Source organism: Triticum urartu, chromosome 7A (assembly GCF_056163025.1).
Source record: "Triticum urartu cultivar PI428250 chromosome 7A, HENAU_Tu73, whole genome shotgun sequence".
Lineage (NCBI taxonomy): Eukaryota > Viridiplantae > Streptophyta > Magnoliopsida > Poales > Poaceae > Triticum > Triticum urartu.
In genome coordinates, this window is record NC_141879.1 from 501,872,880 (window position 1) to 501,944,968 (window position 72,089).

General features: G+C 44.4%; 2 protein-coding genes and 1 long non-coding RNA gene across 3 annotated transcripts; all 3 read left to right on the forward strand.

Moving 5' to 3' along the window:
- The first annotated feature begins 10,369 nt into the window (after positions 1-10,369).
- LOC147960145 (uncharacterized) lies at positions 10,370-13,720 on the forward strand. Its single transcript, XR_015611442.1, has 3 exons — positions 10,370-11,337; positions 12,121-12,211; positions 13,434-13,720. It is a non-coding gene; the product is annotated as an uncharacterized LOC147960145 (long non-coding RNA).
- A 20,103-nt stretch (positions 13,721-33,823) lies between these two features.
- On the forward strand, positions 33,824-37,622 carry LOC147960146 (uncharacterized). Its single transcript, XM_087533179.1, has 5 exons — positions 33,824-33,845; positions 34,521-34,715; positions 34,847-35,583; positions 36,155-37,051; positions 37,181-37,622. Exons 1-5 carry the CDS (start codon positions 33,824-33,826, stop codon positions 37,319-37,321), a joined length of 1,992 nt encoding a protein of 663 aa, XP_087389305.1. The 3' UTR covers positions 37,322-37,622.
- A 2,382-nt stretch (positions 37,623-40,004) lies between these two features.
- On the forward strand, positions 40,005-43,179 carry LOC147960147 (uncharacterized). Its single transcript, XM_087535772.1, has 4 exons — positions 40,005-40,016; positions 42,327-42,482; positions 42,735-42,941; positions 43,069-43,179. Exons 1-4 carry the CDS (start codon positions 40,005-40,007, stop codon positions 43,177-43,179), a joined length of 486 nt encoding a protein of 161 aa, XP_087391898.1.
- The last annotated feature ends 28,910 nt before the right edge of the window (positions 43,180-72,089 follow it).

A 72,089-nucleotide genomic window follows, 5' to 3' on the forward strand; every position in this document is an offset into this window, starting at 1 on the left:
TTTCTACGAGAATAAGTAGTATGCCAAATCCATTGCTTCTCATCAATTTAAATTGAGGAAGGGTAAACATACAATAATTCCTATTCTTATTTCCTCGAGGTGATTAATTCCTTACGCCGGAGTTCATTCATGGTATCAATTATCGATTCAAGTTGCTAACCTTTCTTTTCCGGAGTTCCAACTTTTCGTGGATGTCTTGTCACGAAGATCCATCTAAATCATTGCAAGTCTTCACCTCTTGTTTTCAATTTCTCTTTCTTTTCGTTATCCTTTTATTACCAGAGTTCTTCATGGAGGCTCTACATGATGGTTCATCAAGGATTTAATTCCTTCTCGAAGTGTTCATCGAGATTCTTTTCGGAGGAGCTCAAGTATTCTTCATCTTGCATTCCGAAGTGCAATTCGTTCTACATTATCTTTTGAGGTCGTGTTATCTCATTTTTGACAATTAGTTTGTGTTTTATGGACCACAATTTGTCCGAAAATGACATATTTTAAACCCATCATTTTCAATTCATTCATGAGATCCTTTGCAACCCATCAATCTCTTCACTGGAATTATCTTGGGTTATATTTCACCTAAAGTTTTCCCTAAGGATTGTTGCTATTTATGGTGCTTATAAATGACCCAAGTTCTTCATTTATCCTCCTGGTGAAATAAGCTTCTCGTCTCCTTGTTGATATCAATCCAATCCTTTGTTCCCGTATTGGCAGAATTTCGCCTCAATTTTGAGAAGTTTTCCATAAGCCCACTACAAGCTTACTCTTTTCGTTGTTGGTTTTCCAACAACTCTGTTTTAACCTTCTTGGAAGAGTGCTTACCAAGCTCATTTGTGGCAGAAGTTGGCCTTTTCTTCTCCATTCTTATTCCAATGATCGATCTTCTATTCTTTCTCCCGGAGGCTTTGTGATGTTGCTCTATTCACTCATCATCTCGAATTGTGAGGATCGTGTTCTTTTCGTGCTTACACATTTAACCGGAGTGTTCTTTTCATCTTATCAAGTTTTGCCTCCCTTCTCAATCAGAGTGTTGTCTGAAATCTTTCTTACCCCTTGTGCCATTTTTCCAATAGTTCCAGAGGTAGTGTGTTGTTGATTTCATCAAGTATACTCTTATCTTGTCAAGTTCATGTTCAATTCCTTCCATTTATAGTCGGAGTTCCTACAAGGTGCTACCTCTTGAGCACTGCGTTGGTTTTCCCTTGAAGAGGAAAGGGTGATGCAGCAAAGTAGCGTAAGTATTTCCCTTAGTTTTTGAGAACCAAGGTATCAATCCAGTAGGAGGCTACGCACGAGTACCTCGCACCTACACAAAACAAATAAATCCTCGCAACCAACGCGATAAGGGGTTGTCAATCCCTACACGGTCACTTACGAGAGTGAGATCTGATAGATATGATAATATAATATTTTTGGTATTTTTATGATAAAGATGCAAAGTGAAATAAAAGGCAATGAAAATAACTAAGTGTTGGAAGATAAATATGATGGAAGATAGACCCGAGGGCCATAGGTTTCACTAGTGGCTTCTCTCGAGAGCATAAGTATTCACGGTGGGTAAACAAATTACTGTTGAGCAATTGACAGAATTGAGCATAGTTATGAGAATATCTAGGTATGATCATGTATATAGGCATCACGTCCAAGACAAGTAGACCGACTCCTGCCTGCATCTACCATTATTACTCCACACATCGACCACTATCCAGCATACATCTAGAGTATTAAGTTCATAAGAACAGAGTAATGCCTTAAGCAAGATGACATGATGTAGAGGGATAAATTCATGCAATATGATAAAAAACCATCTTGTTATCCTCGATGGCAACAATACAATACGTGCCTTGCTACCCCTGCTGTCACTGGGAAAGGACACCGCAAGATTGAACCCAAAGCCAAGCACTTCTCCCATTGCAAGAAAGATCAATCTAGCAGGCCAAACCAAACTGATAATTCAAAGAGACTTGCAAAGATAACCAATCATACATAAAAGAATTCAGAGAAGATTCAAATATTGTTTATAGATAAACTTGATCATAAACCCACAATTCATCGATCTCAACAAACACACCGCAAAAGAAGATTACATCGGATAGATCTCCACAAGAGAGGGGGAGAACTTTGTATTGAGCTCCAAAAAGAGAGAAGAAGCCATCTAGCTAATAACTATGGACCCAAAGGTCTGAGGTAAACTACTCACACTTCATCGGAAGGGCTATGGTGTTGATGTAGAAGCCCTCCGTGATCGATGCCCCCTCCGGCGGAGCTCCAGAACAGGCCCCAATATGGGATCTCGTGGATACAGAAAGTTACGGCGGTGGAATTAGGGTTTTGGCTCCGTATCTGGTAGTTTGGGGGTACGTAGGTATATATAGGAGGAAGAAGTACATCGGTGGAGCAACAGGGGGCCCACGAGGGTGGAGGGCACGCCTGGGGGGTAGGCGCGCCCCCTACCTCGTGGCCTCCCTGTTGGTTGCTTGACGTAGGGTCCAAGTCTCCTGGATCATGTTCGGTGAGAAAATCATGTTCCCGAAGGTTTCATTCCGTTTGGACTCCGTTTGATATTCTTTTCTTGTGAAACCCTGAAATAGGCAAAAAAAATAGCAATTCTGGGCTGGGCCTCCGGTTAATAGGTTACTCCCAAAAATAATATAAAAGTGAATAATAAAGCCTAATAATGTCCAAAACAGAAGATAATATAGCATGGAGCAATCAAAAATTATAGATACGTTGGAGACATATCAAGCATCCCCAAGCTTAATTCCTGCTCGTCCTCGAGTAGGTAAATGATAAAAACAGATTTTTTGATGTGGAATGCTACTAGGCATAATTTCAATGTAATTCTTATTAATTGTGGTATGAATATTCAGATCCAAAAGGTTCAAGACAAAAGTAATATTGACATACAAATAATAATACTTCAAGCATACTAACTAAGAAATTATGTCTTCTCAAAATAACATGGCCAAAGAAAGTTATCCCTATAAAATCATATAGTCTGGCTATGCTCCATCTTCACCACACAAAGTATTCAAATCATGCACAACCCCAATGACAAGCCAAGCAATTGTTTCATAATTTTAATGTTCTCAAACTTTTTCAATCTTCACGCAATACATGAGCGTGAGCCATGGACATAGCACTATAGGTGGAATAGAATGGTGGTTGTGGAGAGGACAAAAAGGGAGGAGATAGTCTCACATCAACTAGGCGTATCAATGGGCTATGGAGATGCCCATCAATAGATATCAATGTGAGTGACTAGGGATTGCCATGCAACGGATGCACTAGAGCTATAAATGTATGAAAGCTCAACAAAAGGAAACTAAGTGGGTGTGCATCCAACTCGCTTGCTCACGAAGACCTAGGGCATTTTGAGGAAGCCCGTCATTGGAATATACAAGCCAAGTTCTATAATGAAAGATTCCCACTAGTATATGAAAGTGACAACATAGGAGACTCTCTATCATGAAGATCATGGTGCTACTTTGAAGCACAAGTGTGGTAAAAGGATAGTAGCATGGTCCCTTCTCTCTTTTTCTCTCATTTTTTTATTTGGGCCTTTTCTCTTTTCTATGGCCTCTTTTTTTCGTCCGGATTCTCATACCAACTTATGGGGGAATCATAGTCTCCATCATCCTTTCCTCACTGGGGCAATGCTCTAATAATGATGATCATCACACTTTTATTTACTTACAACTATAGAATTACAACTCGATACTTAGAACAAGATATGACTCTATATGAATGCCTCCGGCGGTGTACCGGGATAGCAATGATGCATGAGTGACTTATATGAAAGAATTATGAACGGTGGCTTTGCCACAACTAAAATGTCAACTACATGATCATGCAAAGCAATATGACAATGATGGAGCGTGTCATGATAAATGGAACGGTGGAAAGTTGCATGGCAATATATCTCGGAATGGATATGGAAATGCCATGATAGGTAGGTATGGTGGCTGTTTTGAGGAAGGTATATGGTGGGTGTCTGATACCGGCGAAAGGTGCGCGGTATTGGAGAGGCTAGCAATGATGGAAGGGTGAGAGTGCGTATAATCCATGGACTCAACATTAGTCATAAAGAACTCACATACTTATTGCAAAAATCTATTAGTTATCGAAGCAAAGTACTACGCGCATGCTCCTAGGGGGATAGATTGGTAGGAAAAGACCATCGCTCGTCCCCGACCGCCACTCATAAGGAGGACAATCAATAAATACATCATGCTCCGACTTCTTAACATAACGGTTCGCCATACGTGCATGCTACGGGAATCACAAACTTCAACACAAGCATTTCTCAAATTCACAACTACTCAACTAGCACGACTCTAATATCACCATCTCCATATCTCAAAACAATTATCATGTTTCAAACTTCTCTTAGTATTCAAAACACTCATAAGAAAATTTTATTAATCTTGAATACCTAGCATATTAGGATTATTTAAGCAAATTACCATGCTATTTAAGACTCTCAAAATAATCTAAGTGAAGCATGAGAGATCAATAGTTTCTATAAAACAAATCCACCACCGTGCTCTAAAAGATGTAAGTGAAGTACTAGAGCAAAACTATATAACTCAAAAGATATAAGTGAAGCATATAGAGTATTTTAATAATTACCGAATCATGTGTGTCTCTCTCAAAAAGGTGTGTGCAGCAAGGATGATTGTGAAAAACTAACAATTAAAGACTCAAATAATACAAGACGCTCCAAGCAAAACACATATCATGTGGTAAATAAAAATATAGCTCCAAGTAAAGTTACCGATAGAAGTAGACGAAAGAGGGGATGCCTTCCGGGGCATCCCCAAGATTTGGCTTTTAGGTGTCCTTAGATTATCTTGGGGGTGCCATGGGCATCCCCAAGCTTAGCCTCTTTCCACTCCTTGTTCCATAATCCATCAAATCTTTACCCAAAACTTGAAAACTTCACAACACAAAACTTAAAGTAGAAAATCTCGTGAGCTCCGTTAGCGAAAGAAAACAAAACACCACTTCAAGATACTGTAATGAACTTATTTTTTATTTATATTGGTGTTAATCCTACTGTATTCCAACTTATCTATTGTTTATAAACTATTTTACTAGCCATAGATTCATCAAAATAAGCAAACAACACACGAAAAACAGAATCTATCAAAAACAGAACAGTCTGTAGTAATCTGTAGCTAGAGAAAGATCTGTAACCCCAAAAATTCTGAAATAAATTGCTGGACGTGAGGAATTTATCTATTAATCGTCTTCAAAAATAATTAACTAAATATCACTTTCCAAATAAAAATTGCATCAGTTCTCGTGAGCGCTAAAGTTTCTGTTTTTTACAGCAAGATTAGCAAGACTTTCCCCAAGTCTTCCCAACGGTTCTACTTGGCACAACACTAATTAAACACAAAAACCACATCCAAAACATAGTATAGATAAATTATTTATTACTAAACAGGAGCAAAAAGCAAGGAATAAAAATAAAATTGGGTTGCCTCCCAACAAGCGCTATCGTTTAACGCCCCTAGCTAGGCATAAAAAGCAAGGATAGATCTAGGTATTGCCATCTTTGGTAGGCAATCCATAAGTGGCTCTCATAATAGATTCATAAGGTAATTTAATTTTATTTCTAGGAGAGTTTCCCATGCCTTTCCTTAACGGAAATTGGAATCTAATATTTTCGTCCTTCATATCAATAATTGCACCAACCATTCTAAGGAAAGGTCTACCAAGAATAATAGGACATGAAGGATTGCAATCTATGTCAAGAACAATAAAATCTATGGGCACATAGTTCCTATTTGCAACAATAAGAACATCATTAATTCTTCCCATAGGTTTCTTAATAGTGGAATCCGCAAGGTGCAAGTTTAAAGAGCAATCGTCAAAATCACGGAAACCTAACAGATCACACAAAGTCTTTGGAATCGTGGAAACACTAGCACCCAAGTCACACAAAGCATAGCATTCATGATCTTTAATTTTAATTTTAATAGTAGGTTCCCACTCATCATAAAGTTTTCTAGGGATAGAAACTTCCAACTCAAGTTTTTCTTCATAAGATTGCATCAAAGCATCAACGATATGTTTGGTAAAAGCTTTATGTTGGCTATAAGCATGAGGAGAATTTAGCACAGATTGCAACAAGGAAATACAATCTATCAAAGAGCAGCTATCATAATTAAATTCCTTGAAATCCAAAATAGTAGGTTCATTATCATCCAGAGTTTTGATCTCTTTAATCCCACTTTTATCAATTTTAGCATCAAGATCTAAAAACTCCGAATTTTTGGAACGCCTTCTAGGTAAAGGTGGATCATATTCAGTCCCATCATTATCAAGATTCATATTGCAAAACAAAGATTTAATAGGGGACACATCAATAACTTTTAGATCTTCATCTTTATTATCATGGAAACTAGAAGAACACGCTCTTATAAAGGAATCTTTCTTAGCATGTATCCTAGCGGTTATTTCTTTGCACTCATCAATGGAAATTCTCATGGCTTTGAGAGACTCATTGATATCATGCTTATGAGGAATAGATCTAAGTTTTAAAGAATCAACATCAAGAGAAATTCTATCAACGTTCCTAGCCAACTCATCAATCTTAAGCAATTTTTCTTTAATCAAAGCATTGAAATTCTTTTGCGAAGTAATAAATTCTTTAATATTAGATTGAAAATCAGAGGGCATCTTATTATAATTTCCATAAGAATTGTTGTAGGAATTACCATAATTATTAGAGGAATTACTAGGATAGGACCTAGGATTATAGTTTCCTCTATACGCGTTGTTACCAAAATTATTCCCACCAACAAAATTCACATCCATAGATTCGTTATTATTCTCAATCAAAGTAGACAAAGGCATATCATTAGGATCAGAAGAAACAATTTTATTAGCAAATAATTTCATAAGTTCATCCATCTTTCCACTCAAAACATTAATTTCTTATATCGCATGCACTTTCTTATTAGTAGATCTTTCAGTGTGCCATTGAGAATAATTAACCATAATATTATCTAGGAGTTTAGTAGCTTCTCCTAAAGTGATTTCCACAAAAGTGCCTCCCGCGGACAAATATAAAAGATTTCTAGAAGCAAAATTCAATCCAGCATAATTTTTTTGTATAATCATCGACAAATTTAAACCATGCGTAGGGCAATTACGTATCGTTAATTTCATCCTCTCCCAAGCCTGTGCAACATGTTCATGATCAAGTTGCTTAAAATTCATAATATCGTTTCTAAGAGAGATGATCTTAGCAGGAGGAAAATACTTATAGATAAAAGAATCTTTGCACTTACTCCACGAATCAATACTATTTTTAGGCAAAGACGAAAACCAAGATTTAGCACGATCTCTAAGCGAAAAAGGAAATAGCTTCAATTTAACAATATCATTATCCACATATTTCTTCTTTTGCATATCACACAAATCAACGAAGCTATTTAGATGGGTAGCGGCATCTTCACTAGGAAAGCCGGAAAACAGATCTTTCATGACAAGATTCAGCAAGGCAGCATTAATTTCACAAGATTCAGCATTGGTAAGAGGAGCAATCGGAGTGCTAATAAAATCATTGTTGTTGGTATTGGTAAAGTCACATAATTTAGTGTTATCTTGAGCTATCGTGACAAGCAAGCAATCCAACACACAAGCAAACGAGGAACGGGCAAAAACGAGGCAAATAGAGAAAGAGAGGGAGGATAGAGAGAGAGGGCGAATAAAACGATAAGGGTGAAGTGGGGGAGAGGAAAATAGGAGGCAAATGGCAAATAATGTAATACGGAAGATAAGGGTTTGTGATGGGTACTTGGTATGTTGAATTTTGCGTAGACCTCCTCGGCAACGGTGCCAGAAATCCTTCTTCCTACCTCTTGAGCACTGCGTTGGTTTTCCCTTGAAGAGGAAAGGGTGATGCAACAAAGTAGCATAAGTATTTCCCTCGGTTTTTGAGAACCAAGGTATCAATCCAGTAGGAGGCTACGCATGAGTCCCTCGCACCTACACAAAACAAATAAATCCTCGCAACCAACGCGATAAGGGGTTGTCAATCCCTACACGGTCACTTACGAGAGTGAGATCTGATAGATATGATAAGATAATATTTTTGGTATTTTTATGATAAAGATGTGAAGTAAAATAAAATATAATGAAAATAACTAAGTGTTGGAAGATAAATATGATGGAAGATAGACCAGGGGGCCATAGGTTTCACTAGTGGCTTCTCTCGAGAGCATAAGTATTCACGGTGGGTAAACAAATTACTGTTGAGCAATTGACAGAATTGAGCATAGTTATGAGAATATCTAGGTATGATCATGTATATAGGCATCACGTCCAAGACAAGTATACCGACTCCTTCCTGCATCTACTACTATTACTCCACACATCGACCGCTATCCAACATGCATCTAGAGTATTAAGTTCATAAGAACAGAGTAACGCCTTAACAGGATGACATGATGTAGAGGGATAAATTCATGCAATATGATAAAAAAACCATCTTGTTATCCTCGATGGCAACAATACAATACGTACCTTGCTGCCCCTGCTGTCACTGGGAAAGGACACCGAAAGATTGAACCCAAAGCTAAGCACTTCTCCCATTGCAAGAAAGATCAATCTAGTAGGCCAAACCAAACTGATAATTCGAAGAGACTTGCAAAGATAACCAATCATACATAAAAGAATTCAGAGAAGATTCAAATATTGTTCATAGATAAACTTGATCATAAACCCACAATTCATCGATCTCAACAAACACACCGCAAAATAAGATTACATCGGATAGATCTCCACAAGAGAGGGGGAGAACTTTGTATTGAGATCCAAAAAGAGAGAAGAAGCCATCTAGCTAATAACTATGGACCCGAAGGTCTGAGGTAAACTACTCACACTTCATCGGAAGGGCTATGGTGTTGATGTAGAAGCCCTCCGTGATCGATGCCCCCTCCGGCGGAGCTCCGGAACAGGCCCTAAGATGGGATCTCGTGGATACAGAAAGTTACGGCGGTGGAATTAGGGTTTTGGCTCCGTATCTGGTAGTTTGGGTCTACGTAGGTATATATAGGAGGAAGAAGTACGTCGGTGGAGCAAAAGGGGGCCCACGAGGGTGGAGGGCACGCTTGGGGGGTAGGCACGCCCCCTACCTCGTGGCCTCCTTGTTGGTTGCTTGATGTAGGGTCCAAGTCTCCTGGATCATGTTCGATGAGAAAATCACGTTCCTGAAGGTTTCATTCCGTTTGATATTCTTTCCTTGCGAAACCCTGAAATAGGCAAAAACAGCAATTCTAGGCTGGGCCTCCGGTTAATAGGTTAGTCCCAAAAATAATATAAAAGTGAATAATAAAGCCCAATAATGTCCAAAACAGAAGATAATATAGCATGGAGCAATCAAAAATTATAGATACATTGGAGACGTATCACAAGGTTCTCGTAATGTTCCTTGTTACTCTTTTCTAACAGAGTGTTTTCAACTTTGTCATCTTTGTTGCATTCTTCCTTTCAATTAGTAAAACCTCTCAAGGCTCGTGGTTTCACTCGTTTGTCAAAGAAGCAACTTAGTTTTATCTCTTCTCCTCTTCTTCCGCTTCCCTCCGGTGCCATCCTAGATCTCGGGACGAGATCCTCTCGTAGTGGTGGAGTGTTGTGATGCCCTGAGTCCGATGTGCCATGTGTCTTCCAGTTATTCGCTGTCTTTGCCATGTCATTTGCTTGCGTGTTGCATCTTGCCATGTCATCATGTGCATTGCATCATCATGTTTTTCAAAACTTGCATTCGTCCGGATCTCCTCGTTCTCTCCGTTGTCCGTTCTGAGCCCAGACACACTTGCACGCGCCCGCGGCATGTCCGAAATAGTATTTTATAAGTGGCCGGAAAATGTTCTCGGAATGGGTTGAAAGTTGGCATGCGGTTCGGTTATGTTGTAGGTAGGTCGCCTGCCAAGTTTCATCGCATTCGGAGTTTGTTTGACGCCCCAACGGATAACTATAGCGGCAATATAGCTGGTCAAATCGTCGGGCGTTTTCGGTCTCCGAAAACTGTTGCCGGGCTTTCCCCCTCTTTCCTTCCTAGACCGTCTACATAGTCCACTACCTACCGCCAGGCCCAACCTAACCTCTCTCGTCAGCCCGTGGCCCTCCTCGCGCGCGTGTCCGAAACTATCCCGAACCCGGCCCGCTTTGTCGTTACCAATGGGTCCGGATCATCCCCAAACATCTACAAAACATCTCCATTTTCTTTTTTTGGTTCCCTACCTGTTTATTTCTCGTCCGTCCGATTACGATCGAAGGGCCCGTGTAGCCCCTACCCAAAAATACACCTGCTATATATAGTCTAACCCTAGATTTTAGGAGCAATGTCCCATCCTTCCCTTCACCCGCCGCCACACTCCCACCAAATCCCTCTCGGGATCCATCCCCAACCTACCAGGCTCCCCCTTCCTCGGGATCTTATCCGATCCAATCCAGCCACCACCAAAAAAAACTCCCGAATCCATCGATCCCCACCGATGCCCGTGCCCGCAACCAGGCACCCGAGGCCGAGCCCCCTGCCTCGTCCGCCCAACCCCGCCGGCGACCACCAGGATCCCGTCGCCCTCTCCTTCACTTTCTTCTCCCTGCCTCCTTTTTTTCCTTCTGCTTTCTCCTCCCGTTTGCCTCTCTCTCAAGATCTCCCGCTCTCTCTCGGCTTGCTCTCGCAGGATGTCGCACCAGCACCAGGGAACTGGAAGTCTGCCGCTGGTCAGGTACCTCGCCGTCATCCGCAACCTCCGCCTTGGATCAGCTGGCGTCGCCGGGGCCGCGTCAAGTCCGCCTCCGACAAGCCCTGCCTCCGCTGCCTCGCCAAGTTCCGCTGCCTGCTGCCTCCTCTCCGTCCTGCTCGTCCCGCCTCCTGCCGGCCTCCCCGTCGCTTGCCAGAGTCCCAGCGCCTCCGCAAGCCGCTGCCGCCGTGGCCTCAAGCCGCCCTCGACCTCCTCCGAGTGCCGCCCCTTGCCGGTCTCCTCTAACCGCCTCCACCGCAAGCCTTGTCGTCGGGAATGAGGAGCACGTCGCCCGACGCATGGACGCCGCCCTTCAGTACTCGCCTTCGACCAGTCCGAGCACCGGATCGGCGCCGCTCCGCTGTGCCGTCTCCGGCCCCTGCCCGCCGGAGCCGTGCCTTCCCCCATGCCCGCGAGCCCGCGCCGGCCATCTACCTCGCTGGCAACGACGAACAAGGCGGCCATGGCCCCTGCTTCGAACGAACTAGCACAGCCACGCAGGTGTTGACCACGCCTTCCTCACCCGCGTGGACCGCGCCTTGCCTCCTCTCCAGCTGGGCTTGGCCCATGTGTGAGCAGCCCTTCCAGCCCCTCTGCTCTGTTGTGGCCCAGCTAGTTTTGGCCCGTTTCACGTTTTTTTCACTAAACGAATTTCCTTTTATCCAGATTTTAACAGTTTTACAGAAAAAAGTCCCCCTACATCATGCATATCATAACTCACCAACCGTGCATCGGATCTAAATAAGTTATATATGCAACTTGACTAAAATTTCATCTAGTTCCACAATCTCCAAATTTCAACCATGTTTAAAATGTTGTTTGGTTAAATTTGCTCCTATGCCATGCTAAAATGATTTCTTTCATAACTTTTTAACCGTAGCTCCAAATTTAATAAACTTTATATGTAAATGGGGTAGAAAAATGCCTAGTTTAACATGGTGGCTTTACTTTGCATGTTTAACAACTCTAAAATATGGTTTAGGGAAGAACAGTACCAAACCTAAAATATGCACATGAGGAGTTTCCGGACTTGTTGTTTTGTTGTTCCGGCCTCATTTAAACTTGCCTAGATAGGTAGTTATCATTTGCTTCACCATATTACCATGTTTAAGAACATTTAATATTGTTGAGTACCTAAATGGGAGTGAACTAAATAATCGAATGTGGTGTTCCGTCAATGTGCAACTTGTTGCATATTGAGCTCCCCTTAATTTGTAGTTTTGTTTGTTGCACTTTGCCATGCCATGCCGCATTAAACCGGACATGCATCATACTTGATTATTCATCATGCCATGTTTATGTGGTGGTTGTTTACTATGTTGTCTGCTTCTTTCTGGGTTACTTCTCTCGTTAGCTTCGGTTCCATTCCGGAGTTGTGGGGATTCGTTCGACTACGTCCATTTGTCTTCCTCGTGGACTCGTTCTTCTTCCTTGCGGGATCTCAGGCAAGATGACCATACCATTGAAATCACTTCTCTCTTTTCTTGCTAGTTGTTTGCTCTATTGCTATGTCGCGCTACCTACCACTTGTTATATCATGCCTCCCATATTGCCATGTCAAGCCTCTAACCCACCTTTCCTAGCAAACCGTTGTTTGGCTATGTTACCGCTTTTGCTCAGGCCCTCTTATAGCATTGCTAGTTGCAGGTGAAGTTGAAGTTTGTTCCATGTTGGAACATGGATATGTTGGGAGATCACAATATCTCTTATTTAGTTAATGCATCTATATACTTGGTAAAGGGTGGAAGGCTCAGCCTTATGCCTGGTGTTTTGTTCCACTCTTGTCGCCCTAGTTTCCGTCATACCGGTGTTATGTTCCTTGATTTTACGTCCCTTACGCGGTTGGGTGTTATGGGAACCCCTTGACAGTTCGCTTTGAATAAAACTCTTCCAGCAAGGCCCAACCTTGATTTTACATTTTCCTAAGAACCTATTACCCTTCCCTTGGGTCGGCCAACCCGAGGGTCGCCTTTATTTTAACCCCCCCGGGCCAGTGCTTCTCTAAGTGTTGGTACGAACCGAGTAGACTGCGGGGCCACCTCGGGGAAAATTGAGGTTTGGTTTTACTCGTAGGATGTCTCATCCGGTGTTGCCCTGAGAACGAGATATGTGCAGCTCCTATCGGGATGTCGGCGCATCGGGCGGTCTTGATGGTCTTGTTTTACCATTGTCGAAATGTCTTGTAACTGGGATTCCGAGTTTGATCGGGTGTTCCTGGGAGAAGGAATATCCTTCGTTGACCGTGAGAGCTTGTGATGAGCTAAGTTGGGACACCCCTGCAGGGTTTTAAACTTTCGAAAGTCGTGCCCGTGATTATGGGCAGATGGGAATTTGTTAATATCCGGTTGTAGAGAACTTGACACTTAACTTAATTAAAATGCATCAACTGCGTGTGTAGCCGTGATGGTCTCTTTCCGGTGGAGTCCGAGAAGTGAAGACGGTTCTTTTGTTATGCTTGAACGTAAGTAGATTCAGGATCACTTCTAGTTCATGACCATTGCGTTGCCTCTCGTCTCGCTCTTATTTGCGTAAGTTAGCCACCATATATGCCTAGTGCTTGCTACAGCTCCACCTCACTACCCCTTTCCTACCCATGAGCTTAAATAGTCTTGATCTCGCGGGTGTGAGATTGCTGAGTCCTCGTGACTCACAGATACTTCCAAACAGTTGCAGGTGCCGATGATACCAGTGCAGGTGATGCAACCCAGCTCAAGTGGGAGCTTGATGAAGATCTTGTTCGTTGTGTTATTTTTCGTTTCGGGTTGATCAGTAGTGAAGCCCAGTTGGGACGATCGGGGATCTAGCATTTGGGGTTGTCTTATTTTATTTTGGTTCCATAGTCAGACCTTGTTTGTATTCTGGATGATGTATGTTTAACTTGTATTTGTGTGAAGTGGCGATTGTAAGCCGACACTTTATCCCTTTCTTATTCAGTACATGGGATTGTGTGATGATTTTCCCTCTTGTGACAAACCTACAATGCGGCTATGCCTCTAAGTTGTGCCCCGACACGTGGGAGATATAGCCGCATCGTGGGTGTTACATCATCGAACGTTAAGCGTGCGGACCCTACGGGTTCGAGAACTATGTAGACATGACCGAGACACATCTCCGGTCAATAACCAATAGAGGAACCTGGATGCTCATATTGGGTCCTACATATTCTACGAAGATCTTTATCGGTCAAACCGCATAACAACATACATTGTTCCCTTTGTTATCGGTATGTTACTTGCCCGAGATTCAATCATCGGTATCTCAATACCTAGTTCAATCTCATTACCGACAAGTCTCTTTACTCGTTCCGTAATGCATCATCCCGCAACTAACTCACTAGTCACATTGCTTTCAAGGCTTATAGTGATGTGCATTACTGAGAGGGCCCAGAGATACCTCTCCGATAGACGGAGTTACAAATGCTAATCTCGATCTATGCCAACTCAACAAACACCATTGGAGACACATGTAGAGCATCTTTATAATCACCCAGTTATGTTGTGACGTTTGATAGCACACAAGGTGTTCCTCCGGTATTCGGGATTTGCATAATCTCATAGTCATAGGAACATGTATAAGCCATGAAGAAAGCAATAGCAATAAACTAAACAATCATAGTGCTATGCTAACGGATGAGTCTAGTCCATCACATCATTCTCTAATGATGTGATCCCGTTCGTCCAATGACAACACATGTCCATGGCTAGGAAACTTAACCATCTTTGATTAACGAGCTAGTCAAGTAGAGGCATACTGGGGACACTTTGTTTGTTTATGTATTCACACATGTACTAAGTTTCTGGTTAATACAATTCTAGCATGAATAAAGAACATTTATAATGATATAAGGAAATATAAATAACAACTTTATTATTGCCTCTAGGGCATATTTCCTTCAGTCTTCCACTTGCACTAGAGTCAATAATCCTGTTCACATCGTCATGTGATTTCACACCAATAGTTCACATCTTCATGTGACTAATACCCAAAGGGTTTACTAGTGTTAGTAACCTAGTTCACGTTGCTATGTGATTAACACCCAAAGAGTGATCATGTTTTGCATGTGAGAGAAGTTTAGTCAATGGGTCTGCCACATTCAGAGTCGTATGTATTTTGCAAATTTTCTATGTCTACAATGCTCTGCACGGAGCTACTCTAGCTAATCATTCCCACTTTCAATATGTATCTAGATCGAGACTTAGAGTCATCCAGATCGGTGTCAAAGCTTGCATCGACGTAAATCTTTACGACGAACTCTTTGTCACCTCCATAACCGAGAAATATTTCCTTATTCCACTAAGGATAATTTTAACCATTGTTCAGTGATCCACTCTTGGATCACTATTGTACCCTCTTGCCAAACTCTTGGTGAGGTATACAATAGGTCTGGCACACAACATAGCATACTTTATAGAACCTATGGCTGAGGCATAGGGAATGACTTTTCATTCTCTTTCTATTTTCTGCCGTGGTCGGGTTTTGAGTCTTTACTCAACTTCACACCTTGCAACACAGGCAAGAACTCCTTCTTTGACTGTTCCATTTTGAACTACTTCAAAATCTTGTCAAGGTATGTACTCATTGAAAAATATATCAAGTGTCTTGATCTATCTCTATAGATCTTGATGCTCAATATGTAAGTAGCTTCACCGAGGTCTTTCTTTGAAAAACTCCTTTCAAACACTCCTTTATGCTTTCCAGAAAATTCTACATCATTTCTGATCAACAATATGTCATTCACATATACTTATCAGAAAGGCTGTAGTGCTCCCACTCACTTTATTGTAAATACAGGCTTCACCGCAAGTCTATATGAAACTATATTCTTTGATCAACTTATCAAAGTGTATATTCCAACTCCGAGATGCTTGCACCAGTCCATAGATGGATCGCTGGAGCTTGCACACTTTGTTAGAACCTTTAGGATTAACAAAACCATCTTGTTGCATCATATACAACTCTTCTTTAAGAAATCTGTTAAGGAATGTAGTTTTGATATCCATTTACCAGATTTCATGAAATGTGGCAATTGCTAACATGATTCGAACAGACTTTATGCACGATACGAGTAAGAAAATCTCATCGTAGTCAACATCTTGAACTTGTCAAAAACCCTTTTCGACAAGTCGAGCTTTGTAGATGGTAACACTACTATCAGCGTCTGTCTTCCTCTTGAAGATCCATTTTATTCTTTATGGCTTTCCGATCACCGGACAAGTCAACCAAATTCTATACTTTGTTCTCATACATGGATCCTATCTCAGATTTCATGGCCTCAAGCCATTTTGCGGAATTTGGGCTCATCATCGCTTCCTCATAGTTCATAGGTTCGTCATGGTCAAGTAACATGACCTCCAGAACGGTATTACCATACCACTCTGGTGCGGATCTTACTCTGGTTGACCTACAAAGTTCGGTAGTAACTTGATCAGAAGTTTCCATGATCATCATCATTAGCTTCCTCACTAATTGGTGTAGGAATCACTGGAACTGATTTCTGTGATGAACTACTTTCCAATAAGGGAGCAGGTACAATTACCTCATCAAGTTATACTTTCCTCCCACTCACTTCTTTCGAGAGAAACTCCTTCTCTAGAAAGGATCCACTCTTAGCAACGAAAATCTTGCCTTCGGATCTGTGACAGAAGGTGTAGTCAACAGTTTCCTTTGGGTATCCTATGAAGACGCATTTCTATGATTTGGGTTCGAGCTTATCAGGTTGAAGCTTTTCACATAAGCATCATAGCCCCAAACTTTAAGAAACGACAGCTTAGGTTTCTTGCTAAACCACAGTTCATATGATGTCGTCTCAACGGAATTAGATGGTGCCCTATTTAACGTGAATGCAGTTGTCTCTAATGCATAACCCCAAAACGATAGCGGTAAATCAGTAAGATAAATCATAGATCACACCATATCTAATATAGTACGGTTACGACGTTCGGACACACCATTACGCTGTGGTGTTTTAGGTGGCGTGAGTTGTGAAACTATTCCACATTGTTTTAAATAAAGACCAAACTTGTAACTCAAATATTCGCCTCTACGATCAGATCGTAGAAACTTTATTTTCTTGTTACGATGATTGTCTACTTCACTCTGAATTTCTTTGAACTTTTCAAATGTCTCAGACTTATGTTTCATTAAGTAGATATATATACCCATATCTGCTCAAATCATCTTTGAAGGTAAGAAAATAATGATACCCGCCGCGAGCCTCAACACTCATCGGACCGCATACATCGGTATGTATTATTTCCAATAAGTCAGTGGCTCGCTCGATTGTTCCGGAGAACGGAGTCTTAGTCATCTTTCCCATGAGGCATGGTTCACAAGTATCAAGTGATTCCAAAAGCCCATCAGCATGGAGTTTCTTCATGCGCTTTACACCAATATGACCTAAACGGCAGTGCCACAAATAAGTTGCACTACCATTATTAACTTTGCATCTTTTGGATTAAATATTATGAATATGTGTATCACTATGATCGAGATTCAATAAACCATTTATATTAAATGTATGACCATAGAAGGTTTTATTCATGTAAACAGAACAACAATTATTCTTTGACTTAAATGAATAATCGTATTGCAATAAACATGATCCAATCATATTATGCTTAACCCAAACACCAGATAACATTTATTTAGGTTCAAAACTAATCCCGAAGGTAGAGGGAGTATGCGATGGTGATCTTATCAACCTTGGAATCTCTTCCAACACACATCGTCACTTTTCCCTCAACTAGTCTCTGTTCATTTTTTAACTCCTGTTTCGAGTTACTAATCTTAGCAACTGAATCGGTATCAAATACCTAGGGGTTACTATGAACACTAGTAAAGTACACATCTATAATCTGTATATCAAATATACCTTTGTTCACTTTGCCATCCTTCTTATCTGCCAAGTATTTGGGGTAGTTCCGCTTCCAGTGACCATTTCCTTTGCTGTAGAAGCACTCAGTTTCAGGCTTGGGTCTAGCTTTGGGCTTCTTCATGGGAGTGGCAACTTGCTTGCCATTCTTCTTGAAGTTCCCTTTCTTTCCCTTGCCCTTTTACTTGAAACTAGTGGTCTTGTCAACCATCAAAACTTGATGCTTTTCTTGATTTCTACCTTCGCCGATTTCAGCATCGCGAAGAGCTCGGGAAATCATTTTCGTCATCCCTTGCATATTATAGTTCATCACGAAGTTTCAGTAACTTGGTGATAGTGACTAGAGAACTCTATCAATCACTATCTTATCTGGAAGATTAACTCCCACTTGATTCAAGCGATTCTAGTACTCAGACATTCTGAGCACATGCTCACTGGTTGAGCTATTCTCCTCCATCTTGTAGGCAAAGTATTTGTCAGAGGTCTCATACCTCTCGACTCGGGCATGAGTCTGAAATACAAATTTGAGCTCTTGGAACATCTTATATGTTCTGTGGCGTTCAAAACATTTTTGAAGTCTCGGTTCTAAGCCGTAAAGCATGGTGCACTAAACTATCAAGTAGTCATCATACCGAGTTTTGCCAAACGTTCATAACGTCTGCATCTACTCCTGCAATAGGTCTTTCACCTAGCGGTGCATCAAGGACATAATTCTTCTGTGCAACAATGAGGATAATCCTCATATCACGGACCTAGTCCACATCATTGCTACTATCATCTTTCAACTTATTTTTCTCTAGGAACATATCATAAATAAAACGGGGAAGCTATACGCGAGCAATTGATCTAAAACATAGATATGCAAATACTATCAGGACTAAGTTCATGATAAATTAAAGTTCAATTAATCATATTACTTAAGAACTCCCACTTAGATAGACAGCCCTCTAATCATCTAAGTGATCACGTGATCCATATCAACTAAACCATGTTCGATCATCACATGAGATAAAGTAGTTTTCAATGGTGAACATCACTATGTTGATCATATCTGCTATATGATTCACGCTCAACCTTTTGGTCTTAGTGTTCCGAGGCCATATCTGCATATGCTAGGCTTGTCAAGTTTAACCCGAGTATTCTGCATGTGCAAAACTGGCTTGCACCCGTTGTATGTGAACGTAGAGCTTATCACACCCGATCATCACGTGGTGTCTCGGCACGATGAACTATAGCAACGATGCATACTCAGGGAGAACACTTATACCTTGAAATTTTAGTAAGGGATCATCTTATAATGCTATCGTCGTACTAAGAAAAATAAGATGCATAAAAGATAAACATCACATGCAATCAAAATATGTGACATGATATGGCCATCGTCATCTTGTGCCTTTGATCTCCATCTCCAAAGTACCGTCATGATCTCCATCGTCACCGGCATGACACCATGATCTCCGTCATCTTGATCTTTATCAACGTGTCATCACATGGTCGTCTCTCCAACTATTTCCTTTGCAACTATTGTTATCGCATAGCGATAAAGTAAAGCAATTATATGGCGCTTGCATATTATGCAATAAAGAGACAACCATAAGGCTCCTGCCAGTTGCCAATAACTTTAACAAAACATGATCATCTTATACAACAATTTATATCTCATCACATCTTGACCATATCACATCATAACATGCCCTACAAAAACAAGTTAGGCGTCCTCTACTTTGTTGTTGCAAGTTTTACGTGGCTGCTACGGGCTTAGCAAGAATCGTTCTTACCTACGCATCAAAAACCACAACGCGGTATAGTGATTGCTTTTTGATCTTCAGAAAGAACCCTGTTCATTGAATCCGATTCAACTAAAGTTGGGGAAACAGACACCCGCCAGCCACCTGTGTGCAAAGCACGTCGGTAGAACCAGTCTCATGAACAAGGTCATGTAATGTCGGTCTGAGCCGCTTCATCCAGCAATACCGCTGAATCAAGAAACAACTAGTGACAGCAAGGAATATGTATATACCCATGCCCACAACTCCTTTGTGTTCTACTCGCGCATATAACATCTACGCATAGACCTGGCTCGGATGCCACAGTTGGGGAATGCAGTAATTTCAAAAAAATCCTACACACACGCAAGATCCATCTAGGTGATGCAAAGCAACGAGAGGGGATAGAGTGTTGTCTACGTACCCTCGTAGACCGTAAGCGGAAGCGTTATGTCAACACGGTTGATGTAGTCGTACGTCTTCACGATCCGACCGATCCTAGCATCGAAAGTATGGCACCTCCGCGGTCTACACACGTTCAGCTCAGTGACATCCCACAAACACTAGATCCAGCTGAGGTTGAGGGAGAGTTTCGTCAGCACGACGGCGTGATGATGGTGACGATGAAGTTACCGACACAGGGCTTCTCCTAAGCACTACAACGATATGACCGAGGTGGAATTCTGTGGAGGGGGGCACCGCACACGGCTAAATAATCAACGTGTGTGTTTATGGGGTGCCCCCCTCCCCCATATATACAGGAGGGGAGGAGGAGGAGGGACGGCCTCAAGGGGTGCGCCCAAAGGGAGGATTCCTACTCCTAGTAGGAGTAGGTTTCCCCGTTTCCTAGTCCAAGTAGGAGAAGAAGGAAGGAGAGGGAGAGGGAGAAGGAAAGAGGGGGGGCGCCGCCCCCTCCTAGTCCAATTCGGACCAGCCCATGGAGGGGCGCGCGGCCACCCCTTGAGGCCCTTCTCTCCTTTCCCGTGTGGCCCATTAAGGCCCACTACTTCCCCTGACGAATTCCCGTAACTCTCGTACTCCAAAAAATACCCGAATCACTCGGAACCTTTCCGATCTCCGAATATAGCCTTCCAATATATAGATCTTTACGTCTCAACCATTTCGAGACTCCTCGTCATGTCTGTGATCTCATTCGGGAGTCAATACAACCTTAGGTACATAAAATCACATAACTCATAATACAAATCATCATCGAACGTTAAGCGTGTGGACCCTACAGGTTCGAGAACTATGTAGACATGACCGAGACACATCTCCGGTCAATAACCAATAGCGGAACATGGATGCTCATATTGGTTCCTACATATTCTACGAAGATCTTTATCGGTCAAATCGCATAACAACATACGTTGTTCTCTTTGTTATCGGTATGTTACTTTCCCAAGATTCAATCGTCGGTATCTCAATACATAGTTCAATCTCGTTACCGACAAATCTCTTTACTCGTTCTGTAATGCATCATCCCGCAACTAACTCATTAGTCACATTTCTTGCAAGGCTTATAGTGATCTGCATTACCGAGAGGGCCCAGAGATACCTCTCCGATACACTGAGTGACAAATCCTAATCTCGATCTATGCCAACTCAACAAACACCATCGGAGACACCAGTTATGTTGTGACGTTTGATAGCACACAAGGTGTTCCTCCGGTATTCGGGAGTTGCATAATCTCATAGTCATAGGAACATGTATAAGTCATGAAGAAAGCAATAGCAATAAACTAAACGATCATAGTGCTATGCTAATGGATGGGTCTACTCCATCACATCATTCTCTAATGATGTGATCCCGTTCATCAAATGACAACACATGTCCATGGCTAGGAAACTTAACCATCTTTGATTAACGAGCTAGTCAAGTAGAGGCATACTAGGGACACTTTGTTTGTTTATGTATTCACACATGTACTAAGTTTCCGGTTAACACAATTCTAGCATGAATAAAAAACAGTTATCATGATATAAGGAAATATAAATAACAACTTTATTATTGCCTCTAGGGCATATTTCCTTCACGAACTCATCCGGAACCATTTCAATGTCCAAACATAGGCTTCCAATATATTGATCTTTATATCTCGACCATTTCGAGACTCCTCGTCATGCCCGTGTTCACATCCGGGGCTCCGAACAACCTTCGGTACATCAAAACACATAAACTCATAATATCGATCGTCACTGAACGTTAAGCGTGCGGACCCTACGGGTTCGAAAACTATGTAGACATGACCGAGACTCATCTCTGGTCAATAACCAATAGCGGAACCTAGATGCTCATATTGGTTCCTACATATTCTACGAAGATCTTTATCGGTCAAACCACATAACAACATATGTTGTTCCCTTTGTCATCGGTATGTTACTTGCCCGAGATTCGGTCGTCAGTATCTCAATACCTAGTTCAATCTCGTTACCGACAAGTCTCTTTACTCGTTCCGTAATGCAACATCCCGTAACTAACCCATTAGTCACATTGCTTGCAAGGCTTATAGTGATGTGCATTACCGAGAGGGCCCAGAGATACCTCTCCGATACACGGAGTGACAAATCCTAATCTCGGTCTATGCCAACTCAACAAACACCATCGGAGACACCTGTAGAGCATCTTTATAGTCACCCAGTTACATTGTGACGTTTGATAGCACACTAAGTGTTCCTCCGGTATTCGGGAGTTGCATAATCTCATAGTTATAGGAACATGTATAAGTTATGGAGAAAGCAATAGCAGTAAACTAAACGATCATCGTGCTAAGCTAACGGATGGGTCAAGTCAATGACATCATTCTCTAATGATGTGATCCCGTTTATCAAATGATAACTTTTGGTCCATGGCTAGGAAACTTAACCATCTTTGATTAACGAGCTAGTCAAGTAGAGGCAAACTAGTGACACTCTGTTTGTCTATGTATTCACACATGTACTAAGTTTCCGGTTAGTACAATTCTAGCATGAATAATAAACATTTATCATGATATAAGGAAATATAAATAACAACTTTATTATTGCCTCTAGGGCATATTTCCTTCAGTCTCCCACTTGCACTAAAGTCAATAATCTAGATTACATTGTGATGATTCTAACACCCATGGAGTCTTGGTGCTGATCATGTTTTGCTCGTGAGAGAGGCTTAGTCAATGGTTCTGCAACATTCAGATCCGTATGTATCTTGCAAATCTCTATGTCTCCCTCCTTGACTTGATCGCGGACGGAATTGAAGCGCCTCTTTATGCGCTTGGTTCTCTTGTGAAATCTGGATTCCTTTGCCAAGGCAATTGCACCAATATTGTCACAAAAGATTTTCATTGGACCCGATGCACAAGGTATGACACCTAGATCATATATGAACTCCTTCATCCAGACTCCTTCATTTGCTGCTTCCGAAGCAGCTATGTACTCTGCTTCACATCTAGATCCCACCACGACGCTCTGCTTGGAACTGCACCAACTGACAGCTCCACCATTTAATAAAAATACGTATCCGGTTTGTGACTTAGAGTCATCCAGATCAGTGTCAAAGCTTGCATCGACGTAATCGTTTACGACAAGCTCTTTGTCACCTCCATAAAGGAGAAACATATCCTTAGTTCTTTTCAGGTATTTCAGGATGTTCTTGACCGTTGTCCGGTGATCCACTCCTGGATTACTTTGGTACCTCCCTGCCAAACTAATAGCAAGGCACACATCAGGTCTGGTACACAACATTGCATACATGATAGAACCTATGGCTGAAGCATAGGGAATGACTTCCATTTTCTCTCTATCTTCTGCAGTGGTCGGGCATTGAGTCTGACTCAACTTCACACCTTGTAACATAGGCAAGAATCCTTTCTTTGCTTGATCCATTTTGAACTTCTTCAAAACTTTATCAAGGTATGTGATTTGTGAAAGTCCAATTAAGCGTCTTGATCTATCTCTATAGATCTCATTGCCCAATATATAAGCAGCTTCACCGAGGTCTTTCATTGAAAAATTCTTATTCAAGTGTCCTTTTATGCTATACAGAAATTCAGTATCATTTCCGATCAGCAATATGTCATCCACATATAATATCAGAAATGCTACAGAGCTCCCACTCACTTTCTTGTAAATACAGGCTTCTCCAAAAGTCTGTATAAAACCATATGCTTTGATCACACTATCAAAGTGTATATTCCAACTCCGAGAGGCTTGCACCAGTCCATAAATGGATCGCTGGAGTTTGCACACTTTGTTAGCACCTTTTGGATCGACAAAACCTTCTAGTTGCATCATATACAACTCTTCTTTAAGATATCCATTAAGGAATGGAGTTTTGACATCCATTTGCCAAATTTCATAATCATAAAATGCGGCAATTGCTAACATGATTCGGACGGACTTAAGCATCACTACGGGTGAGAAAGTCTCATCGTAGTCAACTCCTTGAACTTATCAAAAACCTTTTACAACAAGTCGAGCTTTGTAGACAGTAACATTATCGTCAACGTCAGCCTTCTTCTTGAAGATCCATTTATTCTCTATGGCCTGCTGATCATCGGGCAAGTCAACCAAAGTCCGCACTTTGTTCTCATTCATGGATCCCATCTCAGATTTCAGGGCCTCAAGCCATTTTGCGGAATCTGGCCTCATCATCGCTTCCACATAGTTCGCAGGTTCATCATGGTCAAGTAACATGACCTCCAGAACAGGATCATTGTACCACTCTGGTGAGGATGTTACTCTGGTTGACCTATGAGGTTCGGTAGTAACTTGATCAGAAGTTTCATGATCATCATCATTGGCTTCCTCACTTACTGGTGTAGGAATCACTGGAACTGATTTCAGTGATGAACTACTTCCAAATAAGGTAGCAGGTACAATTACCTCATTATTAAGTTCTACTTTCCTCCCGCTCACTTCTTTCGAAAGAAACTCATTCTCTAGAAAGGATCCATTCTTAGCAACGAATATCTTGCCTTCGGATCCGTGATAGAAGGTGTACCCAACAGTCTCCTTTGGGTATCCTATGAAGACACATTTCTCCGATTTGGGTTTGAGCTTATCAGGTTGAAGCTTTTTCACATAAGCATCGCAGCCCCAAACTTTAAGAAACGACAACTTGGGTTTCTTGCCAAACCACAGTTCATAAGGTGTTGTCTCAATGGATTTTGATGGTACCCTATTTAAAATGAATGCAGGTGTCTATAAAGCATAACCCCAAAACGATAGTGGTAAATCAGTGAGAGACATCATAGATCGCACCATATCTAATAAAGTGCGGTTACGACGTTCGGACACACCATTACGCCGTGGTGTTCCAGGTGGCGTGAGTTGCGAAACTATTCCGCATTGTTTCAAATGAAGACCAAACTCATAACTCAAATATTCACCTCCACGATCAGATCGTAGAAACTTAATTTTCTTGTTACGATGATTTTCCACTTCACTCTGAAATTCTTTGAACTTTTCAAATGTTTCAGACTTATGTTTCATTAAGTAGATATACCCATATCTGCTCAAATCATCTATGAAGGTAACGATACCCGCCGCGAGCATCAACACTCATCGGACCGCATACATCAGTATGTATTATTTCCAACAAGTTTGTTGCTCGCTCCATTGTTCCGGAGAATGGAGTCTTAGTCATCTTGCCCACGAGGCATGGTTCGCAACCATCAAGTGATTCATAATCAAGTGATTCCAAAAGCCCATCAGCTTGGAGTTACTTCATGCGCTTTACACCAATATGACCTAAACGACAGTGCCTAAAATAAGTTGCACTATCATTATTAAACTTATATCTTTTGGTTTCAATACTATGAATATGTGTGTCACTACTATCAAGATTTAGTAAAAACAGACCACTCATCAAGGGTGCATGACCATAAAAGATATTACTCATATAAATAGAACAACCATTATTCTCTGATTTAAATGAATAACCATCTCGCATCAAACAAGATCTAGATATAATGTTCATGCTCAATGCTGGCACCAAATAACAATTATTTAGGTCCAATACTAATCCCGAAGGAAGATGTAGAGGTAGCATGCCGACGGCGATCACATCGACTTTGGAACCATTTCCCACGTGCATCGTCACCTCGTCCTTAGCCAATCTTTGCTTAATCCGTAGCCCCTGTTTCGAGTTGCAAATATTAGCAACTGAACCAGTATCAAATACCCAGGCGCTACTGCAAGCATTAGTAAGGTAAACATCAATAACATGTATATCAAATATACCTTTCACTTTGCCATCCTTCTTCTCCGCCAAATACTTGGGGCAGTTCCGCTTCCAGTGACCAGTCTCTTTGCAGTAGAAGCACTCAGTCTCAGGCTTAGGTCCAAACTTGGGCTTCTTCACTTGAGCAGCAACTTGCTTGTTGTTCTTCTTGAAGTTCCCTGTCGATGTCAAAACCGGCGGACCTCGGGTAGGGGGTCCCAAACTGTGCGTCTAGGCCGGATGGTAACAGGAGGTAAGGGACACAAAGTTTTACCCAGGTTCGGGCCCTCTTGATGGAGGTAAAACCCTATGTCCTGCCTGATTAGTATTGATGATATGGGTGTTACAAGAGTAGATCTACCACGAGATCAGAGAGGCTAAACCCTAGAAGCTAGCCTATGGTATGATTGTATGTTATGATTGTTGTCCTACGGAATAAAACCCTTCGGTTTATATAGACACCGGAAAGGGTTAGGGTTACACAAGGTCGGTTACAAAGGAGGAGATATCCATATACGTATTGCCTAGCTTGCCTTCCACGCCAAGTAGAGTCCCATCCGGACACAAGACGAAGTCTTCAATCTCGTATCTTCATAGTCTAACAGTCCGGCCAATGGAGATAGTCCGGCTGTCCGGAGACCCCCTAATCCAGGACTCCCTCAGTAGCCCCTGAACCAGGCTTCAATGACGATGAATCCGGCACGTAGTTGTCTTTGGCATTGCAAGGCGGGTTCCTTCTCCGAATACATCACAGAAGAATTTGAATACGAGGATAGTGTCCGACTCTGCAAAATAAGTTCCACATTCCACCGTAGAGAGAATAATGTTTTCGCAAATCTAATTTGCTAGCTTGTTTTGGCAGCATGACGTTACGTCATGGCCCGGTGATTATTCGAACCGTTTCTTTTAACCAGCCCCGCACATAACGCCAGGCAGTTTTTCGACACGTCTTGTCAAAGCAGAGATCGTGTCCCCTTATTACGGGATTCTCATCAATACGGGCGTGGGTAACCCAACCGCGCCATCAATTGCGGCGCTTGGGGGATAAGCGAGTTTTATCAGGCAAGTGGGGACGCTTAATTTTGTCCGCCCATATAAAGGGATAAGGATTCACCTTTCTATCCACGCCTTCTTCCTCCTCTGCTCATCCGCTCCCGCACACTCGAGCTCTAGTGCCCAAGCTCTCACTTCCATCTCAACCTTCTCCAACCATGTCCGGAGCGGGAGGCAAGTGGATGGTCTCCTCCATCACGGAGGGAGACGTCAAGAAACTGAGGAGAGCCGGATACCTGCCCGACGACATTGCGCACCGGCTCCCAGATGAGGGACAGCTCATCCCCACCCCCGAGCCCCATGAGAGGGTGGTATTCCTCACCCATTTCCTCCGCGGACTAGGATTCCCTCTCCATCCCTTCGCCCGAGGGCTCATGTTTTATTTCGGCCTGGATTTCCACGATCTGGCACCGAACTTCATCCTCAACATCTCAGCGTTTATCGTCGTGTGCGAGGCTTTCCTCCGCATCAAGCCCCACTTCGGCTTATGGCTGAAGACCTTCAATGTCAAGCCGAAGGTAGTGAGCGGCCGCCAGGCGGAGTGCGGAGGTGCCATGGTGGGCAAGATGCCCAACATCACATGGCCCGAGGGCACCTTCGTGGATACCATAAAGGGGTGGCAATCGGGGTGGTTCTATATCACCGAGCCGCGCGACCCCGCATGGGTAGCGGCCCCCGAGTTCCAATCTGGCATCCCCATGCGGCTCACCTCCTGGAAAGAGAAGGGCCTGTCCTAGGGTAATTCAAAAGAGCTGACCGGACTCCAGACATGTATTCAAAACATGGTGGACAAGAAGCTCAAGCTCGTCAACATACTCCAGGTTATGCTCGTCCACCGGATACTCCCGTGCCAACAACGGGATTTCACCTTGTGGGAGTTCAACCCGGCGCAGCACCGAACTCTGAACAGGCTCTTCGACACGACTCATGAAGATGCCTGGAGGGTGCTGTTCAAGGGTGCCGCGGTCCCTCCCCCCATTACTGAGGATCGCGGATTCAGCGTGAAGCGCCAAGCCAGTGCGGTAAGCTGTTTTACCTTTTATAGGATACTTGTTTTCTATATAGATTGACTCTATGCGGGATCTAAATTCCCGTGCCGTTAACAGGACTGGCAGAAGATGGCCGGACAAATCGACTATCCGGCACCCTTGCCCGAAGGCCCTGCGGACGCCCTTCTGGCGAAGATGTTGACTCCAGCCCCTTATAAGGTGCCGGAGAAGACCAAGAAGGCCAAGGGAGCTCGAAAGAGTTCCCGACGCCAGGCGTCGTCGGACTCACCGTCCGATGACTCTGCGGCGCACTCTTCCCCCGAAGACGAGGAAGAGGAAGAAGAGGCTCCCCCACCGACTGGGGAAGACAAGAAAAGGAAGGCCGCCCCAACTGGGGAGGCCGGAGGGTCCAAGAAGGGAAGGACACTCCTTCCGGACAGCTCCACCGCCGCCGACGAAAGTGAAGACGAGTGGTTGCCCAAGGCCAAGCCCCAGGGGAGATCGTAAGTATTCGGATACCAAAGTAACCCATGGGATTCCTTTGTCGCATTGCTTTGCCTAACACCGAACTCAATTGTGCAGGTCGTCCCGAGCCAATATCGAGGTATCCTCGGACGGCTCCCTGGGTTTGTCGGACATGGATAGCGATCCAGTCCTGACCGCCACCTCCCCTCATCCAGCCGACGACACCGAGGTGCTGTCTCAAGAGGCACCGGATCGAGGGGGGATAGTCCCGGAGGCGCCTCAAGGCGACCTTCTACACTCCAGGAGCCGAGGGGACGGGGTCCCCAAGAGCTCCGAGTTCGGCCCTCAGCCGAACACCGCGCCGGACCCTCCAACGGTTCCGAGCTCGGGCAGGCGGTCCCCTTCTAAGGGGGGTGAGACGCCTGTGCCGGTGACCTCTGTCCATCCAGAGGCGCCGGACACTATGTTGGAAGCGCTTTGCAGCGCTTCCATCGAGGAGGAGCACCGCACTATCATGAGTGCGGTGGTCTAGAAGGTTCAGTCCGCCAAGAGCGGATTGACTGAAGCCTATACTAGCCTTCTAACAGCCTTCGAGATAAGTGTTTTAAAATGTAGTAGAAGTATTACCGCATAGACAGTAGCCCCTGATGCTTTGTTCGGTGTTCGCAAAGAAAAGCCGAACATAGGATCAAATAATATCGCAGGAGTCTAATATAAGTATGTCAATATGCATATGCAGGCTTCTCTACTGGCGTCCACCGCACTAACTGCGGAGGTCGCTGTACTGAAGCAGGACCTCGATGGGTCCAAGAAAGAGCTCGACCTTGTCAAGAGGCAGCTCGAGGAGAACGAAGGTAAGTAATACCCCGTCTATAGATATATGTATATAAAAAAGGACGCGATTGCAAAATGACAGGATCATTGTATGTTTTGCCAGGGGCCATGACCGAGGTGGCGACCCTGAAGCAAGCGCTGACCAAGGCCAAAGATACAGTGGCCAAGGAGCGCACCGAGCGAGAGAGGCACGAGGCTCGGGTGGGCGAGGTGCAGCAAGAGCTCCAGGCTCTCGTGACGAAGCACGAGGCATTGGAGCTTGACTTGAAGACGCGAGAGTCTGAGCTTGTCGCGCCCCATGAGAGCGCGAAGAGTGCCAATGCCGAGGCCCAGAAGGCCCTTCAGGAGATCGACGCGATGAAGAAGATAGCGGCGGGTAAAGGATTTCTATATGCAAAGCAAGCATGTAAAGGTGAATTACCGATTACTTACCCGAATCCGGAGCTCTTCAGGAGCATTCGCAGATTTGCCCCGCAGTGTGTCCGATGCCGCACTATTCTACTAGGCCGAGGACAGAAGCTCGACGGAGAAGCTGTTCTGGTCTCAGTATGCTGAGACCGAACATCCGATGCCAATGAGCGACCAGCTGAAGCAGATGGCCGAGCTACATAAGGCAGCCGATCAGGCCATGAAGGGCTTCATAGTCCGGTTGCGGCCTGGCGACTCCCTTCCGAACAGCTTCTTCAGCCTGGTGAGGCGGCTTGTGGATGCCTGCCCTCGGTTGGAGGTCGCCAAGCGATCCGTATGCATAGAAGGTGCACGCCGGGCTTTCGCCCGTGTAAAAATGCAGTGGGTCAAGCTAGATGCCGTGAAGCTGATCAAGGAGGGGCCACCAGAGGGCAAGGAGCACCGCCACCCCGAGATGTACTATGAGGGTGTTCTGTCGGGTGCCCGTCTTATCGCGGATGAGTGTTCACAAAATGTAATATTTGAATGAGACTTGCTCGTTTTGTCCTGTATGTGTGAAAACTTGTTTCATATGCGCCATGCAATTCTTGTTTAAATTTAAAATATTTCCTTCTATTTGGCTGTTTATCCAATCTGAGAGATGGCTAGTCCTTGGCTTTTGCCCCCATGCCGCTAGTGCTGGGGTGTTCGGGATAAACCTGAGCACTCTTGTTCCCATATTTGGGTCCTTCGAGGGAGGTGCTCAGCACAACGAACAAGGCAACCGGACTAATATTGCTTTATCACTCTCAGTTAGCCATAGAATTCTATAATTTTAAATTTCGGCGAAGCCCCTGGTGTTCGGAAGGCCGAATTCGGGGCGCGATACACGCCTGTAAGCCGGACAGAGCCGGCCCCTCGCCCTAAGCGGCATAAGTCTTTAAGGACTCGAAAAACCTCGCCGAACAGCAACCAGTCTCGCGCCTTATCCTGATAGTCAGTTTTAGCTTTCTCTACTGAGGTACTCAGCCCGGCAGAACCGGGGCACAATCGCAGCAGTTCTCCTAGCGCTACCTTAGGCGATAGAGCGGAACATAAGGTACCAAAACATAGGAGCCGGGCAAACCCAACATTTGACCAAAGACATGATTCGGAGCTGATGCATATAATGCTATAAGTTCGGGGTGCCGCACTTGTGAAAGTGTTCGGACTTTTCGCACCATATTGCGGGTACGTAAGCCCCTGGTGCATTGGCCGTACCAGAGTGTACGGTTGCAAGGCGTCGTTAATGAACACATATATATATATATACATAAACACTATTCTGATCACGGGATCAGAATAATATTCTGATCACAACCTGAACTGCCTGAGTAACGCGCCTGAACTTCCCTCTGTATGAACCCGACCTTCGGGCTATATTCGCAACCGTGGCTTCCCCCGCGAATTATTCCGGTCGGTAGTGTTGTGTGGGATGTGACTGTAATCCAGATACTCATACCTGCATCTAAATGCTCGTTTTGATTCGTAATTTTGCATTTTGGCGGATTCACTCTCGGGGCGGATGAACTCGTGTCTGTTTATAAGTTTAATGCATTCAGTGGATGTTCTGGAACCTCTAACATGACGGTAATTTGGTTTAAGTACGAGTTTCGTGGGCAATTTGTCGTTAATTTCAACGGATTTGATTTGAGGCTCCGTGTTCTTCGTCCGCGGGAGTGGTTCCGCCGCTTCTGTAGATTTGTTATTTTTATTTGAGTATAGAGGGCGGATTTGATTGCAGTAGTGATATTGGACCGTTCATGCATTGTTAATTCCATCGGGAAGGCGAATACACCGCTGAAATTGGGCGATTGGATCTCGTGTCCGCCGGTTCTAGTTTTCGGTTCTTCAATGAGACAGCTTGGTTGATTTATCGTTTTGATGTCAGGGCGCAATAGGATATCGTTCGAGGTCGTGGCCTGAGAAGGTGTAGTCACCCAAGTGATTAAATCTGAAAAGCAAATTTGATAATGCGTTTTTTTCAGTGATTCTACTGTCTGTGTTACAAAGTTGGACTTCTGCACCTTTTATGCTTGAACTTCCCTCGTTTTAATGCATGTGTTTTGGTTGATGCTGCAATACGATCTGTTCGGTTGGTGTTGTTATAAAAATTTTGTGTACGTTTGTTTTGTTTTTCAGAGTACTCATATACGTAAATGTGGAGGTGGTCCATAGATACACAAATCATCCTTTTTATATTTATTCTGTCTTCGGGGCTAGTTTTTTGGATCATCCACATTCTGTGGTAGTAATTGGACTTCTATGCTAGCAGTGATTGAACTTCCTGATTTCCACATTGCAAGGTGGTGCAACATCGCGCTCTATTTTTTTTTGTTTTTTTTTTGTAATTTTCAATTTTCTAATTTGGGTTTTAGTTTGTTCCGTGGCAACTATGGGATTATTCCCAAATATGCATGCATACCTTACTTATTTTTTTGTAACATGTTTGAATACTTCAAACAGTGGTAGAACTTCAGTTTGTGTTTAACGTGAACTTACAAGATTTTTGCTTCTGTGTTATTTGTCTTTTCTACATGTTCATTTGATGTTTTTTCCAAACGCCGAACTTTTGTGTTTTTACAACTTGAACTTACCTTTATTTAGAACATTTTATTAGTTAACTTACGCCCTGTGCATTTTGTTTCTTCGACACTAAACATTATTATTCCTCATGTGCTTCTTTCTTGGTTTTTTATGTCACAGCAAAAAATTTCTTGAATGGAGGTTCATCTTTTTGACATTGATATTCCAGGACAGATTACATTCCAGAAATCAAAAACCCTTAGTAGATTTCTTCTGCAATTTTGTTGTAACTAGTGTGTAAGTGTGGAGCTGGATCACAAGCACTATCTTCAGTAGGATCTGGACTTCTTTTTTATTAATGGTTGAACTTCTGGTTTTGGAGATTTGCACTCCACATTGGAAGGCGAAGGTGCATGATGCTCTATATTTTGTTTGTTTGGTTTTCTTTGTAATTTTTAATTCTCCAGATGTTCTTTTTAGACTTTTGTCTTGTGAGAAATCATGGGATTAGCCCAAGTATGGGCCGAGACAGGAACGAGCCGGAGCAGGCGACGACGCGGTGTGCCGCGTCGTCGCATGCGGAGGCGAGTCCGTCACATCCGTGACCCCACTATCTATCTTAGGGTTTTTAGGGTTTAGGGTTTAGGGTTAGATATGAACTTCATCTGTTTTTGTACTTGAACTTCTTCTTTTTGTTTCTTAGGGTTTATTTATTCTTATGCCGTTACTTCTTTTATTAGAGTACTTGAACTTCTGTTCTTTGTTTTTTGAACTTCTTTCTGTTGTTTTTTAGGTGCATATTTATGTATGTATTTTTCTTCCTTTGGTAGTGCATTTGCCATCTATTTTTGGTTTTAAGGATATCAGCAGTGCTGTTGTGTGCAGTTATCTCATTATAATAGATGCATTCAAATGGTGCATTCATTTATCTATAGATGTATTTACTTTTTAGCTGTTGGGGGGGGGGGGTAAAACTGTAAATTCAGTGGCGCTGCAATTCCGACGACATATAGGCATTAAGTGAGCATCTCCCTCGTCACCACCTGTCAGAAAACCCCTCTCCCCCTGTCGCTCGCTCTATTCCCCCTCTTCGTCGCTCCGCTGCCTTCCTCGCCTCCAACTCCCCTCAATTTCTCCGCCCCTGTCCCCTGCCCTCGTGCTGGAGTAACCGGCGCAGGCCCCCGCTTCTATTTCTCCCCACGGCCTGCTCCCCCTCGCCCATCCCGCTCCATTCTGCTCTAAAGCGAGGGTGGCAACTTCCTGCGCGGTTGCAAGGTGCGCGTGGCGTCATGGGGAGTGGAAGAACCGTCGCGGATTCGTGTGTGCGGGGGTTGTTTCGAGAGGTACAAATGCTGCCCCCATAATGCTTGCTTTTAGTTTCGCCAGATCTGTCGAGTTCGCCTCCTGCTCTCGCGTCCGTGTCCTACCCCCTTCTTCTGATGGTTTGATGGGAGATTAGGTAGGGTTCTTGTGCGTGTGGTGGGTGGATTCCATTCCCCCGTGGTCAGATTTGTCTATGAGATGCTTGTGTGTGCTATTTCTCCGTTCAGAGTTGATTGGATTTCATTTCCCCTTTGGTGATTTCAGCATTCAGATGCATGTGAGAGAGAGTGTGATGTGATGGTTCATGCTGAATCTGATGTATCTAATTGTCTTAGTATTGTTGATTTCGAATTCTAGATTGTGTCTGTCACATGCTAGTTAGTTTCTGGATTCTTTTTTTGTTTGTGCTTTCCTATATGTGCTACTATTCATGTTTTCATACTTGTTGATATTATCTAGTTGTTTCATCCTAGGGTTTCATTTAGTTGTTTTTTGTATTTGTTGTATGATTTTCTACCTGCTAACTATATGCATTCTATCCCCTATTTTTAGTAGGTTGTTCTAGGGTTTGGAGTTTCATTCATCAAGGGGGTTGTGTTGTCATGCCTTCCAAACCTTCTCCAGGTATCTTAATGTAGTTGGATCTTGTATTTTAAAGTAGTATTCTTATATATGTCTGCCCATATCTTCACTTAGTTTTCTTGTTGGACTGCCATTCTTATTAGTGTGAACTTCTAAGAAAGGTTATGTGTATGCTTTTTACCCTTAGCTTGAGTTAGTAGAGTGTTGCTTACTTTTTAGTTGATGATTTGCAGGTGAAACTATGTCACCAAGTGTTGTTGGACTTCCCAAATGATTCATATTTATAGTGTATATCCTTGTTTTTTATTTGTTATCATGTTCATTGTATTGATATTTAGTTTGGCTGTGAAATACTATTTGTGGTCATGCTACATATTTTTTTATGTGCTATTTGCTTGGGTCACATAGTTGAACTTCTGGTTTTAATTATTGTTTGTTCATAATGAAATTTGGTTGATCTTCTGTTATGCACATTTTGTGTTTACTACTTTGTTATATATCGTTGAACTTCTGGACATTCATGTTATATGTAGTAGCCCCTTTGGTGTAGATTATTTTTATAGTTAGTGTGTAGATTTTAGTTTGTTTGTTGTGTTTACTGCTTTGTTAGGTATTGTTGAACTTCTTGTTATTGGACATTGTTGTCAAAGTAAAAGTCCCTTTGGTGTAGGATTGTGCATTAGAACTCAGATGCCTTTTTACTTGCATTTTTTGTAGTTGGTGATGAGTTGAATAGTTCTGAAAAAAATGCCTGCGATCAAGATGGAGCTTCAGAGGTTAATACTGATGCTCCAATATCTGATGCGGCTAAATCACCCATTATCCCTTTGACTTTGATTGCCGAGGTTGCTTCGAGCCTTGAGAATGTTTCAAGCCTCGAGGATCTTGCTTCTGCAGCTCTTGCTTCACCTAGTATGTGAAACCCCTTTTCTTTTCATTTTAAAGTTTTCAGCCATGTTTTTTTAGCTTGTTCATGTCGTTTGTTTTTGTTTTTGTTCCTGACTTTTTTTATTTTTTGCTTTGATTTTTTGTGTTCTTTGCAGATGTGTCCACAGAGGAGGAAGCTGTGAACACCATCAACGATGTTTTATCTGAGTTGGGTTTATCAGAAAACCCTGCTGCAGCTGAGGAGGGGGCTCCCTCAGTCAAAGGTTGTGATTCCGTTCCGAATCTTTTGTGCTCTCTTCAGATGTCAGAGACGCAGTTGCAGTCTGTTGATGGCACTGAACCTGTCACGCAACCCGAGGATGTGCCTTTTCAGCTTCTCCTGGAGGACCAACGTAAGAGGAAGAAGCGAGAAGATTTTGACAAGAAGAGGGCGGCCTGCCTTGAGAAAGGTTCTGATGTTCCTGGATCTGTTCATGCGGCTGAGCTCATTGTTGAGGAAGATGTGCCGTGTGGTAGTGATGGCACGGTTGTCCCTATTAAGAAGAAAATTAAGAAGACTGCTGCGAGGAAGCTAGTAGTTGGTGAAGTTACTCCTCGGAGGAGCCCACGTGTTTCAAGGCATGCAGAAGTTGTTGAAGATGAAGGGCTAGGCGTTGGTGGTACGCCACGCCATAGTCCTCGTGTGCTTGCCACTGCCGTGCCTACACCTTCTCCGCTTGGTGCTGGTGCATCTGGTAACGGGAAGAAATGCGGCGTGAAGCGCAAGGTTCCACCTGCAAAGGTCAACAAGGGTGTGAAGAAGCGTTCTCGTGTTAATCCAGAGGACGATGATGATGCTGATTTCAATGCTGATGATGAGGACGACGACGATGATGATGCTGCTGCTAATCAGGTATGAATGTCTCATGTTTACTATTTTTAAGCATTTGTCGCTATTTCTGTAGTTTTATTGTTTTTAGCACTGCCTTGGCGTACATAGGTGACCTTCTGCTCCATATAGATGAATAAATTAGCCGACGTGCTTTGCTTTTATGGTATTTCTGCCTTTGTGTACATAGTTGGACTTCTGGGTATATACATGAAGAAATAAGCTTAACTTGTTGGTATTCATGTTTGATTACTGCCCTAGTGTATATGGTTGAACTTCTTCTTTTTAAATTTCCAACATTTTTGAAAGCATGTTAACTAGTGTTCATACATGGTTGTACTGCCTATGTAGACATAGTTGGATTTCTGAGATACATGTTTGATTACTGCCTTGGTATACATGGTTGAACTTCTGCTTTTGTAAATTTCCAACATTTTTGAAAGCATGTTAGCTTCTGGTCATACATGGTTGTACTGCCTATGTAGACATAGTTGGACTTCTGAGATGTGGTGCGTATGTAGGCATTAGTGGAATTTTGGTGAAGCTTGTGTGTCTCATTGTTCTGCCTTTTTTCCTTGTCAATGTATTTTTTTAGTATCAGCTTGTGCTGCGGCCTGAGAGGAGGAAGAGAGGAGGCAAAGCGCCCGAAGAAGGTGGCCAAGGAGGAGGTGAGGCGAAATGTTTTAACAAGACGGTTCGCTGCTCACTAGGAGAGGTCAAGACGTGTGCGAAAATGCTACAACATAGGCACAAGACGAGGGTTATCAAGGCTGGTTTTGGTTGTGTGTTTGACTTGAAGGTTGATTCCAACATTTCTCGTCCTTTGATGGGCAACATCTACACGAGGATTGACCCTTCAACCATGATTTTGGACATGGGTGAGGCGAACAAGGTTATACGTATTACAAGTGATGCTATTCACCATCTCTTTGGGTTCCCTCAAGGTAATCGTACCCCCCCTAGGCCCTCGAATGATGGTTTCGATGATGCTGTTATGAGGTTGAAGGGCAAGCTTGGGTATGCTAGGAGTGATGACATCAAGACAAAGGATTTGCGGAATATCCTCTCTGAACTTGTGAAGGATGAGACGAAGGATGATCTTGCTCTGCAGGTGTTTTACCTTATTGTTTTCATGAAGGTGGTTATCCCTGGAACGTCTACACGAGTGTCCAGGGAGGCAGCAATGCCCGAGAACCTTGTGTTTGAGGATATGGCAGACATGGACTACTGCCAGTTGGTTGTTGACGATATTCGGAGTGCTGTTGTTAGGTATCAGCAAGGTACTAGCAGAGGAAAAGCTGTCACAGGCTGTGCCATCGCGCCGCTTCTTATGTATCTGGACTGCCTTATCATTGGCAAGACACCTAATATTGACTTGAGGACCCCTCGCATCAATTTCATGGATCGGGCCAAGCTTCTTGAGCTTGCTGCGGCTGACTTGGTCACGAAAGGCGATGATGACCCAGTCAACTGGGTGTTTGGGAGACTGCTTGTGAGTGTTTCTATGCATTATTCTTTCCTGGGTAGTTTACCTTGAACTTCTGGTATTGTCTTGTATATTTTTTGTTCCCATGTTCCTTCATTTGTTTTCTGACGTGTTGACTTTTGTTTTTGTATGCAGTGGAAGACACAGGCTAAGGTTGTGTTCTTTAGGGTTATCGAACGTCATGTTCTAACTATGCCTCGTTCTGCCGGCCTAGGGAGTGGAAGTTCCCCAAGATTTGAATTCTCCCGGGATGTTAATACCGGTGCCCCCCTGTAGATCCAGGAGGTTCTTCTACCCGTGTGAGTGCTGCAGGTGGCGTTTCTTCCCAGGATTTGTTTGAAGCTGCCAATGTTTCTCTGGTTAGGATTGACAGTCTTCTTGAAACTGTTTGTGGGGAGTTGGCTCGTGTTCCTTCGACTGTTGAGCGTCTTAGTTGCGTTGATGGGATTCTTCCTCTCGGGCACGGGTTTGATGCTGAGTCTTTGAAGGAGATCTTATGTATTGAAGCTAAATGTCTTGAAGAGCTTCGTCAGAGCACTTCCCACCTCCGGACTAGCGTTGGGCTGTTCAAGGAAATGCAGGATGCTCGTTGCAAGCCTTTTGAAGATGAGACAAGTGTTGTTGTGAGACAGATTCAGAGGCAGGATTCTGTTTGTTCAGGTCGTGAAGGAGGCCACGTGGAGCATACCAGAGAGGTTTGTTTATGTTGGCTTTTTGGTATTTCTTTGCACTAATGTTCAATGTTAGCTTTCAGTTATTACTGTTTGTGGTCATAGGCGAGCGTTGTTGATTTGATGTGTCGTAAACTGTTTCTTTTTACCACTAGTGTTCCTAGGTGACCTTATCTTTTTATTGAACCTAAACTTCAACTGCTACAGCACCTGAACTTCCATGACTTCGATGACTGGCCCTTTTTTGTTCCCTTTTGTATTTTAGAGTAGTTTGATATCTGACCTGCTATGTTTACTGTATTTGGACTTCCATTATGTGTCAGTTGTGATAGCTGACCTTCTCTGATTGTGCAATCTGAACTTCTGCTGATTAGGTATTTGTTTTCTAAATGATTTTTTTTTATTTTTTAGGCTGTTGATGATGATGCTAGGGTTGAGGAGGATGTTTTACCTGCGCATGAAGCTGCTCCTGTGCATGAGGCTGCCCCTGTGCATGAACCTGCTCCGGCTAGTGGTGTAATAGTTGATGAGGTTCATGGCAGTGAAAATGAGGTACCATTTTTCTTGTCCATTTGTCTTGTTGCCCCTGAGACGGACTTGCTGCTCCTGTGCATGAGGTTCAGTCAGCTCTTTGTAATGACTTTCTGTTTCTTTTTGCAGCAGCAGAATGATGATGTTAGTGTTCCTCCAGAGAAGGTTGCAGACATGTCCGTCTCAGGCACCGGCTGCTCCGACGGGGTGGTCCTGACTGAACCTCAGTCGTCCATTGTCACCGAGGTTTCTAAGGCTGAGCAGGGCAAGACAACTGGAGACTTCATTTTGGAGAAAGATGCTGTTGTGTTTGCTGTTGAAACTGGTGGTAGTGCTGCTGCAAGCCCGGAGAAGTCTCCTGCAGCAGAGCCATCAGTTGATGTTAATGCTATACAGGCACAACCAAAAGTTTTTCTTGTTTTAGATTCTCCAGCTGCTCCAGCTGCTGCTGGTGTCCTTCCTGACGACGCTGCAACGTTTGCTGGAGACGATGATGAAGATACCGAAAGCGATAGCTATGGAGAGGAGGTTGATCATTCCAGTGCTGCCACTGGTCTAGGCAAGGATCCATGAAGAGAGGAGCATGCTTCTCTCTTATTTCCCCATCCCCTTCCCTCTTTGTTGTTTGGTTTAGTCCATGATATCCCCTGTGAACTGCCTGTGTGGTCTAGGTTGAACTTCTGGTTTTGTTGTTCGTCGTGTGGGTTGTAAAGAATGTTAAGTGAACCTATTTTCTATGTGGGTGGAGGTTTGTAATGCATGGGTTGTGATGTCTATGATGCTGTGGTTTTATCTTTTCTGATGTAGCAGCTGAGATGTGCTTATGTTTTGAATGTTTATGCTTGAATGTTGGTCTTAATTGAAACTGTCGTGAATCTATGTGCTTTGAGTGTTGCTGTTAATTGCTATTTTCTTTTTGGTGAGTAGATAGCGACCTTGCTGTCGTGCAAAAGAAGGTTGATGACTTTTATTACAGTGTAACTAGGCTTAGGAACGACCGTTCCAAGAGGTGAGTGCAGCTGCTCAACATTTACATCATCCATGTACCCCCTGTGAACTGCCTGTGGTTTCATACCTGAACTTCTCAACTCTATGTACCTGAACTTCTTGTTTTTTTGCTTCTCTGGCGCTGAACTTCTGGCCTCTTTTTTACTGTACTGCCTGTTGTGATATAGTTGAACTTCTGTGCTAACATGTGTTATGAACTTCCTGAGTTCCTGCTACTGAACTTGTTTTACTTTCTATTCGCTTGTTTTAGATCAATGATTATGTTCCAAAACAAGGAGTGTGAAGCTTCTGTTCAAGAAGTCGCAATATCTTTTGGTCCTTGCGGAATGCTTACATCTAATGTAGCTGAGTGTGCACTCTATTGTCTACGTGCGAAGTACCAGGGATCGGATAAACTCATGCTGCCGTATTGGGTTTGTGTAAGTCAACCATACAGTGATTTCTTTTCTGTTTTGTTCCTTACCATTTTAGTTAAAACTTGTTCGTCTCATTTTTGTATTTTTTCATATGTTGGTGTTGTCTGCATTATTTTAGGACAAGATTTTCAGAGATCAATTTGATTCCCGTGTGAGGAAGTACTTCATGGCGAGTGGTCCAGATAGCATGGATGCACATGATTCGGTATGCAATATCTTGTTCTTTGCCTCTGTATTAGTTTTGCAGTGTGATCCACTATGTTAATATTTGTTTTATTTTTCTTTTGTACCATTCTGATATTAATTCTCATTTTTTTAATGATTCGTTTGTTTATGATGCTTCAGGTTGTTTTCCCTACTTTTGACCTGCCTGAGCTTCCTGCTTCCATGGGTGGTGTCGGTCATTGGGTGTCGGTATTCCTTGACCTGAAGAATTCAAGGTTCCAGCTTCTCGATTCCTACTATGGACCAAAAGATGATGTGCGGTACGCCTGTTTCGACAGATGACCGACAACATCAAGAGGCTTTGGAAGGATGCCAGCAACGACAGGGAGACACCCTTCAGTCCTATTAGCATCGACAATTTCCCTCTGGATTGGATTGATGTCCCCCAGCAGCAAAACAAGTATGAGTTCGACTTTTTCTCTTTATCACATCTGTTTAACTGTAGTTGTACTTAAGCTGCGACGTGTTTAATTCGTTGGCTTTCTTTTTCTGTCCTAACACTATTTCTTTTACTTTGTTTGATGGCAGTATCGACTGCGGATTCTTCATGCTTACGAGTGTTAATTCGTATCATGACGGGGTTCTTGCAAATTATTCCCATGAGAATATCGGGGATATCAGGAAGACGTGGCTGTACTCAATCGCTTCTTCTAACCTGTTTGAGACAGACTTCCAAGCTCTGTTTGGCTACTACACATGTAAGTATTTTGGAACTTGTACTGCTTACCTGCACTGCATCTTTTATTCTACCTGAACTTCATATTTTTCTCTGAACTTGGACTTCTGCTTGAGGTTTGGCTGGGCTGCTGGTTTCGGAAGGAGAGGAGCATTTTCTTTGTACATGAACTTCATTTCTATCTTTTTTAATTTTGCTTGTGTGTTTTGTTTTGCTTAAATGGACATGAGCATTTTCTTTTATAATTGAACTTTAGAGATGATGCCTTTCTATGGTTTTGTTAGATGTAGTTGAATGATTTACAGTTCATCGGTTTATCTTGAACTGTGCCTCTGGTTGTGCCTGAACTTCATTTAGTTTTTTACTGCAACTATTTTTTTTAGGTCAGCTTGAGTAGTAACCATGTCATCTTTATTAGTTGGACTGCACATTGTGATGTTCCTGAACCTCAGTTGTATTTAATGGTGATGTTTTCTCTTCCTTTTTTCTTTGACAGTGGAACCGTTGGAGCTGACCGATTACCACTACTCATTCCTCGGGTCACAGGAATACCAGCCTAGGGAGGAACCGATGAGTACAGCTCCGATAGAAGATGATAGACCTCGGACCCTTATTCCTTCCAAGTTGGGGAAGCAGGCTGGTGGTATTCGTGGTACTCGAAAAACCCCTTGCTACAGGAAGGCTAATGCAGCCGAAGCAGCCGAAGCAGAAGTGATTTCGTCCGATGATGATTTTGAGAAGATTGCTTACCCGAAGAATGCTAAATGTGTTGCTAGTACTATTGCTGGTAGAGGTGGGAAGAATGTTGTGATCACCAGGAGGAAACCGGCAGTTGAGTCTTGGAACATAACTTCCTCCAAGAGAGCATCAAGATTGCCTTTGAAGTGGCGTTCTCCTGTCGCTCCCCTGAAAAAATACAGTTACCCTCATCTATCCGAGGCCCGGAAGTTGAAACAGTATGTGTTGAGTAAAGACGGTCTAGAGAAGCATTCTGAGTGAGTTACCCTCATCTGTCGCTCCCTTGCCTTGGAGTTGTAGTGTTTGAACTTCTGTTGTTGTATTGTCTGAACTGCCGTTGTTGTAGTATCTGAACTTCTATTTTATGTCTCCTCTTGCCTTTTGAGTTATAGTGTCTGAACTTCTGTCTGTTATTGTATCTGAACTGCTAATATTTTTTTACCATCCTTTTGTATTCTGCAGGACAAGCTACTGCATGTTTACCATCCCTGCGAATGTGATTGACCTCACAGGACTTGTCCTTTATACACTTTTCGGTGAAGGGCAGCAGATGGAAGGAGACATAATGGATTATCTCATAAATTTGTGGAAGAATAAGCCGGAGACCTCTGAGATATTGACTAGTGCTGACAGGGTTGTACTTAGTCCCTACTTCATACAGGTTTTAGTTCTTTGCACCCCTATCTCCTTCTTTTTGCCTTAGTTTTGTTGTAGTAGCATTTGGGAGGTGTTTTAATTGTGTTTTTGTGAATGTACAATACTGCCTGGAGTATGATTTCTTCGGTGCAACAGTTCCAAAGTTTGATGCAAAAAAAATCTGCTGGTCTCCTCCCAATGTTTGTTCGCAAGGAAGAAGACCTTCTTAACGCAAAGCTAGTTAGGTTTTCATAACTCTTGCTTTTTTTAATTTCATGTGCATCCTTTTGCTGAGTTTGTCAAGAAGTTTTTGTTCATGCCGGTTCTTCAGTACATATGCTTTTATAGTTTGTGTTCACCGGTCCTTTCATTCTTGGCAGGTTTTCTTGATTCTATTCAAGCCAATTGGCACAATGGCGCACTACAGTGTGTATGTGTTGAATAGATATCGTGGGAGCATTGACATCCTTGATTCACTTTCTTACGATAATATGCAAACGTCGCGATCGAGTTTCCACGGGGACTGCCAAAATATCGTGAGTGTTTCTTAGCCTGAACCTCCTTTCACATTCTCTTGTTTGACACGAAGTTTATTATGCCTTGTGTTGACAAAATATGTTGTTGTCTCTGTTTTGGTAATACTGCTTGAACTGACTGTCATTTAGAAGTTGAACTTCTGCTATTTTGTTTAGGTGGATCTTATGCAAGTGTCGCTTTTTTATGTACCTGAACTTAACTATTTTGGATAACATGTTTTTGACTTCATCTAATTTTGTTATTTCCGGCAGATGAAGAGATTTGTTGGGTTGCTAGAGGAGGTGTACGGCAAGGCTGCATACAAGGCGAGCAAGCAGCCTAACTGGGTGACTATTGCAAAGAGGCCGACTTTCATCGATGTTCCGAAGCAGAAGAGTAATGATTGTGGTTTCTTTGCCATGAAGTTCAGCTCTTTGTATGATGGCGATGAGATTGTTGAAGATTTTGGTGATGTGGAAGTATGTTCTGTCTTTGTTCTTGTCTCATCATCCTTTGATTATTCTTGTGTTTTTTTGTTGAGACGCTCCTGCTGTGGTTTTAGATATCCGTTACTAAACCATCATTTTCACCTTTCTTTGTTTGCAGGCTACTGCAGATGACTGGAAGGCTGAGTTCATGCACACTCTGATTTTTAGCGAGAAGAATGAAGCCGTGCGTTCAGAGCTCCCTAAAGAGATCCAGTCCTTTGGCCCGTGAATTTGAAGCATTAGTTTCATCTGTAGATTTGATTTCGTACAGATTTTCAGGTTTGACAATGATTGGAACAATTCCGTAAAGATTTGGTTGTAAGAATGTTTTTAGTGATTTGTGTATCTATAGGTGCAGCACTATTATTTATGATATTGTGGACAAATGCATTTGGTGTGAAGAATGATTTGGCTTTGTGAATTTCAATGTACTGTGTCGTTTTTCAGTATCCATGTGTTGAATGTTTTTGCCCCAACAGATGTACCTGAACTTCTGCCTCGGTTTTGGTTTAACTGCTTGATTTTTCTTGTGTTGTTTATTTTCGGGCTCCCAACATATGATCGTAGACTTGAACTTCTGCTTTGAGATGTGGCTGGGCTGCTGGTTTCAGATGGAGAGGATATTTTGTGTTGTGTAATGTATTGGTAATGTTCAACCCAACCAATATGTATGCTTTTGCGTAGAATCTATATTTTTTTTTTGTGTTTTTTCAAGTGCAAACGTATTTCATATGTAAATCTGTGCAGAAATATTGTTGACGTTTCTTTATCTTTTGTTGGCATTGTACATGAACTTCTGCACGTATCCAAGCAGAACTTCACATTTGAACGCGTTGTCTTAGGCTTGCTAACCTTAGTTTATGCGGTGAAACTTTATTTTTTAAGCATATTTTTTCCTACATCGATTTTATATACCAGAACTTCTTCTATAAGCTGACCTGAACTTCAATACTATATGATTATTTGTTGGTTGCACTTTTATGGAATACAACACAAGCACCTCCTGCCATAATATACCAGGACTTCTGCAGTAAGCTTACTTGAACTTCACAGTATATGTTTTTCATGTTTGTTCTTGCTTGCACTTTCATGCAATACATCACCAGCACATCACTTCATCCCATAACATACCAGGACTTCTGCAGTAATATTACTTGAACTTCACAGTGTATGTTTTTCATTTTATTACTGCTTGCTCTTTCATGCAGTACGTCATCAGCACAGCACTTCATCTCATAACATACCAGGACTTCTGCAGTAATACTACGTGAACTTCACAGTGTATGTTACCAGGACTTCTTTGAAAGTTCAACAATAAAAGGGGATGACATAATATTCTGGGCATTAACATGACATAAGTTTGCATTGTGTAAATTGACCTATTCTAACTGTTCATCAGCCTTGCGCTCCTCCTAGGATTTGGTTGTATAGGTTTTTGCTTGACATGTACCTCTTCCTCTTCATATTCCTCTTCATCGTCCTCTTCCTCTTCCTCTTCATCATCCTCTTCCTCTTTCTCTTCATCGTTCTCTTCCTCTTCGTCTTCCTCTTCTTTGACGGTGTCTTCGTCTTCGTCTTCCTCTTCCTCTTCCACCTCTTTCTTGTTGCTGGCTCTGGGTTTTGCTTTCTGTTTCTTCTCTGGCTTTTTGCTTGTCTTTTCAGCATCTGCTCGCTTCGGGCATGTTATTGAATTATGTGGTTCATACTCCTTGCATATGCTACAAAGTCTGGTGCTTGCTTTCTGTGGGTGTGGTCCCTTCTTTTGTTCCATAACTTTGGGTTGCTGTTTTTGAGATTTGGGTTGCTTGATCTCCTCGGCATTGTTTCTTTCCAAGAGTGTTGGACAGGTCAGCTTGTTGTGTCCCGCAACCTGGTTGCACACACTACATTTCCTGTGTCCAAGTGGCACTCCATTCTCATCGAGCACCACGACTCTTCCTGCAGGTGGTGCCTTTATTTGCGCTCTCTTGTCACTTTTCTTTGCTGCAGTAATTTTCTTCCTACCCTTTGTTTCGGAATACAGCGGCAGTTTCATCGTCTCTTGCTGTCGCTGCTCCATTGATTGGCCATCACCCTGCTTGCATTGGTTGTCTTCAGCGGCGGCGTTGAGCATTTCAGCTGCATAATAGTGAAGGTCATCTTCAATTTCAGCGTCCTCTTCAGCCATCCTTTCGTCAGCATCCGCTCGATTTGCGGAATGTATTGCATCAAGCTCTTCCACGAGCCTCTTGAGAACATAGTGGGCTCTGTCATACTGCTGGTCACATCTCATCGCTTTCTTGTTAACCATCAAATTCAGCCGCGGCAAGATGTCTTGCTTCGATAGCCTTGAGCTGCCATCCGATGCGGTTGTGTTGTAGTCCCTTGTATCAAAGGTTGGCTGTGATTTTGCAGTCTTTGTGTACCGTTTGAGGATATACTTGTTTGGAAATTTGTCAGGCTTCAGGTAGTCCAGTATGTTCATGATGTGAAGGCAGAACAGGCCTGCATTTTGTGATGAATGCAGAATACATAGTTTGTGAGCCAGCAATGAGTTTCATAAATTTTGATCTGATACTACTAGTCTAGCTATTTAATGAGTTTGTTTTCCCGCTCACCTGTGTGTGTCCAGAGCTCGCATTCACACTTGTATATTTCATTGTCTGGGTCAGCTACAACCTGGAATTCATGCTTTGACCAGGAAAATCTTTCTTCATCATCATGGACAGGCTTGTTGTGGTAGTACACAAGGTACTTAGTGGACCCTGTTGTACGCTTTGCGCGAAATAGTGTGGCCTTTCTCATCCTATTCCTCATCTCGGTGTACACGGCTCTCGTGTACTTGATAGACATGTCTTCCTCGTAGCCGTAAGTTGTCTTTGTCACAGGATTGGTCTGCACATGTCAAAAAGTAAGATATTAGTCGAAGCAGAATCATGGGTTTCATTTTTTAAAATTCAAAGTGCACATGTTGAAGGTAAACAGAACATGATGGTGGTGTTTTGTACTTGTCATCATACCATGCTGGTCATTGTTTGCTCGTTCTCCTTCTGCATCCGAGTTTGTATGCAAGCATTGACCCGCCTAGCAAACTTGTGTAGGTTCTGGGTCCCCTTGACAAACCCTTTCTTTAGCACGTGGTTCATGCTGTCGCTTTGTTGTGTGGAAGTCATTCCAGCACAGAAAATGTTCTTGTAATATGCTGAAATCCACATCTTCCTATCACTCCAGAGCTGCATCATCATCTGGTCGTTCTCCGGGTGGTACTTGTGCACGAGTTCAGCCCAGGCATCTTCAAACTCCGTTGGCATCAGCGGCCAGTTCAATATAGCTGTCAACTCCTCTTTGAATGTTTTATACTTTTTGTACAGCAATGCGAGGTATTCCCTGTACTTCTTCAATATGTGCCAATGGCATAGCTTGTGGACGGTGTTTGGAAATGATTGTGGTATAGCTTTCGCCATCGATGGGCACTGGTCTGCATGAATTAAAAAAATGAAACTTGATTCTTTTTTGTACTGATGGTGAACTTATGTTGCACAAGTAATTGAACTTCACATCTAGTAGTATGGCTATCTAAGAATGTCACATGTATTTTTTTCTTACAGCAGTGTTGCTGAACTTCTGTGGTACCAGTGCTTGAACTTCACAGTTAGTAGTAGGACAAACTAGTAGTGTCACACTCAAAATTTTTCTTACAGCAGTGTTGTTGAACTTCTGTGGTAGCAGTGATTGAACTTCACATAAATAACTATGTTTTTCTGAACATGCTACGTATTTTTATCTAACAGCTTCGTCCTTGAACTTCTATGATTCATGTACTTGAACTTCACATTCATAACTACTTTTTTTCTAAACATGTGAGATAATTTTGCTTTCTTGTATTGCTAGTTGGACTTTTGTGCTAATAGTGGTTGAACTGCATTCTTTACATATTTTCAAAAAAAACAAATGTAGCCAATCAACAGAGACCCGTAGACTGAAAAGATGATGAAACTTGAGGAGTTTTTTTTTGAACTCACCTGTTAGAATGCAAGTTGGGTGCTTGTTGTTCATGCACCATAGAAATGTATCAAACAGCCACTTGAATGGCTTTGCATCTTCGTCTCTTATCAGGGCAACAGCAAATATCGTTGACTGCAAGTGATGGTTTGTTCCAACAAACACTCCCAGGGGCATATGAAATCTGTTGGTCTTGTAAGTCGTGTCAAATGTTACACAATCGCCGAAGTCCTAGTAGGCTCCTCGGCAGCTTGCATTGGACCAGAAAATGTTTTTAATTGACTTGTCCTTGTCCACTTGGATGTCATAGAAAAACTCATCATTTATTGCCTTCATGTCTTTGAAGAATGAAACAAGTTTTAATACATCATCCAAATCATCTTTCCTTCCATTCATGGCTTTCCTGCAAATCACACGCCAACATGCATTTGTTATTTTTGCTATCAAAGGGATTGTGAGCTAGGATGCTATTTTACATTGCAGCATGTGGGTGTTTGAATACTTACTAGTTTAGTAGGTCTCGTCCGGTCATGCTTAGGAAGTAGCTTCCATCTTCATTTTCAGATAGCATGGACATGATTGTTGTGTGCTTGACATCATGGTACTGCAGAAGCTTTACATACTCCAGAATAGTGGGGTCATAATTCTTGTGTGAGTGCAAAAATACCAGCATGTCATCAGTTTGCATGAGCTGGTGATTATGATTGTACTCAATGTCCACTGCCACGCATGTGTCATCCTCCTGCACCTCCACCCTCATTCTTGCATTGCATCCCGTCATCTGCGATGTTTTGTTTCGCTCCCTATTGGCCTCTGAAACAGAAGATGTGTGTATCCCTTGGAAGGCGCAAACAAAATACTTGTGGTTGTCATTTCCACCCGTCTTCCTGATTCCAAAACCAGCGTGCCTGGCGTATCTGTTATAAAATTCCCTTGCTTTCTCTACATCTTTGAATCACATCTTTAGTCTTGGTATTAGATAATCCGGTAGATCCGGCGTCTGCAGAAAAAGAAAAAATAATAATCCAAACAGCACGTTAAAATGCAGTTTATGAACTTGTTATTCTGGAGGGAGCAGAAAATGTGCAGATAATACAAGATGCGTATATAAATATTTTTTGTTTCACTTACTTGCGTGTATGATCACAACTCCGCCGGTGTCGGTTGTTGTCCCTCTGGGATGGGGCATGGCGGAGTAATCATAGCAGGATGCAGCAGTGGATCACGAGGAGGAAGGAGGGCTGAAGATGGCCTCTCTCTTGTTTGCGTCCTTTTTGCTTGAGGTGGTTGTGGAGGTATTGCGATCCTGGTCTTGGTTTGCTCTTTTGTTTTGTGAAGCAATCCATCTACCTTATCACCCGTACAATTCTGACTTGTAGCAGCAGCAGCAGGATCAAACAGTGGTAGTGTGCAGATCACTCTCCTCCGTGTGTGTTGCTGTTGGATTTGTCCTGGGATCCGGTTTAGTTGCTTGGCTTTGGCGTTGACGAGGCACACCAGGATAACCTCCATAGTTACACGCATGACTTGAGCTAACCCCCTCCTCCATCGGCGTGCTTGGGAGCCTGCTTGTGGATACAAAGAATCCGCGGGGGATTTCCGGCGTCACCCAATTAGGTGGAGGCGCAAACCTGTGCGGATAGGGCTGTGACCCAGCATCTCGGAAGTATCCGTGTGTTTCGGGTGTCATCCATTTTTGGTCTGGAGCAGGTTGGTAATGCTGTTGGTGCGTTTGAGGCGTGACCCATTGAGGGGGTGGTGCAATGCGTACAGGCTTTGGATTGTGTACTTGCTGCTGGGAACTTCTAAGTTTCTTCATGTGTCTCTCGTCTTCCTGACATAAAAGAAAAAAATGTTTATTAGCACACAAGTTATATCTGCCTATACCTTTGTAACTGAACTTAGCATTATTCACAGCCTGAACTTCTCATATAAAAGTGGTGATAGCCATCACACTATGCACTGAGCTGAGCATCTGCCAATACTTTTGTACCTGAACTGAGCACCCTTCACAGAATTAACTTCACATCCTATTTTTTAATTCTACAATATTTTATTACTTATATGCACCTGAACTGAGCACTGTCCACAACCTGAACTTCCTGTTTTGCAAAGGGGAAATACTATCTATAGTTAAAAACCCGAACCTTCATGCGTTTGAATGGATGGACTGCTAGTGCATACCAACCTGACCTTCATGTCATATCACGTGCATGTTTTATTTTCCTTTTATTTTTATTTTTGCACAGAACCAGAGACATACCAACCTGAACTCTAGCACACTTACTAGTTGAACTTCACATGTGAATGTGAATGCAGGCAGATTTTATAGTTTTTGTAGCCTGGACTGAGGCTCACATACTACCTGAACTTCACATGCCTGTAAGCAGGCAGATTTTTACAATGTTGTTTTGTAGCCTGGACTGAGGCTCACACACTACCAGTACTTCACATGGTTGTAAGCAGGCAGAATTTTAAAAAGCTTTTGTAGCCTGGACTGAGGCTCACACACCACCTGAACTTCACATGGCTATAGGCAAATAACAAACCAAAGGAAGGAAGAAGTTCAACCATACCCTGGCTAGAAGTTCGGCCAATCTTTTTCCAACAGCTGATGATAGGCCACCTTGAGAACAATTCGTCGTGGAGGTAGTAGAGGAATTCCATGGCAATCCATGTCTTGCAGGGGGCGCGAAGTTCATCTGCACGAAGCAAGAAGGTCAGAGAAGGCAAGATTGAAGAAGAAGGCAAAATTGGGAGGAAGTTCATGTACTTTTGCCGCTGAATTTGAGGGCGCAGCCGATGCCGCCTCCGCGGAGGAGTTGCTCTATTGGTCGGGCCGCTCGCCGTTGCTTGCATCGGGGCCGTCATCTGGTCTGCCAAGGCTTCGGGCGGTGACGATGGGACAAGGATGCGGCTTCCTAAAGTCCATGGCGGCTTCGCCGCGTCCAGGCGACGCGGGCTCCCTCGCGCCGGCGTCCGCCGTCGCTCGCTCGCCCGCGCCGGTGGCCGGTGGCCGGCCAGGAGCTGGGGAAGGAAGGGAGGCGGCGGATCCGGCCGGCCAGGAGCTGGGGAAGGAAGGTAGGCGGCGGATCCGACGAAGATCGGTGGCGATGAGGGGGAGGTCGGGGGATCGAGGGGAGGACGGGGGCTGGGGCGGCTCGGGATTGGGATCGTGATCAGGTGGATCCTGTCGGGGGGCCTCGGGATCCAATGGATCCTGTCGGGCCGGCGACTGTTCGGAAGTTCGGGAGGGCCCTGTCGGGCCCTATATAGGGTTGCTGTGATCCAAATAGTTATTCTAATCCTGGAATTAGAATAGTGCCACTCTATATATATATATATATAAAACAAAGATGCAATAATAGTCGTAATGTCATGCATTGTTTATTAAAAAAATTTGCATTAAAGCAGAGTGATACAGATAGTGCAATAAGCAAAAGAGTAGGACTATGTCCCTTCCAAGGGCGAGCTGAGGAATGATATGAAATCTGTAATAAACCTGGGAATTCTGTTGTATAACGTAGTTGTCTGCCTCCTTGGTTGTTGTATCATGTGTTCCACAATGGAGCTGCCGGACAGTGTTTCCAGAGATTAAAGTCCTGAAAGAAAAAAGAAAAATAACCAAACGGGAAGCCCCTAGTGCGGTTTAGGCCGCGTTTTGGGGCGTGCCGCAGTTGTGCCCCCCCTCCCCTCATGTGCCCATGGTATTTTTAATGCGTAATTATGTACGCGCGACACGAATAACGCCGTTGGGCTGGGTTTGGGGTGGCTGCCGAATTGCTACGCGAGCTCAGATCGCGTCAGGCGGTCTGTCTGCCGATTGCCCCGAGCGCGCTTGAAGGTGTCCGGGTTTTAAAACGCCGAACTGGTAGATTGCCTTGAGAGGCTGCTTTGCACTTCTGCTGCAAGGGCCGCGGTGTGCTCCTCTTTTCGGAGAGAGCGCTCTGTGTTTCCATTGACTGTAATAACTCCGCGAGGTCCTGGCATAATGTGGTACCGCATTGAATCTAGCGAATGCGGTTCGTCCGAGCAGTGCGTGATAACCACTGCGGAACGGGACTATATCGAAGATTAACTCTTCGCTTCGGAAGTTATCCGGGGATCCGAAGACTACTTCCAGTGTAATTGAGCCTGTGGAGTGGGCCTCTACGCCTGGAATGACGCCTTTAAAGGTCGTTTTTGTGGGTTTGATCCTTGAGGGGTCTATACCCATTTTGCGCATTGTGTCCTGATAAAGCAGGTTCAGGCTGCTGCCGCCATCCATAAGGACTCGACTGAGGTGAAATCCGTCGATGATTGGGTCTAGGACTAGTGCGGCGAATCCGCCATGACGGATACTAGTGGGGTGGTCCCTGCTATCAAAGGTGATCGGATAGGAGGACCAAGGGCTGAACTTTGGGGCGACTGGCCCCAACGCATATACGTCCCTCAGCGCACGCTTCCGCTCCCTCTTGGGGATATGGGTTGCGTATATCATGTTCACCGTCCGCACTTGCGGGGGAAACCTCTTCTGTCCTTCGGTGTGCGGCTGCCGGGGTTCTTCCTTGTCATCGCTATGCAGCCCTTTGTCCTTATTTTTGGCAATTAACTTGCCGGCCTGCTTGAACACCCAACAATCCCTGTTGGTGTGATTGGCTGGCTTGTCTAGGGTGCCGTGTATTTGACACGAGCGATCGAGTATACGGTCCAAGCTGGACGGACCCAACGTACTTTGTTTGAATGGCTTTTTCCGCTGACCGGGTTTAGATCCTTTGAATCCGGCATTGAATGTCGTATCCTCAGTACTTTCGCTGTTAATGCGGCACTTATGCTTGTTGCGACGTGACCTGCTATTGTCGTCCTTGGTATCTGAGGTACCATGGTTCTTTGATATGTTATTACTGCGAGCCAACCAGCTGTCTTCTCCCGCACAAAAGCGGGTCATGAGCGTCGTGAGAGCTGCCATAGATTTCGGCTTTTCCTGACCAAGGTGTCGGGCTAGCCACTCATCTCGGATGTTGTGCTTGAAAGCCGCTAAGGCCTCCGCATCCGGACAGTCGACGATTTGATTTTTCTTTGTAAGGAACCGAGTCCAGAATTGCCTGGCCGACTCTTCTGGCCGTTGAATTATGTGGCTCAAGTCATCGGCGTCTCGTGGTCGCAGATAAGTGCCTTGAAAGTTGTCGAGGAATGCGGCTTCCAGATCTTCCCAACAGCTAATGGAGTCCGCTGGCAAGCTATTAAGCCAATGCCGCGCTGGTCCTTTGATTTTAATGGGAGGTATTTGATGGTATGTAAGTCATCACCGCGGGCCATGTGGATGTGGAGGAGGAAGTCCTCAATCCATACTGCGGGATCTGTTGTGCCGTCATATGATTCAATGTTTACAGGTTTGAAACCTTCTGGGAATTGATGTTCCATTACTTCGTCTGTGAAGCATAAGGGGTGTGCGGCGCCTCTGTATTGGGCTATATCGCGACGCAGCTCGTATGGGTCCTGCCCGCTGTGTTCGGCCTGGCCGGATTTTCTTTTACTGTATCCGGCATGACGTTTACCGTCTCGTAGAGTGATGCGCCCTCGTGATCCGTAGATCGATCTTGAATGCTTTGCTTTGTCCTCAAATATGTCTCGCAGGTCTGGCGTATCTCCCCATGCCTTTTTATTTGGATAGCGTTGGGGTGGAGGTTGAGCTTTTGGCTGGAATGCCTCTCTATCGCGGCCACGAGGTGGCCGATCAGCCGTATCATACGATTCTTCCTCCAGTCAGGGTAGTAACCTGCGCCTTGGGTAATTCTTGAAGGGACGCTCGAGTTTATATTCCTCGGCTACGAGGACTTCAGTCCATTTGTCAGCTAGCAGATCTTGATCAGCTTGAAGCTGCTGCTGCTTTTTCTTCAGGCTATTTGCCGTGGCCATAAGCCTGCGCTTGAAGCGCTCTTGTTCGACGGGATCCTCTGGTACGTCGAACTCATCGTCGACGAGGCTTGCCTCGTCTTCGGAGGGGGCATGTAATTGTCCTCCTCCTCCTCTCCGCCAGCCGCTCTCTCAGGAGAGCTGGCTCCTTCATCCTCCTGCTCTAAATCTTGCTGGAGGGGATTGTTGTTGTCTTCGGCGCTATCTGGAGTGTTATTATCTCCTGTGTCGGTATCACCACTTTTGCTTTGGCGGGACTTAGAGCGGCGCTGCTGACGTCGGCGCTTGGGTTGCTTCTTGGAGGGGTCATCCTCCGCCATCTCGTCGCCGTTGCCTTCATTGGGTGTATCCACCATGTATATGTCATACGACGAGGTGGCTTTCTAGTGCCCTATAGGTGCTGGTTCATGTTCGTCTCCTACATCGTCGTCCATACCGTCGATGTCTTCGGAGTCAAAGTCGAGCACGTCGGTTAAATCATCGACCGTGGCTACAAAGTGGGTGGTGGGTGGGCGTCGAATTTCTTCGTCGTCCACATCCCAATCCTGTTGGCCATAATCCGTCCAGGGCTCTCCTGACAAAGAGAGAGACCTTAGTGAATTCAGAATGTCGCCGAAGGGCGAGTGCTGAAAGATATCTGCAGCGGTGAATTCCATGATCGGCACCCAATCGGATTCGGTTGACAGGGGCGCAGATGGTTCGGTTTCCGGAACAGAGTCCGGCACCTTGGAGTCACGAGCTGCACGGAGATTTGTGCTGGTGTTTGGCTCGATCGCCGTTGAGACTGCAACCCCTAAGGTGGTGTCTAACCAGCCGTCCTCGATTGGCACAGTTGGCTCTGAACTAAGGGTCGGAGCTGATGCGGGCGCGGCTTCTAGGGTACTGTTTGGCGGTAGAGCTAGGTCATACCCATCGCGACAGTGGGGCGCGTCCGGCTGCGTCTCGAATCCGTCGAAGATCAAGTCTCCGCGGATGTCGGTCGTGTAGTTCAAACTTCCAAATCTGACCTGATGGCCAGGGCGTAGCTTTCAATCTGCTCCAGATGGCCAAGCGAATTAGCCTGCAGTGCAAAGCCCCCGAATACGAAGATCTGTCCGGGGAGAGAAGTCTCACCCTGGACCGCATCGCTATCGATGATAGTAGGAGCCATCAAGCCCAACGGCGACAACACAGAGGAACTCTCAATGAAAGCACCAATGTCGGTGTCAAAACCGGCGGATCTCGGGTAGGGGGTCCCGAACTGTGCATCTAGGCCGGATGGTAACAGGAGGCAAGGGACACGAGGTTTTACCCAGGTTCGGGCCCTCATGATGGAGGTAAAACCCTACGTCTTTCTTGATTAATATTGATGATATGGGTGTTACAAGAGTAGATCTACCACGAGATCAGAGAGGCTAAACCATAGAAGCTAGCCTATGGTATGATTGTATGTTATGATTGTTGTCCTACGGACTAAAACCCTTCGGTTTATATAGACATCGGAGAGGGTTAGGGTTAGACAAGGTCGGTTACAAAGGAGGAGATATCCATATACGTATTGCCTAGCTTGCCTTCCACGCCAAGTAGAGTCCCATCCAGACACGAGACGAAGTCTTCAATCTTGTATCTTCATAGTCTAACAGTCCGGCCAATGGAGATAGTCCGGCTATCCGGAGACCCCCTAATCCAGGACTCCCTCATTCCTCTTATTCCCTTTACCCTTTTTCTTGAAACTGGTGGTCTTGTTGACCATCAACACTTGATGCTCCTTCTTGATTTCTACCTCTGCAGCCTTTAGCATTGCGAAGAGCTCAGGAATCGTCTTATCCATCCCTTGCAAATTATAGTTCATCACGAAGCTCTTGTAGCTTGGTGGCAGCGATTGAAGAACTCTGTCAATGATACTATCATCAGGAAGATTAACTCCCAGTTGAGTCAAGTGGTTGTGGTACCCAGACATTCTGAGTATATGTTCACTGACAGAACTATTCTCCTCCATTTTGCAGTTGTAGAATTTATTGGAGACTTAATATCTCTCAATCCGGGCATTTGCTTGAAATATTAAGTTCAACTCCTGGAACATCTCATATGCTCCATGACGTTCAAAACATCGTTGAAGTCCCGGTTCTAAGCCGTAAAGCATGGCACACTGAACTATCGAGTAGTCATGAACTTTGCTCTGCCAGGTGTTCACAACATCTGATGTTGCTCCTGCAACGGGTTTGTCACCTAGCGGTGCTTCCAGGACGTAACTCTTATGTGCAACAATGAGGATAATACTCAAGTTATGGACCCAGTCCGTGTAATTGCTACCATCATATTTCAACTTAGCTTTCTCTAGGAACGCATTAAAAATCAATGGAACAACAGCACGGGCCATCAATCTACAACAACATAGACATGCAAAATACTATCAGGTACTAATCTCATGATAAATTAAAGTTCAATTAATCAAATTACTTAAGAACTCCCACTTAGATAGACATCTCTCTAATCATCTAAGTGATCACGTGATCCATATCAACTAAACCATGTCTGATCATCACGTGAGATGGAGTAGTTTTCAATGGTGAACATCACTATGTTGATCATATCTACTATAGGATTCATGCTCAACCTTTCAGTCTCAGTGTTCCGAGGCCATATCTGCATATGCTAGGCTCGTCAAGTTTAACCCGAGTATTCCACGCGTGCAAAACAGGTTGCACCCGTTGTATGTGAACGTAGAGCTTATCACACCCGATCATCATATGGTGTCTTGGCACGAGGAACTGTAGCAACGGTGCATACTCAGGGAGAACACTTATACCTTGAAATTTAGTGAGAGGTCATCTTATAATGCTACCGCCGAACTAAGCAAAATAAGATGCTTAAAGTATAAACACCACATGAAATCAATATAAGTGATATGGTATGGCCATCATCACCTTGTGCCTTTGATCTCCATCTCCAAAGCACCGTCATGATCACCATCGTCAACGGCTTGACACCTTGATCTCCATCGAAGCATCATTGTCGTCTCGCCAACTATTGCTTCTACGACTATCGCTACCGCTTAGTGATAAAGTAAAGCAATTACATGGCGATTGCATTTCATACAATAAAGCGACAACCATATGGCTCCTGCCAGTTGCAGATAACTCTGTTACAAAACATGATCATCTCATACAATAAAATTTAGCATCATGTCTTAACCATATCACATCACAACATGCCCTGCAAAAACAAGTTAGACATCCTCTACTTTGTTATTGCAAGTTTTACGTGGCTGCTACGGGCTGAGCAAGAATCGTTCTTACCTACGCATCAGAAACCACAACGCGGTATAGTGATTGCTTTTTGATCTTCAGAAAGAACCCTGTTCATTGAATCCGATTCAACTAAAGTTGGAGAAACTGACACCCACCAGCCACCTGTGTGCGAAGCACGTCGGTAGAACCAGTCTCGCGTAAGCGTACGCGTAATGTCGGTCTGAGCCACTTCATCCAACAATACCGCTGAATCAAGAATCAACTAGTGATGACAAGCAATATGTATATACCCACGCCCACAACTCCTTTGTGTTCTACTCGTGCATATAACATCTACGCATAGAACTGGTTCGGATGCCACTGTTCGGGAACACAGTAATTTCAAAAAAAATCCTACACACACGCAAGATCTATCATGGTGATGCATAGCAACGAGAGTGGAAGAGTGTCGTCCACGTACCCTCATAGATCGTAAGCGGAAGCGTTATGACAACGCAGTTGATGTAGTCGAACGTCTTCACGATCCGACCGATCCTAGCACCGAAGGTACGGCACCTCCGCGATCTACACACGTTCAACTCGGAGACGTCCCGCGAACTCTAGATCCAGCTGAGTGTCGAGGGAGAGTTTTGTCAGCATGACGGCGTGATGATGGTGATGATGAAGCTACCGGAACAGGGCTTCGCATAATCACTGCAACGATATAACCAAGGTGGATTATGGTGGAGGGGGGACCGCACACGGCTAAGACAATTGTCAACTTGTGTGTCTATGGGGTGCCCCCTCCCCCGTATATAAAGAAGTGGAGGAGGGGGAGGGGCCGGCCCTCTATGGCGCGCCCAAGGGAGTCCTAATCCCACCGGGAGTAGGATTCCCCCCCCCCTCCTTCCCTAGTTGGATTAGGAGAGGAAGGAAGGGGAGAGAGGGGGAAAGGGAAGGGGGGACCGGCCCCCACCCAATTTGGATTGGGCTTGGAGGCACGCCCCCTCCTAGGCTCCCTTCTCCTCTCTCCCACTATGGCCCAATAAGGCCCATATACTTCCCGAGGGGGGTCCGGTAACCTCCTGGTACTCCGGTATATTCCCAAACTCACCCGGAACCATTCTGATGTCCAAACATAAGCTTCCAATATATTGATCTTTATGTCTCGACCATTTCGAGACTCGTCATCCCGTGATCACATCCAGGACTCGGAACAACCTTCGGTACATCAAAACACATAAATTCATAATACCAATCATCGCCGAACATTAAGCGTGCGGATCCTACGGGTTCAAGAACTATGTAGACATGACCGAGACTCATCTCCGATCAATAAACCAATAGCCCTGGATGCTCAAATTGGTTCCTACATATTGTACGAAGATCTTTATCAGTCAAACTGCATAACAACATACGTTGTTCCCTTTGTCATCGGTATGTTACTTGCCTGAGATTCTATCGTCGGTATCTCAATACCTAGTTCAATCTCGTTACCGGCAAGTCTCTTTACTCGTTTAACTAACCCATTGGTCACTGAGGGAGTCCTGGATTAGGGGGTCTCCGGACAGCCGGACTATCTCCATTGGCCAGACTATTAGACTATGAAGATACAAGATTGAAGACTTCGTCTCGTGTCCGGATGGGACTCTACTTGGCATGGAAGGCAAGCTAGGCAATACGTATATGGATATCTCCTCCTTTGTAACCGACCTTGTGTAACCCTAAGCCTCTCCGGTGTCTATATAAACCGAAGGGTTTTAGTCCGTAGGACAACAATCATAACATACAATCATACCATAGGCTAGCTTCTAGGGTTTAGCCTCTCTGATCTCGTGGTAGATCTACTCTTGTAACACCCATATCATCAATATTAATCAAGCTGGACGTAGGGTTTTACCTCCATCAAGAGGGCCCGGACCTGGGTAAAACTTTGTGTCCCTTGCCTCCTGTTACCATCCGGCCTAGACGCACAGTTCGGGACCCCCTACCCAAGATCCGCCGGTTTTGACACCGACATTGGTGCTTTCATTGAGAGTTCCTCTGTGTCGTCGCCGTTGGGCTTGATGGCTCCTACTATCATCGATAGCGATGCGGTCCAGGGTGAGACTTTTCTCCCCGGACAGATCTTCGTATTCGGCGGCTTTGCACTGCGGGCTAATTCGCTTGGCCATCTGGAGCAGATTGAAAGCTACGCCCCTGGCCATCAGGTCAGATTTGGAAGTTTGAACTACACGACCGACATCCGCGGAGACTTGATCTTCGACGGATTCGAGCCGCAGCCGGGCGCGCCCCACTGTCGCGATGGGTATGACCTAGCTCTACTGCCGAACAGTACCCCAGAAGCCGCGCCCGCATCAGCTCCGACCCTTAGTTCGGAGCCAACTGCGCCAATCGAGGACAGGTGGTTAGACACCACCTCAGGGGTTGCAGTCTCAACGGCGATCAAGCCGAACACCAGCACAAATCTCCATGCAGCCCATGACTCCAAGGTGCCGGACTCTCTTCCAGAAACCGAACCATCCGCGCCCCTGCCAATCGAATCCGATTGGGCGCCGATCATGGAATTCACCGCCGCGGATATCTTTCAGCACTCACCCTTCGGCGACATTCTGAATTCACTAAGGTCTCTCTCTTTGTCAGGAGAGCCCTGGCCGGATTATGGCCAACGGGATTGGGATGCGGACGACAAAGAAATTCGACGCCCACCCACCACCCACTTTGTAGCCACGGTCGATGATTTAACCGACATGCTCGACTTAGACTCCGAAGACATCGACGGTATGGACGACGATGTAGGAGACGAACATGAACTAGCACCTATAGGGCACTGGAAAGCCACCTCGTCGTATGACATATACATGGTGGATACACCCAATGAAGGCAACGGCGACGAGATGGCGGAGGATGACCCCTCCAAGAAGCAACCGAAGCGCCGACGTCAGCGGCGCCGCTCTAAGTCCCGCCAAAGCAAAAGTGGTGATACCGGCACAGGAGATAACAACACTCCGGATAGCGCCGAAGACAACAACAATCCCCTCCAGCAAGATTTAGAGCAGGAGGATGAAGGAGCCAGCTCTCCTGAGAGAGCGGCTGGCGGAGAGGAGGAGGATGACAATTACATGCCCCCCTCCGAAGATGAGGCAAGCCTCAGCGACGATGAATTTGCCGTACCAGAGGATCCTATCGAACAAGAGCGCTTCAAGCGCGGGCTTATGGCCACGGCAAATAGCCTGAAGAAAAAGCAGCGGCAGCTTCAAGCTGATCAAGATCTGCTAGCTAACAAATGGACTGAAGTCCTCGCAGCCGAGGAATATAAACTCGAGCGTCCCTTCAAGAGTTACCCAAGGCGCAGGTTACTACCCCGACTGGAGGAAGAAGCATATGATACGGCTGATCGGCCACCTCATGGCCGCGATAGAGAGGCATTCCAGCCAAAAGCTCAGCCTCCACCCCAACGCCATCCAAATAAAAAGGCATGGGGAGATACGCCAGACCTGCGAGATATATTGGAGGACAAAGCAAAGCATTCAAGATCGATCTACGGATCACGAGGGCGCACCACTCTACGAGACAGTAAACGTCATGCCGAATACAGTAAAAGCAAATCCGGTCGGGCCAAACACAGCGGGCAGGACCCATACGAGCTACGTCGCGATATAGCCCAATACGAAGGCGCCACACACCCCTTATGCTTCACAGACGAAGTAATGGAACATCAATTCCCAGAAGGTTTCAAACCTGTAAACATTGAATCATACGACGGCACAATAGATCCCGCAGTATGGATTGAGGACTTCCTCCTCCACATCCACATGGCCCGCGGTGATGACTTACATGCCATCAAATACCTCCCACTAAAACAAAAAGGACCAGCACGGCATTGGCTTAATAGCTTGCCAGCGGACTCCATTACTGTTGGGAAGATCTGGAAGCCGCATTCCTCGACAACTTTCAGGGCACTTATGTGCGACCACCAGACGCTGATGACTTGAGCCACATAATTCAGCAGCCAGAAGAGTCAGCCAGGCAATTCTGGACTCGATTCCTTACAAAGAAAAATCAAATCGTCGATTGTCCGGATGCGGAGGCCTTAGCGGCTTTCAAGCACAACATCCGAGACGAGTGGCTAGCCCGGCACCTTGGTCAGGAAAAGCCGAAATCTATGGCAGCTCTCACGACGCTCATGACCCGCTTTTATGCGGGAGAAGACAGCTGGTTGGCTCGCAGTAATAACATATCAAAGAACCATGGTACCTCAGATACCAAGGACGGCAATAGCAGGTCACGTCGCAACAAGCATAAGCGTTGCATTAACAGTGAAAGTACTAAGGATACGGCAGTCAATGCTGGATTCAAAGGCTCTAAACCCGGTCAGCGGAAAAAGCCATTCAAACAAAGTACGCCGGGTCCGTCCAGCTTGGACCGTATACTCGATCGCTCGTGTCAAATACACGGCACCCCAGACAAGCCAGCCAATCACACCAACAGGGATTGTTGGGTGTTCAAGCAGGTCGGCAAGTTAATTGCCGAAAACAAGGACAAAGGGCCGCATAGCGATGACGAGGAAGAACCCCGGCAGCCGCACACCGGAGGAAAGAAGAGGTTTCCCCCGCAAGTGCGGATGGTGAACATGATATACGCAACCCATATCCCCAAGAGGGAGCGAAAGCATGCGCTGAGGGACGTATATGCGTTGGAGCCAGTTGCCCCAAAGTTCAACCCTTGGTCCTCCTATCTGATCACCTTCGATCGCAGGGACCACCCCACTGGTATTCGTCATGGCGGATTCGCCACACTGGTCCTAGACCCAATCATCGACGGCTTTCACCTCACTCGAGTCCTTATGGATGGCGGCAGCAGCCTGAACCTGCTTTATCAGGACACAGTGCGCAAAATGGGTGTAGACCCCTCAAGGATCAAACCCACAAAAATGACCTTTAAAGGCATCATTCCAGCCATAGAGGCCCACTGCACAGGCTCAATTACACTGGAAGTGGTCTTCGGATCCTTGGATAACTTCCGAAGCGAAGAGTTAATCTTCGATATAGTCCCGTTCCGCAGTGGTTATCACGCACTGCTCAGACGAACCGCATTCGCTAGATTCAATGCGGTACCACATTATGCATACCTCAAGCTCAAGATGGGAGGACCTCGCGGAGTTATTAAAGTCAATGGAAACACAGAGCGCTCTCTCCGAACAGAGGAGCACACCGCGGCCCTTGCAGTAGAAGCGCAAAGCAGCCTCTCAAGGCAATCTACCAGTTCGGCGTTTCAAAACTCGGACACCTTCAAGCGCGCTCGGGGCAATCGGCAGACAGACCGCCTGGCGCGATCTAAGCTCGCGTAGTAATACGGCGGCCACCCCAAACCCAGCCCAACAGCATTATTCGTGCCGCGCGTACATAATTACGCATTAAAAATACCATGGGCACAGGAGGGGAGGGGGGGCACAACTGCGGCACGCCGCAAAACGCGGCCTAAACCGCACTAGGGGCTTCCCGTTTGGTTATTTTTCTTTTTCCTTCAGGACTTTAATCTCTGGAAACACTGTCCGGCAGCTCCATTGTCGAACACATGATACAACAACCAAGGAGGCAGACAACTACGTTATACAACGGAATTCCCAGGTTGATTACAGATTTCATATCATTCCTCAGCTTGCCCTTGGAAGGGACTTAGTCCTACTCTTTTGCTTATTGCACTATCCGTATCACTTTGCTTTAATGCAATTTTTTAATAAACAATCCATGACATTACGACTATTATTGCAACTTTGTTATATATATATATGTATGTATATATATATGCGTTCATTAACGACGCCTTGCAACCGTACACTCTGGTACGGCCAATGCACCAGGGGCTTACATACCTGCAATATGGTGCGAAAAGTCCGAACACTTTCACAAGTGCGGCACCCCGAACTTATAGCATTATATGCATTAGCTCTGAATCATGTCTTTGGTCAAATGTTGGGTTTGCCCAGCTCCTATGTTTTGGTACCTTACGTTCTGCTCTATCGGCTAAGGTGGCGCTAGGAGAACTACTGCGATTGTGCCCCGGTTCTGCCGGGCTGAGCACCTCAGTAGAGAAAGCTAAAATTGACTGTCATGATAAGGCGCGAGACTGGTCGCTGTTCGGCGAGGTTTTTCGAGTCCTTAAAGACTTATGCCGCTTAGGGCGAGGGGCCGGCTCTGCCCGGCTTACAGGCGTGTATTGCTCCCCGAATTCGGCCTTCCAACACCAGGGGCTTCACCGAAATTTAAAATTATAGAATTCTATGGCTAAGTGAGAGTGATAAAGCAATATTAGTCCGGTTGCCTTGTTCGTTGTGCTGAGCACCTCCCTCGAAGGACCCAAATATGGGAACAAGAGTGCTCAGGTTTATCCCGAACACCCCAGCACTAGCGGCATGGGGGCAGAAGCCGAGGACTAGCCATCTCTTAGATTGGATAAATAGCCAAACAGAAGGTAATATTTTAAATTCAAACAAGCGTTGCATGGCGCATATGAAACAAGTTTTCACACATACAGGCCAAAACGACCAAGTCTCATTCAAATATTACATTTTGTGAACACTCATCCGCGATAAGACGGGCACCCGGCAGAACACCCTCGTAGTACATCTCGGGGTGGTGGTGCTCCTTGCCCTCTGGTGGCCCCTCCTTGATCAGCTTCATGGCGTCTAGCTTGACCCACTGCATTTTTACATGAGCGAAAGCCCAGCGTGCACCTTCTATGCAGGCGGATCGCTTGACGACCTCCAGCCGAGGGCAGGCATCCACAAGCCGCCTCACCAGGCCGAAGAAGCTGTTCGGAGGGGCGTCGCCAGGCCACAACCGGACTATGAAGCCCTTCATGGCCTGATCGGACGCCTTATGTAGCTCGGCCATCTGCTTCAGCTGGTTGCTCATTGGCACCGGATGTTCGGCCTCAGCATACTGAGACCAGAACAGCTTCTCCGTCGAGCTTCCGTCCTCGGCCTGGTAGAATAGTGCGGCATCGGACACACTGCGGGGCAAATCTGCGAATGCTCCTGAAGAGCTCCGGATTCGGGTAAGTAATCGGTAATTCACCTTTACATGCTTGCTTTGCATATAGAAAGCCTTGCCCGCCGCTATCTTCTTCATCGTGTCGGTCTCCTGAAGGGCCTTTTGGGCCTCGGCCTTGGCACTCTTCGCGCTCTCACGGGCCGCGGCAAGCTCAAACTCTCGCGTCTTCAAGTCAAGCTCCAACGCCTCGTGCTTCGTCACGAGATCCTGGAGCTCTTGCTGCACCTCGCCAACCCGAGCCTCGTGCCTCTCTCGCTTGGTGCGCTCCTTGGCCGCTGTATCTTCGGCCTTGTTCAGCACTTGCTTCAGGGTCGCCACCTCGGTCGTGGCCCCTGGCAAAACATACAATAATCCTGTCATTTTGCAATCGCGTCCTTTTTTATATACATATATCTATAGACGGGGTATTACTTACCTTCGTTCTCCTCGAGCTGCCTCTTGACAAGGCCGAGCTCTTTCTTGGACCCATCGAGGTCCTGCTTCAGTACAGCGACCTCCGCAGTTAGTGTGGCGGACGCTAGCAGAGAAGCCTGCATATGCATATTGACATACTTATATTAGACTCTTGCGATATTATTTGATCCTCTGTTCGGCTTTTCTTTGCGAACACCGAACAAAGCATCAGGGGCTACTGTCTATGCGGTAATACTTCTACTACATTTTAAAACACTTACCTCGAAGCCTGTTAGAAGGCTAGTACAGGCTTCAGTCAATCCGCTCTTGGCAGACTGAACCTTCTGGATCACTGCACTCATGATAGTGCGGTGCTCCTCCTCGATGGAAGCGCTGCGAAGCGCTTCCAACATAGTGTCCGGCGCCTCTAGATGGACAGAGGTCATCGGCACAGGCGTCTCACCCCCCTTAGAAGAGGACCGCCTGCCCGAGCTCGAAACCCTTGGAGGGTCCAGCGCGGTGTTCGGCTGAGGGCCGAACTCGGAGCTCTCGGGGACCCCGTCCCCTCGGCTCCCGGAGTCCGGAAGGTCGCCTTGAGGCGCCTCCGGGACTGTCCCCCCTCGATTTGGTGCCTCTTGAGACAGCACCGCGGCGTCGTCGGCTGGATGAGGGGAGGTGGCGGTCGGGACTGGATCGCTATCCATGTCCGACGAACCCAGGGAGCCGTCCGAGGATACCTCGATATTGGCTCGGGGCGGCCTGCACAATTGAGTTTGGTGTTAGGGAAAGCAATGCGACAAAGGAATCCTATGGGTTACTTTGGTATCCGAATACTTACGATCTCCCCTGGGGCTTGGCCCTGGGCAACCACTCGTCTTCACTTTCGTCAGCGGCGGTGGAGCTGTCCGGAAGGAGCGTCCTTCCCTTCTTGGACCCTCCGGCCTCCCTAGTTGGGGCGGCCTTCCTTTTCTTGTCTCCCCCAGTCGGTGGGGAAGCCTCTTCTTTCTCTTCCCCGTCTTCGGGGGAAGAGTGCGCCGCAGAGTCATTGGACGGTGAGTCTGACGACGCCTGGCGTTGGGAACTCTTTCGAGCTCCCTTGGCCTTCTTGGTCTTCTCCGGCACCTTATAAGGGGCCGGAGTCAACATCTTCGCCAGAAGGGCATCTGCAGGGCCTTCGGGCAAGGGTGCTGGACAGTTGATTTGTCCGGCCATCTTCTGCCAGTCCTATTAACGGCACGGGAGTTCAGATCCCGCATAGAGTCAATCTATATAGAGAACAAGTATCCGGTAAAAGGTAAAACAGCTTACCGCACTGTCTTGGCGCTTCACGCTGAATCCGCGATCCTCAGTAATGGGGGGAGGGACTGCGGCACCCTTGAACAGCACCCTCCAGGCATCTTCATGAGTCGTGTCAAAGAGCATGTTCAGAGTTCGGTGTTGCGCCGGGTTGAACTCCCACAAGGTGAACTCCCGTTGTTGGCACGGGAGTATCCAGCGGACGAGCATAACCTGGACTATGTTGACGAGCTTGAGCTTCTTGTCCACCATGTTTTGAATACATGTCTGGAGTCCAGTCAGCTCTTTTGAATTACCCCAGGACAGGCCCTTCTCTTTCCAGGAGGTGAGCCGCATGGGGATGCCAGATCGGAACTCGGGGGCCGCTACCCATGCGGGGTCGCGCGACTCGGTGATATAGAACCACCCCGATTGCCACCCCTTTATGGTATCCACGAAGGTGCCCTCGAGCCATGTGATGTTGGGCATCTTGCCCACCATGGCGCCTCCGCACTCCACCTGGAGGCCGCTCACTACCTTCGGCTTGACATTGAAGGTCTTCAGCCATAAGCCGAAGTGGGGCTTGATGCGGAGGAAGGCCTCGCACACGAGGACAAACGCCGAGATGTTGAGGATGAAGTTTGGCGCCAGATCATGGAAATCCAGGCCGTAATAAAACATGAGCCCCCGGGCGAAGGGATGGAGAGGGAATCCCAGTCCGCGGAGGAAATGGGTGAGGAATACCACCCTCTCATGGGGCTCGGGGGTGGGGATGAGTTGTCCCTCATCTGGGAGCCGGTACGCGATGTTGTCGGGCAGGTATCCGGCTCTCCTCAGTTTCTTGATGTCTCCCTCCGTGACGGAGGAGACCATCCACTTGCCTCCCGCTCCGGACATGGTTGGAGAAGGTTGAGATGGAAGTGAGAGCTTGGGCGCTAGAGCTTGAGTGTGCGGGAGCAGATGAGCAGAGGAGAAAGAAGGCGTGGATAGAAAGGTGAATCCTTATCCCTTTATATGGGCGGACAAAATTAAGCGTCCCCACTTGCCTGATAAAACTCGCTTATCCCCCAAGCGCCGCAATTGATGGCGCGGTTGGGTTACCCACGCCCGTATTGATGAGAATCCCATAATAAGGGGACACGATCTCTGCTTTGACAAGACATGTCAAAAAACTGCCTCGCGTTATGTGCGGGGCTGGTTAAAAGAAACGGTTCGAATAATCACCGGGCCATGACATAACGTCATGCTGCTGAAACAAGCTAGCAAATTAGATCTGCGAAAACATTATTCTCTCTATGGTGGAATGTGGAACTTATTTTGCAGGGTCGGACACTATCCTCGTATTCAAATTCTTCTGTGATGTATTCGGAGAAGGAACCCGCCTTGCAATGCCGAAGACAACTACGCGCCGGATTCATCGCCATTGAAGCCTGGTTCAGTGGCTACTGAGGGAGTCCTGGATTAGGGGGTCTCCGAACAGCCGGACTATCTCCATTGGCCGGACTGTTAGACTATGAAGATACAAGATTGAAGACTTCGTCTCGTGTCCGGATGGGACTCTACTTGGCGTGGAAGGCAAGCTAGGCAATACGTATATGGATATCTCCTCCTTTGTAACCGACCTTGTGTAACCCTAACCCTCTCCGGTGTCTATATAAACCGAAGGGTTTTAGTCCGTAGGACAACAATCATAACATACAATCATACCATAGGCTAACTTCTAGGGTTTAGCCTCTATGATCTCGTGGTAGATCTACTCTTGTAACACCCATATCATCAATATTAATCAAGCAGGACGTAGGGTTTTACCTCCATCAAGAGGGCCCAAACCTGGGTAAAACTTCGTGTCCCTTGCCTCCTGTTACCATCCGGCCTAGACGCACAGTTCGGGACCCCATACCCGAGATCCGCCGGTTTTGACACCGACTGTCACATTGCTTGCAAGGCTTATAGTGATGTGCATTACCGAGAAGGCCCAGAGATACCTCTTCGATACACGGAGTGACAAATCCTAATCTCGATATGTGCCAACTCAACAAACACCATCGGAGACACCTGTAGAGCATCTTTATAGTCACCCAGTTACGTTGTGATGTTTGATAGCACACTAACTGTTCCTCCGGTGTTCGGGAGTTGCATAATCTCATAGTCATAGGAACATGTATAAGTTATGGAGAAAGCAATAGCAGTAAATTAAATAATCATCGTGCTAAGCTAACGGATGGGTCAAGTCAATGACATCATTCTGTAATGATGTGATCCCGTTTATCAAATGACAACTTTTGGTCCATGGCTAGGAAACTTAACCATCTTTGATTAACGAGCTAGTCAAGTAGAGGCAAACTAGTGACACTCTGTTTGTCTATGTATTCACACATGTACTAAGTTTCCGGTTAGTACAATTATAGCATGAATAATAAACATTTATCATGATATAAGGAAATATAAATAACAACTTTATTATTGCCTCTAGGGCATATTTCCACTATCAGAGGCCCACAAGGTCGGGGTCGCGCCCCACCCCCTGGGCGCGCCCTCCACCCTTGTGGCGGACTGGAGGCTCCTTTGACTTGCACTCCAAGTCTCATGGCTGTCTTCTGGTCCAAGAAAAATCATCGCGAAAGTTTTATCCGTTTGGACTTCGTTTGGTATTCCTTTTCTGTGAAACTCTAAAACAAGGAAAAACAGAAACTGGCACTGGGCTCTAGATTAATAGGTTAGTCCCCAAAATCCTATAAAATAGCATATTAATGCACATAAATCATCCAAAACAGATAATATAATAGCATGGAACAATAAAAAATTATAGATACGTTGGAGACGTATCAAGCATCCCCAAGCTTAATTCCTGCTCATCCTCGAGTAGGTAAATGATAAAAATAGAATTTTTGGTATGGAATGCTACCTAACATATTTATTCATGTAATTCTCTTTATTGTGGCATGAATGTTCAGATCCGTAAGATTCAAAACAAAAGTTTAATATTGACATAAAAATAATAATACTTCAAGCATACTAACAAAATAATTATGTCTTCTCAAAATAACATGGCCAAAGAAAGCTTATCCCTACAAAATCATATAGTCTGGCTATGCTCCATCTTCATCACACAAAATATTTAAATCATGCACAACCCCGATGACAAGCCAAGCAATTGTCTCATACTTTTGATGTTCCCAAAAATTTTCGAACTTTCACGCAATACATGAGCGTGAGCCACGGATATAACACTATAGGTGGAATAGACGGTGGTTTTGGAGAAGACAAAAAGAAGGAGATAGTCTCACATCAACTAGGCATATCAACGGGCTATGGAGATGCCCATTAATAGTTATCAATGTGAGTGAGTAGGGATTGCCATGCAACGGATGCACTAGAGCTATAAGTTTATGAAAGCTCGAAAACAAACTAAGTGGGTGTGCATCCAACTCGCTTGTTCATGAAGACCTATGGCAATTTGAGGAAGCCCATCATTGGAATATACAAGCCAAGTTCCATAATGAAAAATTCCCACTAGTATATGAAAGTGATATCATAGGAGACTCTCTATCATGAAGATCATGGTGCTACTTTGAAGCACAAGTGTGGTAAAAAGGATAGTAATATTGTCCCTTCTCTCTTTTTCTCTTTTTTTATTTCGGCCTTCTCTCATTTTTTTGGCCTCTTTTTTTCGTCCGGAGTCTCATCCTGACTTGTGGGGGAATCATAGTCTCCATCATCCTTTCCTCACATGGGGTAATGCTCTAATAATGAAGATCATCACACTTTTATTTACTTACAACTCAAGAATTACAACTCGATACTTTGAACAAAATATGACTCTATGTGAATGCCTCCGGCGGTGTACCGGGATCTGCAATGAATCAAGAGCGACATGTATAAAAAATGATGAACGGTGGCTTTGCCACAAATACCATGTCAACCACATGATCATGCAAAGCAATATGACAATGATGGAGCGTGTCATAATAAACAGAATGGTGGAAAGTTGCATGGCAATATATCTCGAAATGACTATGGAAATGCCATAATAGGTAGGTATGATGGCTGTTTTTAGGAAGGATGTGTGGTGGGTTTATGGTACCGGCGAAAGTTGTGCGGTACTAGAGAGGCTAGCAATGGCGGAAAGGTGAGAGGCGTATAATCCATAGACTCAACATTAGTCATAAAGAACTCACATACTTATTGCAAAAATCTATTAGTCATCAAAACTAAGTACTACGCGCATTCTCCTAGGGGGATAGATTGGTAGGAAAAGACCATCGCTCGTCCCCGACCGCCACTCATAAGGAAGACAATCAAAAAATAAATCATGCTCCGACTTCATCACGTAACGGTTCACCATACATGCATGCTACGGGACTCACAAACTTTAACACAAGTATTTATCAAATTCACAAGTACCTACTAGCATGAATCTAATATCACCATCTTCATATCTCAAAACAATCATAAGGAATCAAACTTCTCATAGTATTCAATGCACTTTATATGAAAGTTTTTATTATATCCCTCTTGGATGCCTATCTTATGAGGACTAATTTTATAAGCACAGCAAATTACCATGTTGTTTAGAGTCTCTCAAAATAATATAAGTGAATTACGATATTTCATCAATTTCTATAAAATAAAACCACTGTCGTGCTCTAAAAAGATATAAGTGAAGCACTAGGCAAATTTTGCCTAGCTCAAAAGATATAAGTGAAGCACATAGAGCGTTCTAATAAATCACGATTCATGTGTGTCTCTCTCGAAAGGTGTGTATAGCAAGGATGATTGTGGAAAACTAAAAAGCAAATACTCAAATCATACAAGACGCTCCAAGCAGAACACATATCATGTGATGAATAAAAATATAGCCTCAAGTAAAGTTACCGATAGACGAAGACGAAAGAGGGGATGCCTTCCCGGGGCATCCCCAAGCTTAGGCTTATTGACATCCTTGAATATTAACTTGGGGTGCCTTGGGCATCCCCAAGCTTAGGCTCTTGCCACTCCTTATTCCATAGTCCATCAAATCCTTACCCAAAACTTAAAAACTTCACAACACAAAACTCCAACAGAAAATCTCGTAAGCTCCTTAGTATAAGAAAATAAATCACCACTTTTGGTACTATTGTAAACTCATTATTTATTTATATTGGTGTAATATATACTGTATTCCAACTTTTCCATGGTTCATACCCCCCGATACTAGCCATAGATGCATCAAAATAAGCAAACAACACGCGAAAAACAGAATCTTTCAAAAACAGAACGATCTGTAGCAATCTGGATATTTAGAATGCTTCTGTAACTCCAAAAATTCTGATAAATCAGGAAGTCCTAGATAATTTTTTTATTAATCCTCTTCAAAAATAATCATTATTTTATCGCGCTTCTATTAAAAACTAAAACTAATCTCCTGGGCACAAAAGTTTCTATTTTTTAGCAGGATCAAATCAACTATCATCGTAAGCTATCCCAAAGGTCTTACTTGGCACAAACACTAATTAAAACACAAAGCCACATCTAACAAGTGGCTGGATGATTTATTCAAATCAAAACAGGACCTAAAAAGCAAGAACAAAAATAAACTTGGGTTGCCTCCCAACAAGTGCTATTGTTTAATGCCCCTAGCTAGGCATAAAAACACGAATAGATCTAAGTATTATCGTCTTTGGCATGCAATCCATAAGTGGCTCTCATAATAGATTCATAAGGAAACTTAATTTTATTTCTTGAAAAGTGTTTCATGTCTTTCATTAATGGAAATTGAAATCTAATGTTTCCTTCTTTCATATCAATAATTGCACCAATCGTTCTAAGGAAAGGTCTACCAAGAATAATAGGACATGTAGGATTGCAATCTATATTAAGAACAATGAAATCTATGAGCACATAATTCCTATTTGCAACAATAAGAACATAATTAATTCTTCCCATACGTTTCTTAATAGTGGAATCTGCAAGATGCAAAATTAAGGAACAATCATTAAATTCACGGAAACCTAACACATCACATAAAGTTTTCGAAATCATGAAAAAAACTAGCACCCAAATCACACAAAGCATAGCATTCATAATATTTAATATTAATATTAATAGTAGGTTCCCACTCATCATAAAGTTTTCTAGGAATAGAAACTTCCAAATTAAGCTTTTCTTCATAAGATTGCATCATAGCATCAACGATATGTTTAGTAAAAGCTTTGTTTTGATTATAAGCATGAGGAGAATTCAACACAGATGGCAACAAGGAAATACAATCTATTAAAGAGAAATTATAATAATTAAAGTCCTTGAAATCCAAAATAGTGGGTTCATTGCTATCTAAAGTTTTGACCTCTTCAATCCCACTTTTATCAATTTTTGCATCAAGATCTAAAAATTCCAAATCATTGGGACACCTTCTAACTAAAGTTGACTCATCTCTAGTCCCATATTTATCAAGATTTATATTGGAAAACAAAGATTCAATAGGACTCACATCAATCACTTTTAGATCTTCATCATTATTTTCACGAAAACTAGAAGAACATGCTTTTATAAACCAATCTTTCTTAGCACGCATCTTAGCGGTTATTTCTTTGCATTCATCAATAGAAATTATCATGGATTTGAGATACTCATTGATATCATGCTTAGGTAGAATAGATCTAAGTTTCAAAGAATCAACACCAAAAGAAATTCTATCCACATTCCTAGCCAAATCATCAATCTTAAGCAATTTTTCTTCAATCAAAGCACTGAAATTATTTTGTGAACTAAAAAATTCTTTAACACTATTCTCAAATTCAGAGGGTATCTTATTATAATTTCCATAAGAATTGTTGTAGGAATTACCATAATTATTAGAGGAATTACTAGGAAATGGTCTAGGATTAAAATTACCTCTATACGCATTATTACCAAAATTGTTCCTACCAACAAAATTCACATCCATAGATTCATTATTGTTTTCAATCAAAGTAGACAAAGGCATATCATTAGGATCAATAGGAGAACTCTTACTAGCAAAAAAATTCATAAGCTCATCCATCTTTCCACTCAAAACATTTATATCTTCAATTGCATGCACTTTTTTACTAGTGGAAGATCTTTCGGTATGCCATTGAGAATAGTTAACCATAATATTATCTAGGAGTTTAGTAGCTTATCCTAAAGTAATTTCCATAAAAGTGCCTCCCGTGTCCGAATCTAAAAGATTTCTAGAAGCAAAATTCAATCCGGAATAATTTCATGAACATGTTGTATAATCGTCCATAAATACAAACCATGAGTAGGGCAATTTCTAATCATCAATTCCATCCTCTCCCAAGATTGTGCAACATGTTCATGATCAAGTTGCT

Coding starts and splice junctions, on each gene's coding strand:
- LOC147960146 (XM_087533179.1), top strand. CDS start 33,824: ATGCCTTCCAAACCTTCTCCAG. Junction 34,716..34,846: donor TGCAGCTCTTGCTTCACCTA/GTATGTGAAACC, acceptor TGTTCTTTGCAG/ATGTGTCCACAGAGGAGGAA. Junction 35,584..36,154: donor ATGATGCTGCTGCTAATCAG/GTATGAATGTCT, acceptor GTATTTTTTTAG/TATCAGCTTGTGCTGCGGCC.
- LOC147960147 (XM_087535772.1), top strand. Junction 42,483..42,734: donor ACGGGGACTGCCAAAATATC/GTGAGTGTTTCT, acceptor TATTTCCGGCAG/ATGAAGAGATTTGTTGGGTT. Junction 42,942..43,068: donor AAGATTTTGGTGATGTGGAA/GTATGTTCTGTC, acceptor CTTTGTTTGCAG/GCTACTGCAGATGACTGGAA.